This window comes from Vulpes lagopus, chromosome 22, assembly GCF_018345385.1.
Source record: "Vulpes lagopus strain Blue_001 chromosome 22, ASM1834538v1, whole genome shotgun sequence".
In the NCBI taxonomy this organism is placed as follows: domain Eukaryota; kingdom Metazoa; phylum Chordata; class Mammalia; order Carnivora; family Canidae; genus Vulpes; species Vulpes lagopus.
In genome coordinates, this window is record NC_054845.1 from 2,195,702 (window position 1) to 2,267,132 (window position 71,431).

Below are 71,431 nucleotides of genomic sequence, written 5' to 3' on the forward strand. Positions count from 1 at the left end.
GCAAAGGCTTCAGGGCAGCAGACAGACCATGGGGTGAAAGGCAGAGAAAGGAGGTGCTGTTGGTAGGGCCCCACCAGGGCGCAGAAGAGGGATAGGAGGCGTCGGCCTTGTCAGCTGCACTCTCAGGCAGAGACAACAGCACAACACGCTGAAGCATTTTGAAACTAGACAGCCAGCGGCATTTATTTATAGAGAAAGTGCAGAAGGTGGGATAAATGCATAGAAACACTTTGAACACCAAGCGTAGTACAAATGGGTTCACTATTGATTCTTAGTGGAGATGTGCATGTCTGCCTCACAAACAGATACCACTCCTGAGACCACCTTTAACAAAATATTGAGTCTGACCTCTCCAGACTGCATTTACAAGCTCGTTTCTCTCCTTATGTTTTAGGGCTTTTCACTGAGACGTAAGCGGGCTCTGTGCAGTGGTCCCAGAAGACGTTCCCAAGAAGAGTTTCAGACCATAGAGAACAATCGGCCGTGATGGTGCGGGGGGGTTTCCACTGAAGGGCAGGCATCCTCTGAAGGCTGTGGAAGAATGAGAAATTACAGAAAGTTAACAAAAAGGGCCATAAAGGCACAAAAGGGTGTATAACACCCTATCCCACAGCTCCCAGGGAATGCCAGGAAGCACAATCGTCAGGCATCGCCTGTTGTGTTGCCCACCCCCAACCAGACTCCTGGTTCCAGACACACAGGATTGAATCTGTTGTGACTGTAGAAACAGTCAAGTGCAGAGAACTACTTAGGGCGGTTTAAGAATCCATTAGGATCATTAGATCTCTTCTGAGTTTGCCAGAATAATCAAATTTATTTTTTTATTTTTGTTTAGAATAATCAAATTTATATCCAAGTGGAAACCAGTTTAACTGCCCATCATCCTTCCCTTTTGAAAGAATCTAAAGGAAAATCTCATGCAAGATCCACTCACAAATGCCTCCTAATGGTTCTTTGAAAACATTCTGCTCCTCTCCAGTCCAAAATGACTTCATATTTACATTCCTGAAGGCCGGGGTTCGAAATGGATTGTGACTTCCTTTTAATAGGCTGTGAAGTGAGGTTGCTCATAGGGTGGTTGGGAATTGGGCAGTATGTGACTGTAACATGAGCGATGTAAAAAATGATTTAAAAAAAAAAAGCAAGCTGCATATTTATTTGATTGCTCCAAGTTCTCGGTGCATTATCTGGATTGCCTGTCCATTTTTGTCTGGGTTAATGTCAGAAGTTTTCAATTGCAAGTCCCTCCAGGATAGGACTGATGTCATCTCCATCATTTTGAGAGCCCCAGGCTCCTCATCCAATAAGCATTTCTTGAGTGCCCATTATGAGACAGGAGGTCTCGACTGGCACGCAGCGTTCTTCCATCTAGAGAAGGCAGCAAAGACATCTTCCTTCCTGCATAAATAAACATGTGTGGAGAATCAAAGCTTTTTTTTCTTTTTCTTTCTGCAAGCTTATCTTTCCCCTCTCTTGATCCTGTAGTGGGAAGGAAGGGAAAAATCAAACATGCTGTTTTTTGAATCTTGAATGTTCAATTCGAAGCTAAGGCTGATGTAAATACAACTGGCTCAGTGCTAAGGTGGTTGCTGTTGGGTGCTGTGTGGCAGACATTGGTTGTTTGATTTTTCTTTTCCTTTCTTTGTTTTTTTTGTTTGTTTTTTTTTGTTTTTGTTTTTTTTTTGTTTTTTGCTTTTGCTTTAATCTCTTCATCCTTCATCGTCAGGAAACAAAAAAGAAAAAAAAGCTGGCAGTGTCTCAATTACCACACCTCCTACAACCACCGCCATTCTTTTATGCCTCATGGGCTCTGGGCAACAGCTTGCAGGCACTTTTGGTCATTAAGCTGTCTTGAGCCTGTAAACCACATGATATTTGTGGCTGTTCTAGGAGAACCAGAGCCCAAAGATATCAGTCAATAGCTTTAGTTAGATCCCAAAGATCTATCAATCTTAGGAGACTTACATGTTCCAAACTCCATCTCTGTGGAAATGTCTTTAGTATGGCTGTAGAGACATCTGAAGTATTTGCCTTTGATAAAAATCATTTATATTTGTAGAAACGATTGTACTTTTAGATGCTTTAATAGCCTATTTGAGATAGTGTTGCCCAAAGTAGGGAATCAGGCATAGTGAAAAGCCTAGAGGATGAGGCCTATGGCGTCACTTAAAAACTTTCTGATTGGAGAGAGTTACTCTTTACAAGTCTCAGTATTTCAATCAGTGGAGTGGGTAGAGTAATGCCCTCCTTAGCTCTATTTAATATAAGAAGAACAGATCTTTTAAAATCCTAAAGGGCTTTACAAGGGGATAGTTAGAAGGAAAAGGAACACTTAGGTAAGCCTGTTGGCTGCGTGACAAGCCACGCAAAGGCAATACTATTGTGTAAGGAGAGGCCGCTGCAATTTTTTAAAAGATTTATTTATTCATTTTCGAGGAGAGAGAGTATGCATAGGCATGAGCATGGAGAGAAGCAGAGGGTGAGAGAGGGGAAGCAGACTCCTCGCTGAGCAGGGAGCCCAATGTGGGGTGATCCCAAGACCTGACATCACAACCCCAGTTGAAACTGAGAGCCAGACTCTCAACTGCCTGAGCCCCAACCTTGCAAATTTTATACATAAACAGAGCATCACAGCACGAGCAATAAGCCAGTGTCTGTTTCATGGTTAAAACACTAGGTTTTTGAGACATGGTTTTAAATTCTAGCTCTGCCCTTTCGTGACCTTGTCATTTAACTTCTCTATTTTCTCATCCATAAAACAAAGCTAAAAATTTCTAATTCATGAAGTTGTGGCAGAGATTGAGTGAGATACCATATGACAAAGTAGCTAACGCAGCGTGAATATAAAATGCATGTATTAGTTGGGAGCTTGTGTACCTTTCTACCACAAAAGGTAATTTCTATTTGCTTTAGGTGAAATATTATGCCCTCACTAAAGCTATTAATTCATGAGTTGTTTTTAAATTTCATGATGAGGCTTGAATTTCAGGAGAGAGGCCAACAATGTTTCCTGTGTTGACCCCTCCCTCCTTGGAGGAATTAACCCTGCTTTCAAATGTGCGGTACCAGCCTTTGTAGTGACTAATGGTTCCACACCTAGACTCATGATCTGCCACAAGCTGTTGGCTAAAAACCCCATCACTACCTCGTTGCTGTGCGGCTCCTGCCCTGTCAGAAAGGGCTGGATTCAAATCATACTAGGTCTTGGGGAACATGCTTGTCAGGGAGGCATTAAGGTTTACCTTGCAAGCACATGAACTTTGGAGATAGAGCACCCGAATTCAAATCTGGGTTTTGTTCATTTTTATCTGTATGACCTTGAGAAAGCTACTTAACCTTTAGACTTCCACTTTTTCATCTTTAGTTAGATCATAGTGATAGCTAGTAATAGGCAATACTTCTTTAAACTCTTTCCATGTATCAGATTCTCTGCTGAATGGTTCACGTGTCCTAATTTCTTTACCCTTATGACAACCTGTGAGATGGGAATTATTTCCAACACTCATCTTACAAATGAAAAAGAAAAAAAAAACATGGAGAAAAACCAAGAATGTATTTTCTGGGGGTACACAGCTAGTAAATGTTCCAGCTGGGCTCTAATTCCATTGACTAGCTTGTGTTCTGGAAGTGATACCGTTTCATACTAGCATTGAACTCTTAATAGTGCCTGACATCATTAAACATGAAATAAATGTCAGTTAATTCTATTAGCAAAGAGGCTGTTCCTTTGGCTTTAGCACTTCAGTCCACCTAACTTGCATTTTTCCTCAGCTGAATTTCTGAAGAGGGTAAAATTCTCAGTTGTGAGACTGAGCTCTGGCTCATTAGAGAGGTAAATTCGTGTTAGTGCTAATTCAGAAAACTGGTCTAATCTTAGTTTCCTTGTAAACTTTGCAAAATTTTAATGAGAAGTTTCTATTCCTTTTCTTCTTCTTCTCCATATTCCTCTCCTTCTTACTTACTTTAGGAATACATTTCATAACTCTAGTCACTGATCCTCCCCAACTAAATAACAAATTTTAAAAATAAAGTCTTACTCTCTTGCTCCAATAATAAAATCAAAAGCTGTCATTTACTCTTCGAGTCAGGAGTCTAATCCCCAGACATGACCTAGCAACTCAATCTGACGATGAACAAAACTCTACTGATCCTCGATACTCCCCCTCTGGAGAAGGTCGGGGCTCAGTGGTGGCCACAAGAATGGCCACTGAGCCCTGATGAAAATAGCCATGACTTGGTCACGTTGACTGACAGCTTTTGTCGCTTTCAGGCTAAAAGATGTTTGGAGAAGGGTCAGTGAAAGCTAATTATGATGTGAAGGTCTGGCCTTGACTGTATGAGGCCAGGGTTAGAAGCCCTTGTAAAGCTGGAGCTCTGCTCTGCTCTTGGGAAGCCTTTCTTTATGGATGAGGACGGAGGGGAGCCTTGCGATGGCTTACGGCCGTCCAGCAACCGGAAGTCAATCTGCCACTTTCCTCTTACCCTCTGGTTCTGAGTTTGTGATTTCTTTCTTTCTTTCTTTCTTTCTTTCTTTCTTTCTTTCTTTCTTTCTTTCTTTCTTTCCTTCTTTCTTTCTTTTTCTTTCTTTCTTTCTTTCTTCTTTTTTTTCTTTTCTCCACCGCAGCAAGTAGCCTGCCTCTTCCCTGTCACAGAAAATGTGACTTTCCTTATCTGTAAGGTGTCTTAATTCAGTGGAAAATAGAATCGAGTCCACTGCCCACTCCTTGTTCCAGGAATGTTTTTCTCAAAATAGGAAATATATAATGTGTAGGCTGGGTGGCTAGAATTAGGTTGGATCAGTAGGAAACAGGGAGATTTGTTTGCTTCAGAAAAAAATATCCCACTGACTTGGCTGGCTGCGGAATCCAGGACAAATATCTGGACTCAGAGTTACAGCAATCAAACCATCCTGGGTGGATTATTACAATGATGCCCGTCCCCGTCGATTCCCATGTGCCCTTTTAACAAAGCCTCTTGTGGCCAAACTGGCATTTCTAGAGATTTTGAAACCATTATATTTAATGGCTTCTCTTATGGGTGAGGCCAGAAGAGAATGAGATGGACTTTTCTGTAGAGATAGGCAAATCTCTTCTTTCTTTCTTTGTTTTTATAATGAACTCAAATATAAAGCCAGCTGTTCTCCAGACATCCAGATGAAATTAATGACCTCAAAACGGAGTGGAGAAGAGTTGGACGTACAAAATAATATGTTTGAGTTTTTCATGGTTTCATAAGCCCATCTGGGTAAAGACTCCCAAATTTATCGCCATCTAGCCTTTGGATTCATATTTCCTATCTACTTGTTGGATAATAAAGACTTAGATTTGTTTTGACTGTTTCAGAACACCACAGACCAACAATGAAAATGCAAATCACTCCATCTCCAGCACAATGTCTGGAGGAAAGAAGGTAAAATGACTCACAGCAGGTTTGGAATTTCTAATGCCCATTATTGAAAAATGAGACCAGTCACCAACCACGGCAGAAGTGTTCATTTCTTACCGGTGAAGGATGTCCATGTGACAGGACTCATGGAATGCAATTAAAACTTACACCCGAGCTAAGGAAATGACTTTTTTCTACTCCCCCCAAATCTCTCAATGGAAAGCTCCATTTTTTTCATTTAAAAAAGGAGTTGTGCTTTGTGATTTATAGTCTCACTGCTTTTCCTTTGAGTTGAATGTTAACATTTTGCCTTCTGCCCTTAACTTAATGGATATTCTCAAAACTGGCAGCTTTTCTTTCATGCGGGAAGAAGGAATAATTCTGAATTAAGAGCCCCAAAATAGGTTAAGGATACATTATGTCAGAGGCTGTAGATTGTTAACAAGCAAAGGAAGCACAAGTCATAGGGTATAATACGATTAAAGGCAACTGGGTAAGATTGCCAGCCATTCCCTCCCAATGACTTCACCTGTTGATACCAGAGGTCACCCTTTCCCGTCTGACTACAATTTGCCAGAGTCCCGGGCGTCTTTCTGATTTTGGAGTGAATTGAAATGAGGGAGTATAGTAGATGCTGTGGTGCCCCTGCCCAGATTCCTTTACCGGGCCCTTGCACGTTTCTCCAACTGTTGTGATTTTCGGCTGCTAATGATCCATAGCTGTCACTCCCACATCCTGAAACTTGCTGTCGGCAGCCCCCCTAGAGGTTATGATCTTCCAGCAGGAGCAGCCAATAATTGATGGCTACGGGCTACAAATGGCTGGGCCCTTTGCCTCAAAGGAGAGGGTCAGAATCCATTTTTGTGGCATGATCCCCTGAACCAGCTCAAGACTAGCCTGTAGGTGGGACCTCCCCTTGCTCAGCCCCCTCATCTTCCCTCTCCTGCTTGTCATACCCTCCCCTGAAGAGCCATCTCTGAAGATCACCCCTTCAATAAACATGCACTGTCTGAGTCTTTGGTTCTCCGGTGTCCAGACGGACAACAGTTTGTCCATATATTTTAATTTATTTCGTCATGATGAATTAACAGGTACAGTGCCATTATTAACCAGAATTCCTCTGAAAACAAACTGTTGTCTCCGGGTTGTTGAAGTCTGTTCCATTGATCTTTAATAAACCTTTGTAGCAGCAGAAGGAAGGTTCCCTCAGTTTGGCTCCATTCCCTGTGCAACCTTTGTCCATTAGCTTACACGAAAGAAGCATGGTTGGCACAGCATCAAAGCCACAAAGGTTGGGAATTCGAACTCAATGACTTACTCCTACTCCCGTCTTTCTATTTTGGTGGGTTCATCTAATATTAACTCTATTTATAGCGCTCCTTCTGAAAGCTTGGCTTTTCAAGTTAGAACCATGTCCTGCCACAATAGGAATAAACATCATGGCCTTAGTATGTGGTTGTCATCTGGGTGACACAAGAAAAGATTTTCACTTGGAATCAAGTAGTCCATCCATGTCTGAAATGGATTTTCAGGGCCCTCTGCATTAGGAATGTGATTGTGTATGTGTCTGAAAATCTGTACTGGTTTTAAAGAAATTGGCCTAGAGCCCATTCTAATCCACACCAAAAATTGCAAAATTTGAAGGTCTCCTTGTAATTGCTACCAGCCAGTGGTCCGAGGGTGGGCTGATTCAGCAACTGGAACAACAGTGATTCTAGCTGACAGGCTCAGTCCTCCAGGAAATGTCAGGTTGACCCTGCTGCTTAGAAAAACAGAAAGTATGTAAAGGTGGTGAAAAAAGGCACAGGGAACAGAAATATTTTAAAGGAATTATTTCTGTTGGGTGGGGCAAAGATACATGATTCCACAGTGGAAGTCTTAAATCTTCACAGACATCAAAACTGGGCTTTGAACCAAATATAATGTCTAAAAATGCTGACTGATGTACCAAACTGAATATTACTGATTCTCAATACAATATTTTGGTCTAAAGAAATTACATCTTTGTTTCTACCATGTTACTGCTTGTTTATAATCAATATCTTCTAATTGAATCTAAAACATTCTTTTAAAGCAAGCACTTGCTATTTTCTTTTTTAATTAATTAATTAATTAATTAATTAACTAAGAGGGAGAGAGAGCAAGGGGAGGAGCAGAGGGAGAGAATCCTGAGGCCAATTCCCTGCTGAGCAGGAGCCTCACTCGGGTCTCGATCCTAGGATCCTGAGACCATGACCTGAGCCGAAACCAAGAGTCGGCCACTTAACTGAGCCACCCAGGCACCCCTGCCATTTTCTATAGCCATCACCTTGTTTCAATTTCTTCATATTCACAGGTGATTTTTGCTAGATTTTGAGGATGTAAAGTTGTTAAACAGCATTTAAACTTAGGGGTGCATCTACTTGAAGGTCAGTACTGAAAGTCAGGTAAATTGTTTTTGAGATAGAGAGAGAGTGCACGCACCTGAGAGCAAAGGGGGGGGGGGGCTGGGGAGGGGCAGAGGGAAAGGGAGAGAGAGAATCTTAAGCAGATGCCACACAGGATGGAGCCCCACGAAGGGCTCAATCTCATGACCCTGAGATCATGACCTGAGCCAGACACTTAACTGTCTGAGCCACTCAGGTGCTTCTCAGGTAATTTTTTAAATACAGTACAACTTATAGTTTATTTGTGAAGATCACAGACTTTCACATTTTAAGGCTATTTCCCAGGGATTCCATTCCAGAAACGCCACTGTTTTTTAAGATAATATAAACGCATTTTGTTGTTGTTGAATTTCCAAACAAAAGAGCTTGGAACTTTCTGTTCATTACTAAGAAAGTAGATGTAATTATTGTAGTTAGTCATGTCCTTATTCAAAATCCATTCCTCACTCACCATCTGGTTATCATGCCATTTGAAATGGCTAAATAGATCTTTAAAAGTTAGATACTTCGTATCCTGTCTGATACGAAGGAGGGAGGCAAGGCTTGGTAAGTCAAAAGAAAAAGAATTATTTCAGAAAATCTGAATTATGCCCTTCTATTTTCTCTGTGGCCCTCATGCATTTTATAACCCTCTCTATCTAAATGAAAAATCTGTTAAGTTTTTGAAAACAAGAATGGTGGCACAGATACAATGTTTGTCTTTAAATTTTATATTAGACAAAAATTTGGAATATAAAAATGAACTTCAAATTTTACACTTTTACATGCTGTGTTCTTAGAACGTTTTAGTCTTTTTTGTATTTGTAAGTTTCACTGAAAGGAAATTCAATAGAATTTGAAATTTTAAAAGCCCAGGAGAATAAAATGTTGACTTTCATTAGCTCAAGCATTTCTACTAGCATTTTTCTAAGTCAGAATCTGGCAGGGTAAAATATTAGTGGGTAAGAGAAAGGACACATGCTTATAGAATGATTATATCATGTCGGAGTTGATTTAATATATTGGTTTACAATCTAATGTTTTCCTTTGATTTTCTTTCCCTAATTTTTTCTTGCCTATTTCTAGAAATAAACCATGACCTAGAGCTTCCACTATAAACCTCTTTTAGTAGTTTGGCCAAATAGTTGTTGGACCAGATGACCTGTTAATCACCTGTGAATATGTAATATTTTTGTAGGTACAAATATGAGTGATGTATGGAAACACATACCATTGATATAATGGGTCTTAAAATGGCTAAACATTAATTATAAATGTTCATATGAAAAGCAAAGATAATCCAAGTGATTGATATTTCAGAAATAATTCAATATGTTAGCATGCATTTATCTGATTGTTAGAGTAAATTTTCTTCCATTATTAAAATGTTTAAGGCTAGCATAAAAATTAATTTACATTGTCTGAGTTTCTACCAACTAATACATAGTAAGGCCATCTAAAAATACTCAAGGTTGGAGGTCAGACAATCTAGAAATAAAGCATTTATTTTATGCAGTTAGATTACTAAATCAATAAGCCAAAACTGAGTAATTGAGAATTATCTTCAAGCAGGGAAAATACAAAAACCTAGAGCTACAAACAACAACAACAACAACAACAACAACAACATTACAGAAGTCCCCAAGTCTTTGCAATGCATAATGATAATTGTCTCATTGTGTATACAAAATGTTTTCTAAATTAAGACATGTAGATTCCCAAACCATGTAATGTGAAACCTACTGTATCCGTGCTGAGAAAAGATGAAATTGTGTGTTGGTAAATCACTTCCTACCCTTTCTCAGGAGTTTTACTCAAGGCCATCCCTAGAATATAGAGTCCCAGGCAAATCTTTTTTGCAGTCTCCATCTATATAATAACTTGATTTAAAAAAATGTTGTAAAACTCATGGGCCTACGTAAGTTACGGTAATTTTCAGTAAATCTTCAGAATAATGAATAAAGTGGTGCTATTTACATGTTTGTTTACTATTTGATCATTGCATGTAAATACTCTCCATAGTAGCTAGTAGCTATGTGCTGTATATTCTTGTTTTTTTTTTTTTTTTTTTTATCTTCTTGTTTTTTATTGTCAAATGAATGGTTCCTGTTTAATTTCATGTGTCCCATCATTGGAGAAAAAGGTAGCAACGCTGTTATTTACAACGCCGTGACTCTTCAGATCTTGTATGAATTGAAATGATATAGATCTTCTTGCCTCTCTAGTTTCTAAGACCATTTATTTAATGCTGGTTACATCATTACCCATGATTCTGCATCATCCATCATGGTATGAACACCGATTTCCTCCACCTGTCTCAAAGGTTGTTACTGTGCTTCGTCGATAATGACCACAAATGCAAGTCTTGTATGGTATATGCAGGAAACTGTGAATGATAAATTGGTTTTGGTTATGCCAAATTTAGTGTTCAAAATTTCACTTAGAAATTTATAGAATGATATATCTTCCAGCTACATCTTCTCTTGAACTCTTTAGGAGGTGATCACAGCTTTCCTAGAGTGTGATCTCTTTAAATGCTGGCTCAGTCCCTGCCTTCTATCACTTCCAACTCATGGAGAAGATAAATCAGACCCACGGGGACAAGAGGAGTGGTCCCATTTGAACAAGAAATGTCCATCCTTCATTTAGCATGGTTTAAGACCAGCCTGGCAGGGAACAAACATCAACACATGATGTAAGGCAAGAGAGGACATGGATCAGAAGAATCACTGGACATAGAGGAATGAAGTTCTCCAAGGCTTTTGGAGGAGATGACTGAGGCCACTGTGGGAAAACAGTGTGACATGTGATATGGAACCTGAGGAAGAAGTGGAATGACAGCCCTGGGTAAGGACACCTGCTACCATCTTGCTTTCTTGGTGCTACAGACTGGAGGTGGCATCTCTGTTTGCAGAACCCTTGTACCAGCACACACGGGTGCCCCAAGCCTAGGGGTTGGTGGTATCACCAGTATCCCAGAGCCCTGACCTTGTCCCGTGTCCCTCATAAATATGAGTTTCCTCGAATTTGTATGTCAGTACTATTCCAGAGGGCCCGATCTCATCCAGAGTCATACCTTCATAAAAGAAACATTCTGCTGAGCAGTGGTGTTTCCCTTCTGAAGGTTTTTGGGGTACCTGGTCTACTGCTTGTATGGGACAGAGGTTTGGTACTCTGAAAAGGAGAAATGGAGACGGGGGCCCACAAGGGTCCTGGTCTGATCTGAGTCTTCCTGTCTGATGACACCTGCCCTGGCTGGTCCCAGGCACCAGAGGAGAACTTAGAAAGTCCATTAGACGGTACTTTAAGGGATGAGGCTCCCTGAGGAGCAGCCAAGGACAGGGGCCCTGCTTGCCTGGGTCTACTGGCAGTATGGGAATTCTTCATAGCTTCTCTGTTATAATTTGTCTCACTAGCATTTGCCTTATACAATCATGGGGCTTATTGTTAAATTGCTGCTAAGATACCATGAAAGTGCCCTCCTCCATGTCCCAGTAGGCTACCTCTGGTGACGTGCTTTTAGGGTATCTCTCTCCAGTGGAGATGAGGAATTCTGACTTGAAGAGCAAATCACACATGCTTCAAGTATTACTACAAATTCATGAGTGTTCACGTTACGTTTGTAGTCCATCTCCATTTCAGAGCAGTGGTCCAAGCTCTAAAGAGGAACTTTCAGCTCATGGACTCCTCACAAAGAGAAAATACTCATGGAGATTGGGACCATTATTATTGCTTACTGCGTTTTCATTTAAATTGATGAAAGCAGAGCAACCTGTCACTACTGTAGAAAAAAATGTAATATATGAGTTTTGTGGGAGCTTCAAGAGTTGCAAGTTATGACTAGTAATGTAAATCTATTTTTTTAATATCTAGTCCCATTCAAAGAACGATGAAAGGTAGTGGAAGTCTCTTTGTCTTTTTTTTTTTTTTTTTTTTTTTCTCTTTTTTTTTTTTTTCTTTTTTTTTTTTTTTTTTCTTTGTCTTTTTGTACTAAGAAAAAACAGATATGAAAAATTGGTATTCCAGAGCCATAGATCAAACATTGTAGTTTAAGAACTTTAGAATGACAATAATTAGAAAGAAATGCATCTTTTGTGGAAAAATAAGAAATAAAATTCTTTTTATTTCTTTGGTGTTGCTATGGAAAAAAGATGGGATAATGGTCAGAGGTTGGAACTTTATTCCTGTCCTGAAGCGTAGATGAATTCCTGACTTCCCTTTAATTTCAACTGGTTAATTCTGCTTTTCTATTTTCTTCCTTCTAATCATCTTTCTCCTCCTCCCCTCCCCCATCCCCACTTCCCTACCCCCTCCCTTTTCCTCCTCATCCTTGTTCTTCTTTTTTTGGACCTTTCCTTTACATGTGAGGAAGTTCTGTTAAAATCCTTTTGTGTCTAAATAGATCACTTCCTCCAGAAGTGATTATTTAAATTTACTTTGGAGAGAAATTAGTTGACTCTCTTCCAAAATAGGGACTCTAGGAGAATCCATCTGCTCTAAGAAAGAACAATGGGTCTTATGAAAATTGTCTCTACAGTTTAAAAATCTTTGGGATAATAAATAATCTGTCTTTGTCTTAGGAATGATTCATTGCTGATCCCTTGCTTATTCTTATGTAATTATTAAAGAAATAAAAATCTGCTCTCATGTAGCTGTGAAAAAGAATAGCATAGATCCACATTTGCTGTTAAGGAAGGAGTGCCATGAGAGTATATGAGAACAGCTGGGTGCAAGAAGATCCTGGATATTTAAATATACAGAGAAAATATAGAGATGCATATATATCCTTTATATTTTTTTCTAGAAGGATATGTAGGAAAACTGTTGGCCATGGTTACCACTGGAATATGATGTTGGAAGAAGTGGGAAAGGGACAGCTCCAATTTCCATTTAACACGGACCTCTTCGCGTCATCTGAATTTCCCTACCACGTTTCATTACGTGGAGGCAAAAGTCTAAGATAGACGAAGATCTCCCACTTCCCTGGATTACGTGCCTTGCGTAATCTTCAGATCTGAGAACACGACAGATTTTTACTCTTGTGATTTTATTTATGTCACATGGTGCCATTTACTTGAAGAGAGATTATCCATGTGGTCTTGACCTAATCACAGAAGCCCTTTCAATACAGAGTCCTCAAAAAAAAAAAAAAAAAAAAAAGACAGAGTTCTTGGCTGTAAGAAGGAGAAAGAAAGGGGGGGGTGAAAAGAAAAACAAAAAGAAGAAGAAATCAGAGATTTTAAAGAACACGAAAGATTGCATGTATCGTTGGTGGCGTGAAGATGGAGGGGACCACGCGGTAAGGGATGCAAGCAATTTCTAGATGCTGAGAGCGGTCCCTGACCATAGCCAGCCAGGAGATGGGGACCTCCGCCCTACAACTGCAGGGACCTGAGTTCTGCTAAGGAGGATGAGGTTGCATGCAGATTTTCCCCAGAGCCTCCGGACAAGGACTCTGTCCGGCCAATACCTTGATTTCAGCCTTGGACATACGGAGTATAGCGCCGAGCCACATCATGCTGGGTTTCTCACCAACAGAACTGTGAGCTAATAAGTGGGTGCTGTTTAATGCTGCCAAGTTTGTGGTCATTTATTACACGGTGACAGAAAACTATTAGTTTTCTGTAATATTTTTAAGAAAATGAACAATTACATCAGGGATTATCTGGCCACTAGGTTTAGGGGCCATTTGTTTCCTCTGCGTAATTATACTTTTAATTAAAGAAATTTAGGAAGTTCTATTTATTAAAAAAAAAAAAAAAAGCAACCCTACCCTTATGGTGAGGATAACATGTGCTTTTGAAGTTGGATGTTAAGCTACTGTACCTGAGGAAAGTCAACACTTCTCATGGATTTTCATTGTGTTTTTTAAATTTGCTCATCCTTGCCTCATCCTAGGAAAGATAGTAGGTAGCATTATAGTCAGCAGTGTGTTTTCAGGAGGGAAACTTCCCTAAGTTGAATAAACAGGACCCAAACCCAACCCAATCTGAAGGCTCCTGGCTGGAGGGTGACTGAGCAAGCCCGTCACCGCGGGTCGTGCTGGGTGCAGGAGGGGGGCGCATGCCTGTGGGGCTCGGTCCCGTCCACCTCGTGAACCCAGGGCCCCTCCCAGGGCTTGGCACACAGCGTGTGTCCAGTGTTTACGTGTTAATTAAAACAAATGAACGTGCTTGCTGTCAATGTTGCATTTTAAAGACTATAGATTTTCTTCCACTCAGCTTCCCCTCTGCCATTCTGTTTCGTACTTTATTTTTTTAAAAAAAGATTTTATTTATTTATTCATAAGAGACAGAGAGAGGCAGAGACACAGGCAGAGGGAGAAGCAGTCTCCATGCAGGGAGCCTGAAGGGGAACTCGATCCCGGGACCCCAGGGTCACAACCTGAGCCCAAGGCAGGCACCCAAACATTGAGCCACCCAGGCGTCCCTGTTTCATACTTTAGGGCAGAAAAATTCCCATTCTTGTGTATTCCTGAAGTCCCCACAACTACACCTTACACAGCTCCCCTGTCTCGCTCCTGGACATTTATGATGCGCCACACGCCGAGCTATGGTACCTCCGCTAACCAGCTTGAGTGACTATTTCTCAAGTAACAACTTCCTTAAGGCTCAAGATTTCTTTTTCTCCCAAATTATTTGTCCCTCTTGCTTTGCTACTCTAAGTTCAAACTCTTCACCTGGGGGATTCTCAGCACCTTCCCCTTTCTCAATAAGAAGTTTCTAAATGTCAAATGTCAAAGTCTACTCTTCTCCTTTATCCACGGGCCCCACATAGGGCCCGGCACATAGCGACACCCAATAAGTGTATTAATGTTAATACAAGATGATGATTCTTAAATGTTTCTTGCAGAAAAAAAAATAATGAAACTTCCCTGTGGTTATTGGATAACTCCGGTCTAAGTGCTTTTATTTAATTTCTGAAAGTTTAGCTACAAGGTGATTGGGAAGGCTCTTCTGGTCTCTGACAATAAGAAGAGTGATGCCAAAAGAAAAGAGGGAACTGTAGGTCATCCTGAAATCCTACCCGGCCTACATGGGTCTCCATTCCTCTGGCTGATTTCAGGGCAACCCCATAAGCCCAGACACCGCTTTCCTCCATCCACCCTGGGAAGGGATTTCCTTTCACTGGGCAGCGACTTAAAATGATGGATTTTAAAGTCCCTAGGAAATTTTATTTTTCAAATAAGGGCACAGTCACCAGAGTACACTGGTTTTCTCTGCATGTCTTTGAGGTTTTGGGGGATAATTAACATGCAGTGGACCTCGCGGGGGGTGGGGGGGGTGCAGCTAATCCCTGTGCTTTTTCTTACAGCTTCAAGTGCTTGCAAGCAAAAGTCTCTCCTTTAACAAAGGACATTTCGCCTCTTGTGCTACGTCTGTCTGTCCCTGTTTTTTCCCCCCAACCCTGAGTTCTGAAGGCTCAACTTAGAATCCAAAAAGCTGAGCCCTGTCCCTTCCCGTTAGCACCTCATCGGGAACAATGAAGGGATGAAGCCCCGAGGGCTCGGCTGGCCATTCCGCAGCCCTGTAGGGCGACAGCTGACTGCAGACCTGCCTTTTGTCACCCACAGAAACTCCAGGTTCTCGACTGGACCAGGTACTTTTTAGATGGGAGACAGAGGTGGGGAGTCATGACCTATGTTCCGTTCACCAAAACCCCCCATCCTTGCAGGGTCCGAGGGCCGGGGGAAGCCACAGGCAGCCAGCCTGCTGCCACAGGCATCGAACCACCTTCCCAGGTGCTCGGGGACGGTCCCCGCGGCGCCTTAACCTGTAGCAAGAGCAGCCCGAGACGCTGCACGAGTCCTGGCAGGGGCCCCATCCTGTTGGCGGCCTTCCGCTCTCCTGTCCATGCCCGGGGGGTGGGGGGCAGGAGGACCCCAGAGCCCGCGGCTCCCCCCCGATGGCGTGGCTCGGGGCTTGGGCGACGTGCCAGCAGGACGTGAGCTGGTTGCCAACAACTGAAACCTGGGAGGTCGTCATGACAAAAGAAGAAGAGATCCAAATTCTGGCCTTTCCTGAAAGGACGTGAAGCTGCGGCAGCGGGGCTGGGGTGACGGCGTGGCTGGCCGCCATCCGGGGCGCCCGCAGTGTCCCGTCGCTGGTGCGCATCAGAGGAAGGCGGTGGCCCGTCGGGCTGCGTGTGACAGCTGGGCCTGGACAGTTGCCCCCGCCTTGCACCAGTGCACTCACATGTGAGCCCCCGCGGTCTGCGGCGCTGCCGGGGCTGTGCAAGAAGTCGGCCCCTGCAGTATACAGTCGGCCACTGGGCCGGGCCCAGACAGGGACATGGGCACCTGTCTGCCCAGCTCCTGTCTCCTTGACCGGACGGCTTCGTGGGGAGGCCTACGGAGCCCAGGGTCCCCCGTGTTTCCTGGACCTGCCCTCCGACCCCCCTGCTGCCCGGATGTGGGCTCGTCTCAGCCCACGAGAGGCTGTGTCCTGACACAGCGAGCCCTCTAGCAGGACTTGGGGGGCATCTGCCTTTATCTGGACAGGTGAGGCAGGGCCCAGGAGCCACAGGCTGCGGGACCCACCGGGGGGCCTCGGGGACCCAGTCACAGCCCTCTATGGGTCCGCAGGAACCAGGTCGCACGGGTGTGACAAGCAGCCGGTCACGTATGACGTGCAGCTGGGCCAGGGATGGGAAGCGAAGCCAACCCTGGGCCACCTGACAGCCTATAAAGCGACCGTGATTAAGCACTGATGGGCGATGCCCGGGTAGTCGTGCGGCAGCCTGGGGGCGTGGCGGGGACAGGACTGGGACACTCAGCAGCCAGCCAGCCTGGCGCAGCCCGGAGCTTGGGGGAACCGCGACGGCAAAGAACCAAACTCTAAGGCGAGCGAGAGCCTAGGGCCTTGGGCTCCAGGAGGTACACCCCCCCCCGACCCTCGTCTCATCAGCCACCGGGAATCAGCCTGGGGAGCCTCCGTGGAACCCTGGTGCCTCCCCAGCAGGATCCGGATGATTAGACAAGAGCAGCCGCCTGGGCACAGGTCGTGACCACAGAGTCCCGGGGTCGAGCCCTGCCGGGGCTGCTCAGCCTCTCCCACTACCTCTCCCCACCCCTCCATGTCTTGGATAAATAAAGTCCTTACAGAGGGTGACCGGGAGACCACGTGTTCTGAGCGCCGGGCAGGTGAGCGGTGGAAACTGGGCTCCCTGCCTGCCCTGGACACCGAGGGCGGCTGCAACCTGTCGCGTGGGCCACCAGTACAGATGAGCTGACCTCCTGGTGGGGAGTCCTTATGAGTGGAGTATCGGGGATCCCTGGAGGGCTCAGTGGTGAGCATCTGCCTGTGGCTCAGGCTGTGACCCCGGAGTCCCGGGGTCGAGTCCTGCATCGGGCTCCCCGCATGGAACGTGCTTCTCCCTCTGCCTCGGTCTCTGCCTCTCTCTCTGTGTCTCTCATGAATAAATAAGTAAAATCTTTAAGAATAAATGAGTAAAATCCTTAAAAATAAACAGGGACACCTGGGTAGCTCAAGAGCTCAGGGCGTGACCCCGGGGTCCTGGGATCGAGTCCTGCATTGGGCTCCCTGCAGGGAGTCTGCTTCTCCCTCTGCCTGGGTCTCTACCTCTCTCTCTCTCTCTTTGTGTTTCTCATGAATAAATAATAAATAAAATCCTTGAAAAAAAAAAAAAGAGGAGCATCAAGTCGTTTTGCTAAAGGTGTGACTTCTTAACTGGGACAGTTTGTGTGAAGAGTCAGAATTTTAGAGTCCCACGTGCTGCAGCGCGATGCAGTGCTGCAAAGGTCAAAACCCAGATGAGAAGGCTGGATGTTAAGGATGTCACCCTGCGAGTTGCCTCTGGGCCCTTTAGGACTGAGCTCCCGGCTGCAGAGGTCTTTATCCTGACACCCAGATTGAGCAGAAATGTGGAGGTCACGGTGCCAATTTCACCTGCTACTTGTGTTGCAGCGTCAGAGGCCTGGTTTTTAGGAAAAGACTTGCGGTTGCTATGGAGCCGTTAATAATGATCGCCGCCTGCCCCTCAATCCCTCCGACTCCCAACCTCCGATATAAAGTCATTTAGTCCTGGGCTGTAGGGCAGTAAACAAACTTGGAAGCGAGAATTAACTGGGCTTGGGCATTCGTGTCTTAGTGTAGGAAATGCCTCTCATCGTGCCCTTTACTCACACTGGCGGCCTGGCTCCGTGGAAGTCGCCTCTAGTCTCTCGACAGTGGACTCAGACACACGAGCGGTGCTAAAAACAGAAACATTTTGGCTGCCATCATACAATAAATGTGAAAAATCTTTATTTTGTGCAGAATCGGCCTATCGTGTGGAGCTTTTATTTTCATGCATAAAAAAGAAATTCAGTCATATACCAGATTCCTAAGTGGAGATAGGAGAATATTCCTGTTGTGACGTATGCATCTGTATGTTTAAAAAATAAAATAAAATAAAATCCGGCAGTAAAGTGACATCTTTGCTATATTTCTGTGAGATTTGTGATCCATGGAACAGATGCTTCTTACTCCTGAATTGTATTTCTGAGATATGGATCTCGGTGCTTATTAATGTACAACCAATCTGTGGGGGGAAAACTAATCCAGTTCTTGAGCTCCAGGCACATAAAGTTAGGAACACGTTATTGGGTGGGTAGAAAGGAGACATATCTAATTTGGGGACTTTGCAGCCTCACCAGTATGCAAATAATTCAACAATAATACAGAATAAATAGCTTCCATTTCCACCACGGCTGCTCTCTCTAATCCCTACAGTGTGTGTTTTCCAACAATTATCTGGCCTAATTCGCTGTTTTATTGCTTAGAATTTTAATGCTTCGAATGTGGAACATAGATGTTTGTCAGTAAAATCTGAAAAGATTTAAGGGTGACTTTTCACTGACATGCAGATAGTTTATGGGAACAGATGGCGTCAGCATTTTTGGAAAGAACATGTAAACATCACATTAGCCCCGGATCCCCCGGCTCTTGGGCTGTAGGAAGGGACACCGACCTCATAAAGGGTGACGACGCATGCTTGGGCCCCGAGTGAAATCGGGTCTTCCACCAGGTGTATGGTGCCGCCCGAGACAAAGGTTTCTCTGTGTGAATAAACTGAGCATACAGTTCAATACATCCGTGTATTTGCAGGGCTATTTAAGGTATTATAAGGTCTGGTACAAAACAATAAAAATGCAGATGGAACTATCAAATTTATCAAGCTGCTACAATAAATCCAGATGCTCTCCAGAGCTGGCAAGGTGATGTCAAGAAAGTTAAACTTGAAGAATGAGACTTGGATTTCTAAATGAGATCAGGGGAAAAAAGAAAGCAGAGTTAATAGGGGAAATCAAGACGGAAACAGTCAACACTCCAGCTCCGTTTGGGAGAGGGCTTAGAAATCAATTCTTCCTGCTTGTTCTAAAATGGTTCTGCCAAAAAAAACCCGACATTGTTACAGACTTTTAATTTTTTTTGGTTTATTCGGTCTTCTTTAAAACAGCCATTGTTAGTTCAACAATCTAATTTTTGGGGTACATTATTGCAAAATGGGGACATAGCTGTGTAGGTTATGCCATCAATATGCCGGTTAATCCTATTTTTCCTTCTACAACACAAAGTATCGTTTGTTAATACCGTCTTGGATCACTTCTATCTGTACGGTTACTTACGGTGAGTGGTACGGACTAAAGGTAGGAGTTTGCTCCCTGGCACAAGTGTCTCTAAACTAAAATAGTTTCCTTACAACATTAGCATTCTGTAATTAAAAGTAGATAAAGGAGTATTTTAGTAGAGTGTCAGGCCGTAGTAAAAATTAGCCTGTCTGAACAAATGTGCACATATACGTAAACACTAGCATGCTTTTGGAAGAATCATATTAATATTCTGTGAAATTAATACATAAATAAAATATGACCTGGGATGAAATTAGCAGTATGTACAAAAAAAAAAAAAAAAAAGAGGAAAAACAGAACCCTTCCCTTCCAAAACCTGATGATTTTTAACATCTTCCAGGCCTATGTTACATCATCCAGAGTGTAAAGGTCATTTCAAAGTTGGAAAACCAGAGAGAATTGTAGGATCCAACTTCCTATAAGAGACAGTGCTTATGAATTTTGAAGATTTATGTTCATTCCAATGTTAATGGGACAACATCCTTTTAAACCTCCTTGGAGAAATATTTGGATTTTGTTTACGAAGAGAAATGCAGCTTCAACACAGTAAACTATGTTTTTGTGTTATTTGAAAATATTAGAAAATAAAAATATTGCAAAGACACAACCTATTACTCCTGGCTGTAGGAAGCTCTCTAGAATTGCAGTTAAGGAATGGAATACTTGAGTTAATACTGTAAATATTTTATTTCTAAGCACATAGTTTTTCTCTGGCTTCATTGTCTTTGGCACGCTTCCTTTCCTGTGTCTCTTATTTTCCCACTTCTCCTTTGTTTCTTAGTTTTCTCTCCTGCCTTTTCTACACCTTACTTTCTGATGATTATAATCTTTCCATTTTTTCCTTCATTTTCAAGGACACTGGTTACGTGAATAACGAACTGAACCTTCTGTTTGAGCCTTTTTTTTTTTTACAAAGTTGGGTTTTTCCTGAACACATAGTCACTCTTCAGCTTAAGTACACACGTATATTACACATCACGCACTTGAAATGCAATCATTGGGATTCACGGAGTTCTGTGAGGCTCAGCATAGTACTGGGGCACCACTCAGCAAGCTGGTGGAACGGTGAGGAGCGAGTCCCATTCCACGACGAGGATCTTGAGTTGCCTCTGGCTTTCCTCACTCCTTCAACCCGATCAGCGTTTTGCGGCTGCTCCGTTTCTTCTTCTGTGCAATCTTGGAGCAACTGTACAAACAGAGAGCCTAAGAGCAAGTTGGGAGCAGGGCTCGGGACAGGCTGCCCTCGTACAGCGTATAGCTTGGTGGTGCGTGTGCTGCTAGGATGGAGGAGACGACGGCGGCAGGGCCAGGGCGGTGCTGGACACGTGCAGGGGCTGCCCCGGTCACCCGTCACCGGGCACACGGGAGCCTCAGGCGCTCTGGTCCACCTGGAGCACTGCAGGCTGCTCTGGCTCCTCATCCGACCGCTCGGCGCCCCCAGAGGCTAGCAGGTAGCCCCCCTCGTAGCGAACCTTCTGGGCCTGTTCCAGGGCCACCGACTCCTCTTCTTCGTCCTCCCTCGCCGTCAGCTCAGCGCTGCCCTCCAGGCCCGCGTTAGCCCCGCTGGAGGCCGGCCTCCCTGCCTCCCCGCCCTCACTCTTCCCCTCCGCCGGGGCGCTGGCCAGGGACGTTTGGGAAAGGCCCTTGGCCAAGGAGCTCTGCTCCTGCTCCTCGGCTACCTGGTCACTGCTCGGTGTGTCCCCCCACCTGCTCTCATCTTCCGTGGGGCTCTCGCCCTCCCGGACCTTCTTTCGAACGAAGGTGAGGGGAGAAACCTTGAAGGGGGACCTTTTCCCCGAGGATACCTTCTGGTGATTGGAAGCCAGGGACTTCTTAATCTTCTCTCTCCTCTCTACAGATACGATCTTTGTCCCCAGCTTGTTCATTTTCTTCTCGATGTTCTGGCGAGAAAAAGCTTTCTTGAGGCTATCTACCTTCCGGAGGCTGGACCTTTTTATTTTCTCTGCCCTACTTTCTTCCAGCGTTTCCTCCGAGCTGTCTTGCAGGGCCTCCTCGTCGTGGGCCGATTCGTCATCTGAGGAGAGGTCCACCGTGTGCAAGGTCTCCTCCAGGGACTGGTTTTCCTGGGCAAGCCCCTCCTTGCCTTCCGCCGGGCCGGGAGCCGGCTCTTTCACGAACACGCTGGCAGGGATCTCATTTTCCTCCTGAAAAGAGGGACAACGTAGGTTCAGGTCAATAACAGGTTTCACAAACAGGCCTGAGCTGCTGCGACTGGCGGCGAGTCTCTCTCTGGCCCGGGGGGCATGACAAGAAACCAAACGTTTGTGGCTTCAGTTTTCTGGAATATGAAGAGTTAATGCTAAGCCGGTCAGGTCATTCCCGGGGCTGGCAAGGCCAAGGGCTGCTCCTGGGGAACAGCCTGCGGGCAGCTGGCAAGGCCTCTATCAGCCACAGGCAGCCGGCAGTGGGCTGTGGTTCTTAGACCAGGAAGCTGCTTAGATAAAGGAGCTAAAGTCACTGTGAACCCAGCAGGCCTCTGTCCTAACCTCCCTCAAGGTCAAATGGCTCGGTTCCTGCCAAAATCCCACTGCAAAAGAGCCTGGTGGCCGAGTCAGGAGATAAAGGGATGGTGGCAAGGCAGAGGCTTGGAAAGTCCTCCCGTAGCCGACCCCATGTGAAGCCTTCCTGGGTTCCCTCCCCAGCCAGGGCTCAGGAAGAAAAGCACGGCCGGCCTCGCGTCTGCTCAGAACCGCGCACTCATTTCTCTGATGACATGACTTCGGAATAAGAGACGCCAGGGCCAGCCCCACGGGGGGCCCCAAGCCGACGCCGCCTGTGGTTTAGGATGCCCTTTGTGGGCCCTGATAAGGAGACGTGGCCTGTCGTGGCCATTCTCCGTGCGGTGAGCAGCAACCCTGAAGCTGCCGGCCACGCGGGGCTTCCCTGGTCAGGAATACTGTGGGCCCGACCTAGAGCATGGAGTGAGGGGCGCTCCGCAGGCGGCCACGCGCCTCTTCCTCCAGCTCCTGGATGCGCAGGCAAAGGTGCGTCCGGCCCTGCGTCCCAGGGAGCAGAGCCCAGACCTTGGCTCGGCGCGCCAGGACAGTGGTGCCCCAGCACGGCTAGGAGGGCAGGTGTCGATTCAGACTTGGCCACACAGCATGGGAATCCCTTTCGTTTTTTAAAGTTTTCTTCGAATGCTGGGTAATGAGAGCCAGCCAGCAAGGCGGCCTCACCTTTTCACGCAAAGAGATGGCACGGGAGAAAGAACGTGGGATGGGGTCTTGGCCGCGCTGCTGAATGGCTGCGTGGCTTTCAGCAAATGACTTAATCTCCGTGGGTCTCAGTTTCTTCCAAATACGAACAAGGGAGTTTGACCCGGATTGGCAGCCTTCAGACTGCACTCCCAGGGGCGCTCGGGGTCCTGCGGGGAGGCCCAGGCGGCCCAGGCTTCAGAGCCTACCCCCACCCTGGCCTCAACCACAGCTTCCGTGTCCGGATCATTTGTGGACTAACCCTCAGGCTGAGAAGTGATCGGATTTTGTGCATTTAAAAGTCTATCTGGGGTCCACACTTCATGTAAAGGTCATGGTAACAGCAACAATTCCCCTTTGTCTTGCAATTTTGATTGAACAAAAAGTAACACTGGGGTTATGATCAAACGCATGCATATTTTTTCGCTTTGTGCTTACAAAAACTAAATGAACGAAGTTCGATATAGGGAAACGTAAAAGTCCCTCTCCTGATGAGCCACTGAACGGTCTAACGGTCATACTCTGCGAAGATGCAGCCCCGGGGCTCCCCCTCACACACACATACTCATACCACAGTCCTTTCCGTAGATTGGTTGGAAATGAAAGATGAAGTCTTGGGTAGAGGCAAACGGCAGAAAATCTGGTCAAATAGGCTCTCTCTTAGAGTAAAGAGATTACAGATTCTGTTTCCCAAAGCTCTCTCCACAACCGCCCATTTCGAATGTCATAGGGAGTGAGTCAGGAACACAGGATAAGAGACAAAGTAAAACATGAAAAGAGGGATCCCTGGGTGGCGCAGCGGTTTAGCACCTGCCTTTAGTCTGGGGCGCGATCCTGGAGACCCAGGATCGAATCCCACGTCGGGCTCCCTGCATGGAGCCTGCTTCTCCCTCTGCCTATGTCCCTATGTCTCTGCCTCTCTCTCTCTCTCTCTCTCTCTCTCTGACTATCATAAAAAAAAAAAAAAATGGAAAGGGGTATGGGATTCCCATGAGTTGTTCACAACACAGTTGCTCCAGGGAGCAACTTTCCTATGTTGCAGGTCTCAACTCGCTTCTGTTTCGCGGGCCTGTACTCTCCACGAGGGTGGCCGCTTTGGTCTCTTGCTCACTGCTGGGCCCAGCAACTGGCATACTTCGTGGCAGCTAAACAGCCATTTGCTAGGCGCAGGCCTGTTGGGTAAGGGGGCTTTCCCAGCAAGCGGCGCAGGTGGCCCTACCCGCTGGGGACTACAAGGGAATGGGCTTAGCTCTGTGTCTAGAAGGAAGTTCGTTGATCACAGCTACCATCGGGAAATGACATTAGGGAAGCGTACGGTCAGGTGAGCCAGCGACGTGTGGGAGGCATACGCTGCACAGGGGGGCAGCTGGCAGATGCTGGGAGATCCACGGAACTCCACTTGTGTGTGTGTGTGTGTGTGTGTGTGTGTGTGTTTTTAAGATTGTCTTCATTTATTTGAGAGAGAGAGAGAGCAGAATAAGAGAGAGCAAGAGAGCACATGAGCAGAGGGGGAGGGAGAAGCAGATGCCCCGCGGGGCAAGGAGCCTGCCTTGGGACTCGATCCCAGGACCCTGGGACCCCGGGACCCTGGGATCGTGACCTGAGCTGAAAGTGATGCTTAACCGACCAAGCCACCCTGGCGTCCCCAAACCCACAGACTCTTTGTGCGATGCTGGGACATTGATACAAGAGCTCTTAGGCCAACTATGGAAATAAACACAGCGGGAGCAGACAGAGTCCAGAATGAGCCGATGTGTGTTTCTAAAGCTAGAAACAAGTGAGACGTGTCTTTTTGACTTAACTGCTTTATGTTTCTTTGTCACTTTAATTACTGGAGCAGCGGTTTGTGTTCTGTCTACTGGGCGGCGTTTATTCTGTGGCTGCCCGGGGCTCCAGTCGGAGGCCAAAGGCCTTCCCTTCACCCAGGAATCTGCGGGTGTCCATGCACACGTGGGGCCTACTTGTCCATTATGTGTCTTTAGAAGCAGAAAGATATGGACACTCCTCAAAATCTCTACTGCTTCCGCAGAGTGCACGCACCATTCTGGACTCTGAAGTGGCTGCTGCGGGGGGAGGGGGGTGATAACCGGCTGGCATTTGGGGCAGGAGATCTTCTGGAAGCGCATGGGCCCCGGTGCCCAGCCCTGCACATGGGCCCTGCCTCCCCCCCCCCACACACACACACCTCCTGGAAACACTTGGCAGCGCACCTGTCTGCAGGTGACGGGCACTTCCCTCCAGCCTCTTGGCCTCACATTTTTGATCTGCCTTAGGAGATGTAGGAATCTCTTACAGATTCCCTAGTGACAGCTCCCTGGGTGGGGGGGGCAAGTCCACGCCCTCGGCCCCGTCACCCCCCCAGTTACTCCTGTAGGCCTCTAGGTCTGCGACCCCTAACGCGGCAGTAGGAACCCCATGGGCCGCGCTGGTCTCTTGGGCACGTCCACCGAGCAGGGCTCCCCGAGCAGCTGCTTGTCCTACAGACTTACTGTCAAAAAGGTCCTGAGCCGTCGCTCTGCAGCTGCTGCGGGTTCTGACTGTTCACAAGAGCCCTTAGGAGTTCTAGGAGAACTAAGGAGCACCCTCCAAGCACACACGAGCGATGGGCTTGTAGCCCAGGATGAGAGGAGGGACGCAGAGAACTCTCGAGGAGGGCACGGTGCTCCTCACACTCTGGCTTGTTTGCTACTTAGATTGGTTCTCAGGAACCAACTGTCCCAGGTGTGCATGTGGATCCCAACGCAGAGAACCTTGCCCACCTGCCGAGGCCCTCTTGGGTTGGAGCTCCTGGAAGCTGATCCTTGCACGTATGCAGAAGAATACGCTTGAGAAGAGAAGGCCACCCTATGACCCGAGTTAGACAAGGAAGCCAAGAGTAAAAGCTTGAACAAGGGGAGAGAAGTGAGCGGTTCGTGCTTGTGTGTCCCTAACTCATCATCCCTGTTGGTAGAAGAAACAGGCTAGGGCTGTCACAATCCCGCAGGGATGTGGTGACATCCGGAAGGGATGGGAGGACCGTAAATCTGTGTCTGTGGGATGCTTTATCCAGTAATCTCTAAATACTAGTTATTAAAATGGAACTATGCCCACCTGACATTCTGATTTATAGGTCTCTTTTACACATTGATGGTTTTCTCCAATTTGTGTTTCTGAGCTATAGATTGCCAAGTGGATAAAGCCATTGATTAGAACTGCACCCCGAAGGCAGCTGTCGGTAGAATCAGCAAGTCATAAGAATAAAATGCATTAGTTATAATCCCTGAGCAGTCTTTCACATTGTGGAGGATTTAAAAGTTTCATTATTTTTCAGTGTTATCAAGGGTTCAATTCTTTTTTAAGATCACACTGGTTAGGTATTCTTTGTTACCCACACACCAACCCCCCTCCCCCAAAACGGAAAACAAATCATTCCGAATTATTTAAAAGCTGATGCCGAAAACCCAGTAAACATGAACTTTGTCATAGCGGGAACAGTATTTGTTTTTTTTTACTCTTTTTGCAATTCGACTCCGTAATTGCTATTATTAATAAAATGAAACCTTGCTAGTCACTTTCAGAAACAGAGCCTCTGCTTCTTTGATTAAAAAAAACAAACAAACAAACAAACAAAAAAAACGAGTTTACACTAAACGATTATTAAGGTACTTTCCAGATCCAAGATATTTGATTTGGTGATATTAATATAAATCCCATGAAAAATAATTAACACAGTGCAGAAGAGATCTCCTAGAGGATTAAATGCCAAACATGTTTCGTGCAAGGATCCAAACTATAGGACCTGAGCAGCTCTGGAGAATGTTTTTCATTCACTCAATTCTAACAGACCCAGATCACAAAACAATGGGGGCGGCAACATTTACGGGGAAGGGCTGCATCTGAGCAACAGTCCAGTTTTTCCATAAATGAGAGAAAGGAATGATTCTTTTGAAGGAACAATAATCAGTTATTCACTTAACATGCCTGAGGCAGTGCTCACATTCAGTAAGTGCAAATAATAATAAGAGCCAGTATTTTGTTTATCTCAGAAACCAAAAGGGTAAGTTGTGCATCGAAACCAATGCGCCATCATGGGGACGTTCATCAACGTGACACCCACATGGTGAGCTGTCACATAAAGGGGCCTTGGATTTTCTGTATTCCCGGTTCTTCGACATCTGTAATAATTTAGCGACTTTCAGAGCAGTGGCTTTGGATAGAGAAAGTAGGGTCTTTAAAAAAGAAATCAGCTTTCAAATAGTCTGAAGATGTTACACTTTTAGCACTTTTCTCAAAATCTGATCTCATCTAAAGAAGCCAAATGATGAATATTTGAACACATTTATAGGCCTGATTCTCCACGAATGTATCCATAGCAAACACCCAACCTCTACTCTTTTCACCCAATTTCACAATTTTATGTGGTTGAAAGTGTAAGCTGTCCATGAGTATGCTCATTTTGTTCCCTAGATTTGAAATCATTCCCAAGCCGCTCTTTCAGATAATCATGACTAAGACCTTCTGGCATAAGAGGCCACCACACCCTCCCGGCCAGTTCCCTGTGAAATTCTAGGCTCTTCAATCAACAGAGAAAATTCCCTTTTGAGGGTAAATTCACTGATTTTCTGTATAAATTCTATTCTTAGGGAAAGGTGGCCCTACGCACCGGCAAAGCAAGCATCAGTCTTATTGTTAGTCTTTCGCATTTGCTTTTTGATCGCCAATCTGTCTGAGTCTTATTTCATTTATACTGGGTCCTATCACAGTATTTTGAATTCCAACATTGACCTTAAGCTATTGTAAAATAATGTAAAAAAGAAAAGCTGCTAAGTTTAACAAGGATCTTACAATTTGTTTCATTGCTCAAAGAGAGATGAACATTCTCCAGTTTTAGATATTCCTGGCTCTAATTTGAGGTAATTGCGAAAGGCACTGGAGTCTGTAAAGCCACAAGGATGTGGTAAGTTCAGCATACATTTGAATAAATAAATAAATATTTAAGATTTTATGTATATTTAAGATTTTATTTATTTATTCATGAGAGACACAGAAAGAGGCAGAGACACAGGCAGAGGGAGAAGCAGGCCCCACACAGGGAACCCCATGGGGGACTTGATCCCAGGACTCGGGGGTCACACCCTGAGCCAAAGGTAGATGCTCAACCACTGAGCCACCCAAGGGCCCCTAAATAATTTATTTAACTTATATTTATTTACTTTTTAAAATATTTTATTTGAGAGCGAGAGCAAGAAAAAGAGCATAAACGGTGGGGAGGGGCAGAGGGAGAGGGAGAAGCAGACGCCCGCTAAGCACGGAGCCTGTAACGCGGCTTGATCCCAGGACCCCAAGGTCATGACCTGAGCTGAAGGTAGAGGTTCAACCACCTGAGCCACCTACGTGCCCAATGAATAATTTATTTTAAATAGGACAAAGTTTGGGGTTTACAAAAATGCTGACGTGTAAGGACCTCGTAGACAAACCAACTAAGCGACCAACCAAACGGCACCTACAGATCCCGGAGGACACAACAGGACTTTACTTACTAGAAACCTAATCCTCTGAACACTATCATACTAAATATGCTCAAGTAAAGTGACAGATTTTCTTTCCTCTCTCTCTCTCTCTTTTTTTTTTTTTTTAATTTTCACATCAATTGTTTTTGTTTTAAATTAGAAAACCAATGAGTTTAGCAAGGGAAAGTCTAGCATGGGGTTCAACTGGACTGAAAATGACAAACTACTTATAGGGTGGTACCTGGTATATTATCTGCCCTCCTTACTCTCTTAACCCACCCTCTGCCACTCTGTGAAAACTACTGACACCGGCAGGGTCTATTTTGGGTAGGCCCGTTGGGCAGAGTCCTTTGCTCTCATGGTGTGTTGGGGACACACTACTGATTTCAATGCGGAAGTTATCGTACAATGTATGGCAGGGAGTCGAAGAGTGTGGGTGCATAGGTGTCTTTTCATAAATCCCATAAGCATAGCTGTTTTAAGATCCCGAGTGGGGTGGGCTCATTTTTTACTCAAGAGCCATATATCGAACCAAGCAGAAGGATGGCCTCCACTCTGTGCCAGGGTTTTTCAGATCTGCCCAGAAAGAGCTTCTACTCCTTGAGGTCCTACACCACGCCAGTCACTTAGCATTCTAAATAGGTTCTTCCTTTTATTCCTCATCCTGTAAGAGAGCTAGGAAAGGAGGCTTCATGTGTAAAAGCACACGGTGAAATCAATTTTATGTTGAGATCACATCCCGGCCTCATGGCTTGCTTACCAAGTAACGTCAAACAAGAGACAGGCGTCTTTGAATCTCAGCATCATCATCTGTGAATTGGGGACAAATGAGATGATGCACAGAAAGCCACTTAGAGCATGCAGGGATTACTAACAGAGCTCAAAAATATTTTGTTCCTATTAATATCCTCAGTGTACAGATGAGAAAACAGAAGCTTGGAGAAGCTACAAAGTGTGCACAAGATCACATATTTGGTGAAATAGTGGTGGTGAAACTAGAATATGAACCGGTGTCTATGGGACAAAATATAGCTTCTCAACCCTGAACCTGGAGCACTTTCCAGCACAAATTAGTATTTCATCCACTGGCACAATTACTGCCGTGGAAACCCTACTTTATGAGAAAGAACAACCCTGCCGCGAAGAGACTGCACCTGTAGTTGTTTGTTTGTTTTCAAAATAATCATCTTACAATGTCTTGAGAGTTGAGGTTACTAATATCCTTCAGGCTACTGATGGGTCGGTCTTCCATGGCTTAGAAAAGGTCCGGTTCCTTGACTTTAGTCCCTTGTCTCCTAAACTGTTCTTTCAAAAAAATAAAAATAGATAAAAATAAAAAAAGTGTCCTGGGGCACCTGGGTGGGTCAGTTGGTTAAACATCTCCTGGAGCTCCCGTCATGATGCCGGGGTCCTGGGACTGAGCCCTGCATCGGGCTCCCTGCTCAGGGGGGGAGCCTGCTTCTTTCTCCCTCTGCCTCTCCCACTCCCCCTACTTGTGCTCTCTCTCTCTGTCAAATAAATAAATATCTTTAAAAAAAAAAGTGTCCTTTGGGGCTGCTTGCTAAGAGGTGCAGAATGGGGCCTGAATCCGTTGCTTTGCATTCTCTTAGCTGCCACCTGGTCTCGAGCACCGCCGTTGCACCCTTCACTCACTCTATGGGAGCTCCTACCATCTCTGGCTACAATTTCACACCTGTCAACCCGATGTGGCAAAACAAGAGACCGTAGTGGGCTCAACAGCGGCCCAAGCCTTTAAGTTCCCCAACCATTGTTGTTTTTTTAAGTCAGATTTAGAATTCTCTTGAATTTTTAGTCACGTAACTTCTCCATCCCTGTCCCCAATATCTACAGAGCATCCGTGGCAAAATGAAACATAAATCGATCCTGACGAATTATGATTTCCCTCCAAGAGGTGCTTCCCTCACCCCCTGATCTAATGGACAGAGGACAAGAGATAATCTCCCTGATTCACATGGGAAGGAGGAAAATTTCCTTTGATGACTCAGATTTAAGCATGTCCGTACAAGTTTGGTTTTGTTTGGAGATCAGTATTTAATTTAGAAATGCCTTGAGAGCTGAGATTCCGAATATCTCTTAGACTAATAAAGTAAGGATCTTCCATGGCTTAAGAAAGGCGCAGTCACTGTATCTCTTTTCGGTTCATCTGGTGCATGAAAAGCTATTCCATTTGCATGACAAGCTAAAAACCGTCTGGGCTGCAAAAGCCTGCGAGGTATAGGAGGACATCAGCTGCCTGAAGCTTTACATCAAGTGCAATTTGGGGAGGACAAAAAAGCAGCCAGATGAGTCTTTCCTTTTATGGCAGGAAGGAGGCTTAGGTTCTAACTTGGCAGAGCAGATTCATTTAGAAAAAAGAAGGCTCCCTCGGTTTAAATTCCAATTTCTAAATCTCCCCTGGGAGATGAAGGCTCTTCTTGTGTGCCTTTCACAATCAAACAGTTGGTTATAGCCTCTCCCATGCACAGCTTTGAAATCCTCCCCTATTCACATGGTCACAGGGAGCCGGCCCCGGGGCAGGGTCGCACTTGCTTCCTGGGCTCCTCCGCAGGCAGGCCTGGCCACGGTCCATGGGGCGGAAGGGCCTCCCCAGTGGGCAGGGCTGCCCTGGGGCTCACAGGTGCCCACGCGGCCGAACAAGGGCCCCACGCAATCTCCCTGTCCCCAGATACCCTCTTGCCACATTAATTGCATCACTGATGCATTAAAAAAAAAAAATTAAGTGGCCTTTTTCTTCTAAGGCAACTACTGAAAAGAGAAAAATATTGAAGACCAGCCTTTGTAACTAGAGCTGATAACCCCGCTCGGATTTCGCCTTCCAGTCGGCCTTTCCCGAGGTGGTGAGACCCGAACCTCCCGCGCCTGTGGGGAGTTTTGCTAGAGAATAGCGAAGACTGCTTTGGCCAAAAGAATCTTAAAGGAAGGGACTAGTTCAAGTCTAAGGGCCAGGGTCTGCAGTACTTGGTCAATGCTTAAAACGGTCCTGAGTTTGACCTCTTGGTTAAAAACAGGAAAACAACAAACAAACCCAACTGACACCATCATCTCACTTGGAAGTCCGCACAGAGTGAATAAACGGCCTCGGAGGGCGATCCCTGGGGGGCTCGGCGGTTTGGCACCTGCCTTAGGCCCAGGGCCTGATCCTGGGGTCCCGGGATTGAGTCCCACATTGGCCTCCCTTTGTGGACCCTGCTTCTCCCTCTGCCTGTGTCTCTGCTACCTGCCCCCCGCCCCTCGTCTGTCATGAATAAATAAATAAAATCTAAAAAAAAAGGAATTAAGAAGTTCCTGATAATAGACTCATTCACTTTCAAACAAAACAAAAACACAGCCTCGGAGTTACCGAGCCCTGTGCAGTTCACAGCTGTGCTCAGAGCCCTGGGTTCCTAATGCAGAAGGACAGGTGAGGGTGGCCAGGGCATGTGCACCTGCTCGCCCTCCCCTCCTGTGCCGGACACATCCAGGTGGCCCTGGCCTGCTACGCCTGGGGCCTGGCCCTGTGTGCAGGTTCCATGCACGGACTGGTGCTGCCGGCAGGTGGGGATGGTGGGCGGGGACGGCAGGTGGGGAAAGGGCGTCAAGGGTGCAGTCCTGGCAGGTGGGGACGGCAGGTGGGGCAAGAGAGGATGGCAGGCAGGGATGGCAGGTGGGGTTGGCAAGTGGAGATGGCAGGTGGGGAAGGGGCATCAAGGGTGCAGTCCTAGCAGGTGGGGACGCAGGTGGGGACAGCAGGTGGGGCAGGAGAGGATGGCAGGCAGGGACTGCAGGTGGGGCAGGTGGGGTCGGCAGGCGGGGAAGGCAGGTGGGGCAGGTGGGGATGGCCAGTGGGGACGGGGCGTCGAGGGCGCGGGCCTGGCAGGTGGGGACGCAGGTGGGGACGGGACGCCGAGGGCGCGGCCCTGGCGGGCTGGGGGGCGGGCTGGGGGGGTGCCGGGGCGGCGCGAGGACTGACCTGGAAGACGAGCACGCGGAAGCGGCGGCGCGCGAGCAGCCGCGCGTGCTGATGCTGCAGCCGGGCCACCTGCGCGCCCCGCCGCTCCACGCGCTCCCGGACGGCGCGGGCCTGGGCGCCCAGCCCTCGGGACTGCCGCAGGAGCCCGGCCACCGCGCCGTCCGTGGCCGCCTGGCGGGCGCAGAGGTCGCCCAGGTCGCCGCGCACGCGGCCCACCGAGCCCTCCAGGCCCGCCTGCCGCCGCCCGAGGTCGCGCTGGCCCCGCCGCACGGCGTCCAGCATCCCCGCCAGCTGGTGCAGCAGCGCGAGCACCGTGCCCGCGCCCACCTGCGCGGCGCCCACCTGCGCGGCGCCCACCTGCGCGGCCCCCGGGGCCCCCGGGCGCGGGCGGCGGCTGGGCGCGGGCGGCGCGGGCGCGGGGCCGGGGCTGGCGGGCCTCTCGTGCCACGGGGCGGGCCCCGGGTGCCGGCTGTCCTCGGCGGCGGCCAGATGCTCCCCCATGGCGGGGGCTCCGGGCGCGGGGGCTCCGGGGCGCGGGGGCTCCGGGGCGCGGGCCTGGAGCGCAGGGCGCGGGCGGGCGGGGGCTCAGCCCGGCACCAACTGGCCGGGGCGCGGCCTTCCCGCGGCTCTTAAAGGCCCTGCTGGGGGGGGATGGGGGGGCGAGGTCCAGGCCGGGAGCCGCTCGGGCTCCGGAGCATGCACGCCCTTCCTAACCCGCTCCCCTTGGCACGGGCCCTTTCCTGCAGGCTCAGCTTTGCTTTCCTAGCGCTCTCTCCCTTCAGAAAAGCGGTTCAGGGCCATATTTCCATCATGACTTCATCCAGAGGCGGAGAGAAACACGCTGGTTTGGCTCAGCTCCACAGCCTCCAGTTGGCTACAGCGAGTAAACTTTTCTCTGGCTGTTGTGCTCAGATGCAACACAGAGCGCCTGTGCGTGTGCCTGTGGCTGTGTGTGTGCGTGTGTGTGTGTGTGAGAGAGAGAGAGAGACAGAGAGAGACCTGGCTGCTGTGCTGCAGATGCAACACAGAGCACCTGTGCCTATGCATGTGCCTGTGTGTGTGTGTGTGTGTGTGTGTGAGAGAGACCTGGCTGCTGTGCTGCAGATGCAACACAGAGTGCCTGTGTGTGTGTGCGTGTGTGTGTGCATGCATGCATGTGTGTGTGTGTGAGACCTGGCTGCTGTGCTACAGATGCAACACAGAGTGCCTGTGCGTGTGCCTGTGGCTGTGTGTGTGCGTGTGTGTATGTGTCTGTGTGTGTGTGTGTGACAGAGAAAGAGACCTGGCTGCTGTGCTGCAGATGCAACACAGAGCGCCTGTGCCTGTGCATGTGCCTGTGTGTGTGTGTGTGTGTGTGTGTGTGTGAGAGAGAGACAGAGAGAGACCTGGCTGCTGTGCTGCAGATGCAACACAGAGCACCTGTGCCTATGCATGTGCCTGTGTGTGTGTGTGTGTGTGTGTGAGAGAGACCTGGCTGCTGTGCTGCAGATGCAACACAGAGTGCCTGTGTGTGTGTGTGCGTGTGTGTGTGCATGCATGCATGTGTGTGTGTGTGAGACCTGGCTGCTGTGCTACAGATGCAACACAGAGCGCCTGTGCATCTGCCTGTATGTGTGTATGTGTGTGCGTGCGTGTGTGTGTGTGTGTGTGTGTGTGTGTTCCTGGCCACAAGTTCCAGTAACGGAAAGTACCATTTGCATCTTCCCTGGAAGGACGGATGGGCTGCAGGAGGAAGGGTGTCCCCCCCAGAGGGGCCAGGTCTACACCAGCACCCGCAGCCCAGCTGGGCTTGTGAGTTTCCGATTTCCAAAGGAACGGAAGGGACCCTGATAAGGACGAGGGAAACAGCCCAAGTCTTACCACTCTTGCAACTGGGAGTGCAAAGCAAGTTGAAAGAGCCTGAATTTCAGGAGTGTGAGAACACCCAATGCTGTCATGGACAGGTCATAGTGTAATACAAGGTGAATTTTTGACTATTATTATTATTTTAGATATAGAGTGTCTTTTGAGAAGTAAAATTGAAAAGGGGAAAAAAAAAAGGAACACGCTCCCCCCTCCAAAAATAAAAAAGTGTAGTCCCTTTAAGAACCTTCCTGCTGGTTGGCTGTAGCTGCTTCTGCCCCCCCATACCTCTCTCTGCGAGTCATTTATTGACACGCGCCCCGAAGTGCACGGCTGCGGTGGAGCTGGAGTTCCTGGAGGGCTCCTAATGTTTGACATTTCCAAATTCCTGCTCGGTGAAGTGGCACACCTGTTCTGAAGCACGGCCCTCCTCAGGGAGCCCTTGGGACCTGGGCTCCCGTCCTCAAATGGCTTCACATGCGTGAGCTGGTTTTTTTTTTTTTTAATTTTTTTAACTTTTATTTATTTATGATAGTCACAGAGAGAGAGAGAGAGAGAGGCAGAGACACAGGCAGAGGGAGAAGCAGGCTCCATGCACCGGGAGCCCGATGTGGGATTCGATCCCGGGTCTCCAGGATCGCACCCTGGGCCAAAGGCAGGCGCCAAACCGCTGCGCCACCCAGGGATCCCGCGTGAGCTGGTTTTAAATGCGCCCAGGCTCTCAGGGTGCCTCGGCAGGGAGTTTGTAACAGGCCTTCTCTGGACGGTCCTGAGATGACGGATGCCAGCTCCTGCGGGGTCAGGGATGGATAACGGAGAAGCACTGTTCTTCAAGGGCAAAAAGCTCCACGCAAGCCAATCAATGGGCAGGTCATTTGTTGTCACATTTATTGAATTTGTGAGTCCCCGCTCTCTGCTTAGTTCCAGGTTTGGTGAACTATTCAGGGGATATTAGGGAAGCATGATCGGAGACTGCACCTGCTGCTTAGGGAGACAAATTGAAGATATTTACAGAGACCCCTAATTTCCTCAGATAATTGGTACCCCCAAATCCACTCAAAATTAATCTTTTAAAATAGGGACAGTAAAAGTGAAGACATCTGGTCAGGACTTGATCTTTAAACAACATAAGAAAATCATAAAGTGAATTTACCTTACATTTAACAAAATTTAGTTGGTCAGTGATGTGTTAAATATCAGAACAAAGGATGAATCGAGTGTTGATTTTGAGAAGCATAATTTTCGAACACAATTACACGGTATCATGATACAATGTCCTTTTACGTTTGACTTCTGTGGGCAAATCATAAAAAGGGTCATTATTGCAAAAATATTTGAGGGCTTCATCAGTTTTCCAAGAGCCTCTCTTCAGTTTTGACATTCAAATCATTCCCTTTTCAAGCACTTATTGTGCCATCATCTACATGGATTTTTTTTTTCTTCTTCTTCTTCTTCGAATGTTAACTATTCCAGCTGCAGATTCTCATTTGTCAGAGGACTTGTCCATGATTCAAGGGTTTCTTTAACATTACCTTCATCAACTTCATGATTTCTTACGTATTTTGAAAGATTTCCAATTTCACATTATAATCACTTTGCCCTGATTTTGCATTGATTTGCATTGATTTTGCATTGCGTTGTTAAGTACTGTACCATCAGTTAGATGAGTGGAGACACTGGAGACATGAAGTTGGGTGGGGCGGGGGGAGACAAGCTCGTCGTTAGATAGGGTGAAAGGTTTGCACATGGGCTTATTTATTTTTTAAAAGTAATTTTGAATGACTCAAGTAACAACCGTTGTCTGTTGCCGCGTAACAAACTGGCCTGAAACCCAGTCAGTGAAAACAACAGCAATCAAGTTTTAGGTACTTATGATTCTGTGACCGACTCGGCAGGGCTCGCTGAGAATGGGTCATCTCTGCTAGGTGTACTCACTCGCCTGTGACGGGTTCCGGGATTGTCCCAATCATGGGTCTGTCTCCTTAGCCGGAGTGAGTAGATTGCTGGAATTTCTCTCTCCTCTGTCTTCACACTCCAGGGACGCCCCTCTGATCTTCCTAGTAGGGAAGCCAAACTTCTTTACATGCTGCCAGGGATTCCCAGGGATTGGAAGCAAAAGCTTCAGGATCTCCGAAGGTGAGGCTGTGGAGCTGTCCCCTCGTCACTGCCACCGAGCTCCTTTAGGTCCAGGCAGGCCACAGACCAAGCTCAGAACCAAGGAGGCGGGAAACACACTCTCCCTCTTTCTGCGGGGAGCAGCAGAGTCCCATGAAAAAGGGCAAGCGTCACGGGGAGATTGCTGTAGCCATCTTCAGAAACCGCCTACCTCAACACGAATACGTTCTTCTTTCAAAATACTATTACAAATAAAGCTGGAGGCCCTTTCCGTCACCATTTTCATCCCATTCCCTCTCACCTCTTGTCAGAAATAGTGATATTTATGGATCTGGAGTATATCCTTTGGAAATTATATATTTTTTAATTTTTAATTTTTGGAAATTATATCTATATGTGATCCTAAGTGAACAGTTTTATGGTATTATGTCATTTGCTTTCTTGCACAACCTTATAATCCACAGGCCCGCTGAGAAGCGGTATAGTGAGGATCTCATAAGAGACTGCGACAGAGACTAAGGGCATCACGAGTTTGTACAGGTGAAAGAGGCCATAAGAGAAAGCACTGTTGATGGGTTAGAATTTGAGGTCATCCTGAGTAGCCACACGCACCACCATTTCGCTGACCTAACATTGAGTCTTATTTCCATCTGGGAGAAATTAGTGAAATTTGACAATCAACTCCTAGAAGAAAAATTAATAAATTTTTAATTGAAAAATTAAATCTACTTATTACACACTATGTGTTCCTTAGAATCTAGGTAGTAAGGGTTAGACTCGAGACAACGGCAGATACGAGTCTCCTAGAGATTTTTGACCATGTGAGAGTGACGGGTTTAAGAACTGGTGTGGCAATGAATTAGGCAGGTGGATAAATATTGGGTATGGACCTCTGGGTGTGGTGCTGGAATGGGTCGCCACGAGAGCTTTCATCACAACAGGGTATGGTCAGGGCTCTGAATGCTCCAGCTGCCCACCTGCTGCCTGCGGTGACCAAAGCTCTCTAAATTATATACGCGCAGAGGCCATTCCAGGAAAATCCTACTTTATTACTGGCTAGGGCATTGGTCTCAAACTCTGTTTCCCATTTTGGATCATTAGTAAGTTTTAGTTAATCCTGCGGCATAATTTCTATGCCAGAGACAGCTCAGTGAGCTTCTTGGTTGGCCCTTTTTCATTTAAACACATACAGGAATCCTGAATTCTTGGTCTTACTGTTGTGGCAGTGATTGGAGTCCTGGAATGATGATCCCTTTAGAAAAGAAAGCCCTTCTCCTCAATGGCTAAAGAATCAGAAAAGCTAAGCTGGCCACTCCATGTGTCTTCCCCTATGAGCCCCGTAGGGGTATTCAGAAGCCTTCCAGAGATTGAGTTGCCTCTCTCGAGCGGGAGGTCATGTGGTTCTATTAACCACATGGAAAAAAAGAACATGACTTTTTTTTTTTTTTCCCAAGGAAAGAAGAGGAGAAAAAGAAAACAAAGGAAAAGGAAGGTGTCTTCCAGGAGGAAGAGGAATCTTTTCACCTTTTTATTCTTCTCAGTGAAAACTCTTTCCACCACCCACCGCATACTGGTGAGGTCTCCTTATGTGGTCTCCTGGCTAAGATGCAACTCTCCATTGATCTTTTTTATTAATGAAAGTCTTTTGAGCAGATAAACTGACAGTTGTTTGTTCTGGACTATCTTCTCAAGAATGTAGAGCGAATGGCCTTGGAAAGCAGAGCGGTGGCAGAGGCTGGAGAAGGAGCAGAGGCTAGGATTATTTGATGTCCAGGATAATAAAGGTCATGATTCCGTCTTGGGCAAAGGTTGGGCGGATTGTCTGCAGCCTTTTATAAAAGATTGGAGTTTCCTAAACTTGGGGTTCTTCCCCTGTGATGCCAATCCACAGCCTGTGTGGGACGCACCTCTACCCACCTCTGTGTCACCCCCGTGTGACTTGAGGAGGGGAGGGAAAGGGGACTGATGGGAACATGAAATTTATTTGCCTGCCGTGCCCTGAGTCATAGTCGTCGTGTCTGAGCCGGGAGTCGAGTACCTTCTGCCGTGAAACTGGCAGGTTATCTTCTCTATTTGTGGAGGTGAATGATCACTTGACCTCTCTGCACTGCATCCTGTTGCAGGCTCAGATGAAAGCAAGGGTATGGTTTGCAGAAGGCCTGACAGTCTTACCTTTCCTTTACCCTTTGCCAAGGCAACGGAGAGGAATTGAGTGTCCAGACACCAGAAATATTCATAGAAATATTAATTAACCAGGAATATTAATATTGAAAAGTACTTGACTACAGGACCCTCATCTCTCCCAACCAAAGTCCCCATATAACCTATCAGTGATGTCAGCGTGACATACAGCAGCATATAAGGAGATCCTGTACAAATGAGCCATGACACATGGATAATGCGTACCGTGCCCAAAAGAGGTAGATTCCGCTTCTCTCCCCTGAGCTGCCATTGAGGGAAGGCCACAGTTTTTGGAAATTCTAGAGGGGCTTGCATTCTCAAGGACCTCCCCCCCAGCCCCACCCCACATCTCAGACTCCCATTTCCCGGCGTGCCATTTTTGTAGGACCCCATGCCCGTCTGGTTGTGAGCTAAGCCCCTGCTTTAAGCATCACAGAACTTACACAAAGCATTCGCCAGGGTAGCGCATGTTTATGAAACTTCAGGGTCACAGTCAGGAAGATTTCTGACATCTTACTGTTTCTTCTCTTCCCAGTTTCCGGTCTTTCTGTTTTCTCCCGACCTCTACTTTCTGTTTCATGAAAGGGAATTTTACTCAAATACTGGCTCTTGGGTTTTATCCTCTGCCTCAAAAAGATAGATCATTGTTATTATCATAAAAAATAGTTTCCTATTTTCCTAAGAAGAATTCTGGTGCCAGCTAAGGTTAACTAAAAATTTTTTTTCCATCTTGTTTTGTTGTCAAGATCAAGGGCAGGGAGATGATTTGGAACATTGTTTATTCATCATTCATTCAATCAACAAACATGCCCGAGCCACAGGCAGGTACTAGGAATATAAACAGCAAACAAGACACAAAGTCCCTGTTTGTCTGGAGCCTGTGCTCTGAGGTGTGGGAATGGAGACGGATGATAAATAGAAATACAACGTAATGTCAGACAGTGATAAGTGCTGTGAAGACAAGTAAAGCAGAATAAGGGCTGCGGAGAGCATAAGGGCCTCATCCTGGGGTCGTCGAGGCAGCCTTTGCTACAGGGTCATTCAAGCAGAGACACGTTGCAGGAATCCAGGTGAGAGGATAGGGCCTTCCTCTGCAGTGACAGACTGTCCTTAACACAGAGATGATGTCTGGGTGGGCATGCGCACCCCCAGCCTCAGAGGACGCTTCCCGGCAGGTTCTCAGCAGGGCGTCGACGGGTCGGCAAGCTCTGTTGGGTGGATGGAAGCAGAAGTGCTGTGGGCCCTTCGCAAACGCTGCCCTTCAAAGGACGGGCTGGGCGCTCCACTGGCCCCTGCGCTTCTCCTCCTTCTCCCCCCTTCAGTGGATAGAAGATCCAACATGAAGGCTCTTTCTCCTCTTTTTTTGCTCTCTGATAGCTCTCTCCCTGCCTCCCTCCTTCCTTCTCTGTTTCTCTCCATCCCAGCCCAGGTGATTTCCTCAAAAACAGAACAACGGTCAAGAGCATAGACTCCCAAACCAGACTTCCCAGGCTCAAGTTCCACCAACGTTGTGTGACTTTGGCCAAATTGTGTTTCATTTCTAGGCCCCAGGTTTTATTTATTTTTTTTTTAATTTTTTATTTATTTGTGATAGTCACAGAGAGAGAGAGAGAGAGAGGCAGAGACATAGGCAGAGGGAGAAGCAGGATCCATGCACCTGGAGCCTGAGGTGGGATTCGATCCCGGGTCTCCAGGATCGCGCCCTGGGCCAAAGGCAAGCGCCAAACCACTGCGCCACCCAGGGATCCCTAGGCCCCAGGTTTTAGTATAAAAATGTAGATAATAATAATTCTGATCTTGGGGCACCTGGTCACTCAGTGGTTGAGCATCTGCCTTCGGCCCAGGGCATGACCCTGGGGTCCTGGGATTGAGTCCTGCGTCGGGCTCCCTGCATGGAGCTTGCTTCTCCCTCTGCCTCTGTCTCTGCCTCTCTCTCTGTGTCTCTCATGAATAAATAAAATCTTTAAGAAATAATGATAAAAATTCTGATCTTATTGTTGTTGATCTTATACGTTGTTAGAAGGATTAAATAAGTTCCTATTTGTGAAATGCTTGGGTTTGGCCTGTAACATGTATGTATGTATTTAACACATGGAATAAATAAAAACTCTCAACGCAACTGTCTAGTTTAGCTTCATGGCTTTGAAGATGTGATGTGATTTTTTTTTTTTCAAAAATATGTTCAGGTTCTGTGTTGCAAATGCCACGTTCAAAAGTAATACTTGTTCTGTTGGCCCCGGAGTTGCTCATTCACTCGGCCCTTCATGGCCCAACCCAGAGGAAATGTGCGGAGGTGCCCCTGGCCTTCCTACAGAAAAATAAGTCAACGACTTCAAGTGAGTTGCTCCATGTAGTGCTCCACGTAGACTTAGGCTCCCAGACAACGGACACACAAAATATACATCAAGGTTATTACCCTGGAGAAGTTCAGAGTCTTGGGAAAAGCGAGATTAATTTACAAGAAGCAATTAGAAGACAATAGAAGGCAAATACCTAACGGAGCCGTGACAGGGGTCCCTTCTCAGTCTCAGGAAACCCTTCGCCTCACAATCAGTGAGGTGTTTGCTTTTCTCATTACTGAGCCCCAAAGCAAACAGGAAGTGAGGCAAAGAGATTTAAATTAGATCGGGTAACTTAGTAATAATGCTTCTAGAATGAGCTTCTGCTGCATGTTGTCTCAAGGTACTAGACGACCTTGAAAAACAACAGTTGAAGGAAGTGGGCTGGGGTTCCACGGTTGTTTCTGCCCTAACTGCTGTGGGGGGGACACAGTGCTGGGGACGGAGCAGCGAGGGGAGCAGATGAACTTGGGGCTCTCCTCCTTCCTCAACCAGACAGGCCATCTCCATCTCCCCCCGGTTCCCTTCTTCCTTCCTGGGCTTCTGCTGCCCTTAATGGAGTCTTCAATCTTCCCCTGGGAAGTGAATTCTAAATTCCCTTCTCACCTGATTCAGAGTTCAATAGGACTTGTTTTTAGTTCGTTGAGGTCTATTTTATGAATTTGTTCCTTGAAGGCTTATGACGAATAATCGAACGTGAAGAAGCCATACGATGTTCTTCCCTGTTTCAGCAGACACGCAGAAATCAAGGGTAACAACAAAACCTTCTTACTCTGTCTTAAAAGGAAGTTATATTAAACTGAAAGCTGTAAAGAAGGAAATTCCAAAACCCTTTTGGTAACCAAGTCTGGTATTTGTCAGGAAATTCTTCTTCATAGATGATTTACATCCTTGTTGCAGAAATATAAGGCCATTTCCTCTCATTCTGTTCTGCTTTCTGAGTTAATAAACAACCACATAATGGATTTCTATAAATTACCTATTAATTATATTCACGTAACTTCTACGTATTCATGTTAAAATTTGGATCCTTGCTAAAACTGAGGCTGAGTCTATATAGAACCCATTGGGAGAAACGCTCTTTATCAAAACTATTTTGGCAATGCAACATGTCTTAGCAATAAAATATTTTTGTCGGGAAGGGTGGTGGCAAGAAATACTTAACAATTAGAAAGTGCTTGAACTATCTTGATTATCTCTGAGTGCTAAAAATGTGTGATTCCAAATTCCTATCCCTTTGGGCTCACATTTGTTGGCCTCAAAGAACTGTTGTCTTAGTTGAAGCCATGGCTCTGTTTTCAGTTGAAAAATAAATACTGAGTGAGCCCCAAATCCAGGTAAGCAGGATAAGTGACAAGCGCAGAGGGAGGAAGTGTTTGGCTGGTTGTCCTCATGAGCTTTATTAAAATATATTTTGAGCCTCTCTTTCTAAAAAAATTTAGGCTGTTGCACAGACACAGTCATAATATCAGGCCTGGTTAGTGGCAAACATGATGGAATGTATTATAATGCAAAAGGGGCTTTGAGTCTTCAGGCCTCACTTTCCTCATTTGTAAAACTTGTCTGCTTGATTTCTAAAGCTTTTTCTAATGATAAAGTTCTACAATTTATCAAATGCTTTAATACCCTTTTGCAGAGTAATTTTGCCAGCATTGTCTTAGATTCTCAGTTTCAAAAACAATACACACAAACAAACAAACTCATGGGTCTGGGGCATCCCCAGTGAGGGGGCTGGTTACTCTGTCCCACAGCCCTGTGTCTTCCAATGGAGGGACATTGTTGCCCCTTCCTCCTCCTGGGGGTGGGAAAGGGCCTGGATCAGGCCTGGGGTCTCGCTTTGTGGCTTGGAGCACAGGTCCAGTTCCCCCATGCCCACCCCTTTGCTCTCAGAGGTGAGCAGCATTTGGCATCCAGGAGGCTCCCTCTCTGCCCATGAGTCCTCCGGGGTGGGGTACATGGGTCCCAGGTGCTGACCTCTGACCTTTCCTAGCACTCCCAGCTGCCTTCCCTGCCCACCTTATATCTCAAGTCCAGTGTGCAATGCACTCAGAGCCAAGGGAGGGAAGGGCCATGGCTGTCCCTCATTGCCCAGGCGACCATAGGTCCTCTTCTCCCTCTGCTCCTTTCATGTAATAAAAACCAGCCAAACGAAACAGCAACAAAGAAAACAGAAAAATAAAATATGAATAGAAATCAGAAACAAACAAAGCATCCTTTGGTCACTGGATCTCACCTCTGCTGGCAGCCAAGGTGGCTTGACCAAATGTAGCATTTGAGAGGATTGAGTCAAAAGACCTGAACTTGATTTTTGACTCTGACATTAACTAGATGGCATTGAACACCCAACCTTGAGGGACTCGGTTTCCTCCTCGTGTGTAACATGAAGGAATTCAATTCAGTAGCTATTTATTAATGGATTCCTACACTGAAGACCTTTCAATAAGACACAAGGGTGGAGTTGGGCAAAGTACAAAGATAAAGATGTGGAGAAGCTCTCAACAGGAAGAAAGACAGGGTTAAGCATTGTAATAGAAAAAAGCACCACAACGCTTTAGGAGCACAGAGGAGGCATGATGGGCTTTTGAGTTTTCAAGTGTTATGAAAGCTGATGTTCACCTGGGGCTGAGACCCTTTCAATGAAAGGGGTATTTGGTCTGCAGTGTAGACACTCTAACTAGTGTATCGAGTTCACTGCAGCAGCTACTCGGAACCACAATCTACCATGGTGATTAGGCACGTCCGTCTCTCACTGCTAATTGCACTCCTCTGCGGGGTGTAAGAGAAATGAAAACGTGGGAAGATGGAGTTTTTCCAGTTCAGGGATTGACCTTTAAAAGAATCAGGGCAGAGAGAGGGTAATGAAGCCAGTAGAGGGAACTGGTGTAAATCTCCCTGACATGAGATTGAACTAATGTAGTTTAAATGGAAGGAAGCCCAATCTAAATTAGAGAAAAACAAAATCCGAGTTATACGATTTAAAAAAAAATAAATGCAATTATATTACTGTCAAGTATGTATGGTAAGTCGAACTAACGCTGGAAAAACATTTCTAAGTTTAAGTGCCATTAGATTCCCCTTCTTAATGAACAGAGAAGTCCTGATTCATCAGGAGCACATGCATATAATTTATGTGCTAACATATTTAGAAATAAAATGACCAATCAAGCTCTTTACATTTTGTTCACGCTGCTCATTTGTTTAATGACTCCAACCCCTGCCCACCCAACCCTGGTATGTAAACCACTCAGAGGTCAACTTGAGTCCAATCTACTTTTGGTTTTAAGAACTTTACGCATCAGTAGGGTCTGAGCAAATGCTGTCTCACTTTGGTTTCTGTTTACTAGAAACTGTGTGATTTTATTACAATCAGATCTGAAACTGTTATCTCTAAAAAGTTGTTGCTAAAAGAGATATCACAGAGGGAGGCCAGCTGGCTGCTTCAGGCTGTCATATGCCATGGCATAGCGAAGGGCGTGGCTGACGAGCTTCTGGAAGCTCTTCTTGGGCACAAAAACATTGACAGACATTGGAAAGATGGAAGTAAAACAAAATAGTAAGGAGAGTCCCCCACGGAGGCTGCTCAAGCTTGGCTATTGGTCAGGAAAGAAGGAGGTCACATCTAGGGCTAAGGAGATGCAGTTTTGAGGGCATCCTGAAAGGGGAGGCTGTCTGGATGCAGGATCGGCCAGGAGCAAAGAGCAACTGGGCCGTTTTCTCGAAGAACATCTAAAAATGTAGGAAACTGGCGCCCAGCGTGGGGGGCAGGGGTCAGCTTTGAGAGCTCATCACAGCGGGGTTAAAATGGTAGGAACTGTTCTGGACTGAGCTTCCCTTCTGCCTGCCACAGTCTAAAATATCCAATTCTCCGGTTCCCAGGTCCAGAGGCTGACTTTATCCGCTCACTCTTCGATGGCAGTTCTGGGGGCAAGCGATGCGTGTCGTTCAAACGCACAAGACAGTGATTTACAAGGCATGTGTCTTAATGGAGAGAAAGAGAGCCAGTGGCATATGGTTTCCCTAGTCCTGGCTCACTGTCGTGGAGGTAGCACCTCTTCAGGTGCAAAATTACGGAACAGACGGCAGCTCAGGGAAGTGCTGAAACATAGCAAAGGAAGATATCAGCTCAGGTCACGATCTCAGGGTCGTGAGACGGAGCCCCAGGTTGGGCTCTGCGCTGGGCGTGGAGCCTGCTTAAGATTCTCTCTCTCCCTCTCCCTCCCTCCCTCCGCCCCTCCTTCTCCACCCCTCTCTGAAAAATAAAATACACATTAAAAAGAAAAAAAGTTGATTTTCGGGAATTAGAATGCTCTCTTTATTTATTTTTTTTATTTTTTTTATTTTTTTTTAATTTTTTTTTATTTTTTATTTTTTTTTATTATTTTTTTTTATTTTTTATTTTTTATTTTTTTTTTAATTTGGCAAAATGAAAATATTGGCAGCCCTCTGACAGTTCCCTATTTTTCCTTCTTTGGAGGGTGATTTATAGTCCATGAAATCCCAAAGGCTGAGAATGACTCGTGTAGAAAACTGAAATGAGATCTGTATACCAGTGGCTTTTTAAACTTTTGATCAAGATGCAGAGAGACACATATTTTTTTTACATGCAGCTCACACATGCTTAAAGGTTTATATATAAATATTTACACTAGAAAGAAAAGTTCCACAAAACAATAATTAACTTTACCTCATGCAATACACCTTTGTCTATTCTAGCTTGATTAAAATGCCAGTTGCAAAAAAAAAAAAAAAATGCCAGTTGCTATTCAACAATTCAATGTTTTACCACCCACAATTTGAGAAACATTGCGCTAGACTCAGAGCCCTCTGGTCCAGGACCTGGCAGACCCAACTCCGACAGGTGTTTCCTTTCGGGCTCCCCCTTGGATCCCACCCAGATCACATCCCTCCTGTTGCACACATGTGGCCCACGAAAGGTTGCAATACAATCGACTAAAAAAGAACTTTCTTCATGTTACTCGAATCCTTGAATGTCCTTAGGACGTTCTCTTGCCATCTTACTGAGGCTGAGAAATCGTCTCTATCTCTCTTGGAATTAGAGGTCACCTCGGTCTTCTTTTCACCACGTGAAAATCCCCTGGTCTTATTAGCCCACGCTCACAAAATACATCTTAGGGTAGGTTATGCTGCAGACTGACAATTCACATCTCTTTTTAATGGATTCTATGCACCTCAACTGCACAGCATGACGTTTTTGTTACTACCCAGATTCAAGCTTTGGGGAGGACAGCGGGGGTTACCTTACTCCTGTCCTCAAACAGGGACCGGGGGATGTAAGCGAGTCCAGGGGAAAGGAGGAAAGGCAAGTCACACTAATTAAAGAAATGAATAAGTTAAAATTTCCCACTATCATCAGTCTGGCTGTGTACATCTGCCAGATACATCTTGTCCTTGTTAGTTTTGGGCTCATAGGCTGGTCCCGGTGCTGCAGTGTCATATGGCTGCGATGTCACAGCAGCTGGGATCAGACCCTTCTTCTGCCGTTTACCATCACAGGTGGGCCCTGTGATGTCCCATTTTAGGATGAGGGGACTGAGCCCCAGAGAGGTTCAGTGACCTTGGACAAATTTCTTAACCCTCTGAGATTCAGCTATTAAATGAGAAACACTGAGAATATCTACTTTGTAGGGTTACTATGATGATCCAGTGAGTTCATATATGTAATGTGCTTGGCCTGGCATGTGATAAGCACTTAATACATTTGAGTCAGCATCGCAATGATGATATAGCCAGTGACTTACAGGCCTGGTGTTATAGTTAGTCCTTTGGATTCAAATCCAACTAGTCACTTACTAGTTGTCTAATATTGAGAAAATTACTCGATCTTTCTAGGCTCTCTATTTCTTCATTAAAAAAATCTTGATGATGATGGCGATGATAATAACAGTAATAATTACTGTAGTGTTGTTCAGTGTTTCATTGATTTGATAACATCGCACCATCCTTATTACATAGAACGTCCATAAATACCAGCCAGGTAGCCAAAATTACCAATGTGTCTCCATTTTGTATGTATTCATTTTAATACAGTCTAATATATTAATTGAGATTTTGACTTAATCATCAGAGATCTTGGATAAATCACAGTTTAATAGCTTTTTGTTTCTCTCCTATAAAGGAGCAACATTCTATCCCCAAAGAATCAAACAAACATGAAACTTTAAATAAAGTTGAATTCATTCCAATAAGTGTCCTTTTGAACTCCGTTATGTGCTAAGTACTGAGTCCTATAAAGCAAATTTCTGCCTGGCAAAGGTTGAAGAAGAGCCAAATTTAAAAGGCTACTGTAATTAGAATTTTTGATAACGGCACTTACACTGATTGACGCCTGATAGCACCCATCCTACCAAGGCTTGTTTTCAAGGCAGATGTACATTTATATTACATTAAGCACCCGTTGAATCAACGGTCTGTGTGGTAGTGTCTCCCTGTGGCTCTTGGAGTTAATTCTGTGATGACGTGGCCAGCAGAGCTGAGGACCTTCTCCCCGGCTGCTGCATCTGCGGGCAGTGTCTTCCAGTTCATTCTCACAGCTTTCTCCCCCTCATCGTTCAGAGCCGTCTTCCCTGGCTGCTCTGCCTCATGTGAGTCTCATCCTCCCGCCTCTCTCTCCCCTACCACCCCATTGCCTTTCTTTTTTATTCCATTGTACATAAACTAGTTGAGATAATCCCATTTATTTGTGAGCTGCCTAATGCCCATCTCCCCCATCAGATCGAGAGCCCCATGAGAGCAAGGACCTTGACTATAGTTTTCACTGTGTTATTTTCCTATTGAAATTTAGCAGCTTGAACTAACACACGTTTATTAATTATTATCTCAGTTTCTGTGGGTCCAGAGTTTGTGTGTGGACCAGCTGGATTCTCTGCGCAGAGCTTCACCAGCTTGGCCAAACTGTAAGCTCCTCTGAGACTCAGAGTCTCTTTCAAGTTTACTCACATTGGTAGCAGAATTCAGTTTCTTGTGACTGTGGAACCTACATCCTCCCCGCTCCCTTTTTTTTTCTTTTTGATGACTGTCATCTGGTGAGATGTTCTCAGCTTCTAGAGGTTTCCCTGGGTTCTAGCCATGAGACTTTCCCACAACATGACAATTTATTTCTCCAAGGTCAGTAGGAGAGTCTCTGAACTCTAGACCTTCTTTTATGAGCTCACCCGATTAGGTCAGGCCCACCCAGGATAGTTTTTTGATTAACTGGAGTCAGTTGACCTAGGGCACAGAGCTACCTCTTCCAAATCTCCCCACCTTTGTTGATGTAACTTAATCAGTGGAGTAAGATCTCATCATACTCCCATGTGCTGCTCACACTCAAGGGGAGGGGACTATACTGGGTAGGTACACCAGGAGTTGGGAATCCTGGAGGCCAGTTTATAATTCTGCCTACTATACTGTTGTAGTCTCAAGAGCATCTGATATTTAGTAGGTTTTGTTTTGTTTTGTTTTGTTTCTGAGAGAGAAAGATCATGAGCGAGCTCATGCGTGCATGGGTAGGTGAGAATTGGGGTGTTGGGCAGTGGGTACAGGGGAGAGAAAATCCTAAGCAGGTTCCACTCCCAGCACCGAGCCTGGCCCGGGGCTGGATCTCCTGACTTTGAGATCACGACCTGAGCTGAAGCCAAAAGTCAGACGCTTAACTGACTGAGCCCCCCGGGTGCCCCTCTTAGTGGGTATTTCATGCATCTTTGTGAATGAACGAATAAAGAAATACCAATAAGACAAGTAAGCCAATGAGAAGGGGAAATACACTATTGGCTATATGTTTAGTATCTTATATTGAATTCAAAACAATCATGTGATTTGATTTTCCATTTAGTTCACTTTCCGCACTGAGGGGCTTGGGACCATTCCACACCTTAAAGGGAAATCAATTGACACTTACTGTATTATATTAGCCAAGTTTCTGTAATATAATTTTGATGAATTATTCTGGCCAGCAATCCCATGTAGATGCAATCATCAAACCTAACAAAGCTAGGAGGGCTTCGACCCTGAGGCCCCACATATCACCCGCAAATCAGGAATAATTGAGATTAGCACTTGGCCTTCTGCTGTCTGACATCCCACATTTCATACTGCCCTGCTTCCCCAAAATCAGAGAAAGAGAAGTGTTTTCATTCCTAAGAGAAATGATTTAAAGTCACGCTCAGAAAAAACGTTGTCCTGGGCGCATCCAAGATACCATGTTGTGAAATGACCATCCTCTGGACATGCGGATGGTCCTGTTGCATGAGACATAAAGCCCAGGACGAGGCAGGCCTGGGATAGGATATTAGGCTGCTCAGGCCACCAGAACAGAACGCCAGACGGGGCGGCTCAAACAACAGACATTTACTTCCTTGCAGTTCTGGGAGCCTTGCAGTTCTGGAAGCCAGAAGAATTTGCTGGTGCCATGATCCAGGCACCAGCAAATTCTGTTTTCTGGTGAGGGCTTTCTTCTTGATTTGCAGACTGCCGCCTTCTTGCTCTGTCTTCCCGCGGTCCTTCCTCAGGTGTGCACTTGGGGACGGAGGGCCAGGGGCGGCCCCCCCATCCTCTCACAAGGCCACCCATCCGATCCAGGGAGGCCCCGCCCTTGTGGCCTCCTTTACCCAGTTACCTCCCTGAGGGCCCCTCTCCGAGCGCTGTTGAAGAGGCCGGTGCTTAGGGCTTCCACATAGGAATTTCCAGGGCGGGTGTGAGGGAGCACCGGTCCAGGGTATGGACTTCGTTGGGTCATAGGCAGCCTGGGAAGTTCTGGAGAACCGAGGGAGCCCACTCAGCAGAGCGGGTGGGAGCTCAGGTTGCACACTTGGATCACCTGCGTTTGAACTCTGACTCCACCTCTTGCCCGCATCAGGCAAGATTTTTGTGGAGCCTGAGACTCGTACATATAATTTTAGAGGCCCTCTTTAAGACAAAAGACAAAAATTAGGTACAGAGTCTTAGCAGTCTTGGCAGGGGGCCCTGAAGCCTAAACTTCATTAATCTCATAGCAAGTTCACTCCTACCGTCCACACAGCTAAGCAGATTATTAAACCTCTCTCGGAGCCTCGCTTTCCTCAAATGGAAATGTAGATAATGATTATTATATTTAAATCATAGGGATGTTGAGAGGATTAAGTGAAAGTGTGGCTCAGAAGCTTCCTTGTTAGCTGTTACTGCTGTCACCTCGATTACTAGGGTCACCAGCAGCAGCGGCAGCAGGCCCTCGTCTGACAGATGAGGAGACCGGCAAACCTGTTCGGGACTTGCCCTCGGGTGGCCCAGCAGCTGGAAGACCGGCCCGGGGACCTCTTGGCCCTCCTGCTCCCCTCCTCCCAGGGCTGCACGCGGACGGCCTCCCCTGCTCTGCTGCTCTGGGGCTCAGCCCTGCAGAGGACATCGGCACCCTCGGCACCCTCACCCCCCATCTACTCCGTGGCTGCGATGGAGCTAAACGCCTCTAAACGGCAGGTATTAGCTTGGTTGGACTGAAGCTGTGTTTTCAGGTTTATATACATCTGAGGGGTAAGGGTTTAGGAAGTAGAAAGCTGTAATCCTTAAATCCACATTTTTGCCGTTTTCTATTGGAGGCTAAGTTTCCGTCGCTACGTGGGCCTAATGAGAGTGAGAAACAAGGCTGTTCCTATGTAATCTCATTTGGGAGTGACTCCCAAGTTCCCACACGTGCAGATTTGTCAGGGACGTTAGATTTTCCTGGGAAAGGGCCGAGAAGTCAGTCCCGAGGGCTGTGACCTGCCCTTTGGAAACATGCACTGGATGACAGGACTTGGCTCTGCTCTGTCCCTCGTCCGGCCCCACACATGTGAGAATCTTCCCACGTTATCCTGACTCGGGGCCTCAGAGCTGGTTTTAATGCTTCTATTTTATTTTGTTGTATTTTATTTTTTATTTTATCTTATTTTTTATTTATTTTTATTTATTTTTAAATTTTTTTTTATTTATTTATGATAGTCACACACACAGAGAGAGAGAGAGAGGCAGAGACACAGGCAGAGGGAGAAGCAGGCTCCATGCAGGGAGCCCGACGTGGGACTCGATCCCGGGTCTCCAGGATCGCGCCCTGGGCCAAAGGCAGGCGCCAAACCGCTGCTCCACCCAGGGATCCCTATCTTATTTTTTAAAGATTTATTTATTTATTTATGTATTTATTTATTTATTTATTTATTTTAGACATAGAGAGAGAGAGGCAGAGGCACAGGAGGAGGGAGAAGCAGGCTCCATGCTGGGAGCCTGACGTGGGATTCCATCCCGGGACTCCAGGATCATGCCCTGGGCCAAAGGCAGGTGCTAAACCGCTGAGCCTCCCAGGGAGCTCCTTATCTCATTTTTATCTTATCTTATCTTATCTTATCTTATCTTATCTTATCTTATCCCATCTTATTTTATTTCATTCTATCTTATTTTATTTTTATTTTATCTTATCTTATTTTTCCATTTTATTTTATCTTATTTTATTTTATTTCATTTTATCTTATCTTATTTTATTTTGTTTTATTTTATTTTATTGTTTTGTTTTATTTTATTTTATCTTATCTTATTCTTTTTAAAGATTTATTTATTTATTTATGATAAACATAGAGAGAGAGAGGCAGAGACACAGGAGGAGGGAGAAGCAGGCTCCATGCAGGGAGCCCGATGTGGGACTCGATCCCAGGACTCCAGGATCATGCCCTGGGCCAAAGGCAGGTGCTAAACCCCTGAGCCACCCAGGGATCCCCTTATCTTATTTTTTATTTCATTTTATCTTATTTTATTTTATTTTTTATTTTATTTTATTTTATCTTATTTTTCATTTTATTTCATCTTATTTTATTTCATCGTATTTTATTTTATTATTTTTTATTTTATTTCATTTTATCTTATTTTATTTTATTTTATCTTATTTTATTTTATGTTTTTAACATATTTAAAATACAGATAATGTTGACTCCAACGTACCTGATTTTTTTTTATCCCCCTCAACACAGGTTTCGGCTCGCTCCTCAGGGCTGGGCAGTCTAAGAATACTTGCTATTAAATCCAAAGATGCTGGTCCTTAAAATTAGTACATTCAAAGGATAGGCAATATTTGACTCCTGGCTCTAAATCTTTGCCCTCTGTGTTGGACTGGGGAAAAAGAAATACAATAATAAAATCCTGCTGTAAATATTTTTCTCATTTCTCTCATTTTCAAATGTGACACAATTATAGAATTTTTGTGAAACCATCAAAACAAACTATGCTGGAATTTAATAGAGTCTACCGATGTGTAGGACATGGATTAGGTTGGATTTTGTGGCTGTGGTACGGGCTGCAGCAGGCAGGAGTGTTATTTAACCTGTAGTTCTTATTTATGTACAAGTAACAAATAGGGTTTTGGAAGTTCCTAGAGGAAAAATGTCACTTGTTACTTATTTACAAGGAGGTTATAGATATCTTACGGCTTTTAGTATTATCATCATAAATGTGTCTATTAGAAATAACGGTGCTAATGTTATGTGACTAGCAAACCAATGCTAATTTGTGCTTATAGGAGCTTCATGAGGACACTCAGTCCATCTATCAGATCTGCTGTTTGCTGAACAGCCCAGAGTGGGTAGGAAAAGAGAACAATTAGCAGAACTGTAGTGACGGCCAAGCACATCTGCCAAGGGACCTGTCCCCTTCCCCATCCTTCAAGGCAGGCAACTGAGAGGCTGCGGGCCTCTTCCTCTGGGCACTGCACCGTGCTCATGGCCCACCTGCAGGCCCTCTGCTCTGCTGCCGTCTGGAGCCACATCTTCATCCGTCAGTGTCAATCTCCCGTCCTTGTCTGTATTTCGTCCTCAGCATCCTGGGTCCTTGTCTCCCGAGAAACTCTCTCTCTCTCTCTCTCTCTCTCTCTTTTTTTTTTTTTTTTTTTTGCCACATTCCATTTAGCAGAGATTCTCGCCGATTTCAGGGCTCAATTTATCTGCCCTCTTCTTCGTTTCACCTTGTAATATCTTGAGGTAAAAGAGTTATTAAGATGTTAAATTCATTTTCTTAAAAAAAATTATTTATTTGAGAGCGATTGAGAGTGCGTGAGCCAGGGGAGAGGCAGGGGCAGAGAGAGAATACTGAGCAGACTCCCACTGAGTACAGAGCTTATCTCCGGGCTCGATCCCAGGACCTCGAGATCATGGCTTGAGCTGAAGCCAAGAGTCAGCAGCTTAGCTGCTGGAGCCACCCAGGTGCCCAAGATGTTAAATTCTTACAGACATAAGAGATCACCTGATTATGAAGACTGCTGGTCTTTATTTTGTAAACTCTTTTGTATAATATAGAAAGACATGAAGAGGGATGCCCGGGTGGTTCAGCGGTTGGGCGTCAGCCTTCGGCTCAGGGCCTGATCCTGGGGTTCTGGGATCAAGTCCTGCATCGGGCTTCCTGCAGGGAGCCTGCTTCTCCCTCTACCTGGGTCTCTGCCTCTCTCTCTCTCTCATGAATAAATACATAAAATCTTTGAAAAAATAAAAAAAGAGAAAGACATGAAGAATGATATCTTGGCCACTAAAAGATGAAAACGATTTTTAAAAATATGTACATGGATCCAGATGTCACCTTCTGCCAAGATTCTTCATTTGATGCCAATCTCCACATTAGTCCAAATCCTGATATTTGCCAGCATGAGACGACTTATTTCTTAATATTTATGAGCAGAGCACAGGGTCCAGAAGCAGTATCTTTTCACACTTGAACTTAGAAGTCATTCTCACTCATATCATTTATTTAATAAATATATGCTGGGCACTGGTCCAGGGGCTTAGGATAAATCAGTCAACAAGACAGAGTAAAAATCAATCAATCAATCAATCAATCAAATTCCTGCCCTCATGGGGCTTATTTTGCAGTTAACTTATTTATATAAGATTACATGGGGTACCTGGGGGTCTCAGCGGTTGAGCACCTACCTTCCACTCAGATTGTGACCCCGGGGTCCCAGGATCGAGTCCCGCCTCGGGCTCCCTGCATGGAGCCTGCTTCCCCCTCTGCCTGTGTCTCTGCCTCTCTCTCTGTGTCTCTCATGAATAAATAAAATTCCTTTAAAAAAAAAAAAGAATACAGGTGGATTTCTATAGTTGCTTGTGTCCTGCAGATATGTCTGCATCTTGCCTTGGAATGCAGCAGTTCGTGTTGGGCAGGAAATGGGGTTGCCTCCCTGCAAAGTGACAGTTATGTCACAGGCTGACTTTTCCAATAGGACGGGCTTTGGCCGACTTCTCTCGAAATAGGTGTGCAAGAGACATTTCCCTGCTTCTCCAGAAAACCAGTGTGACGCCCTTCCATCTCCAGCCGGGCTGTGCCATTGCCTGCGAGATGTTCCAGTCCTGGCTCAGGTTTGTGTAAGCCACATGTTGGCAGCTAAGCCAGAGCCACCATGCAGAGCTTTTATCTCTTTTTCTGTTGATACTGCATGGTTCATTGTTACATCCAAACCTTGTAATCACTATTTCACCATTTTCAATGGTAAAAACAAGTTGAGGAGCAGGCTTTAGGTAAAGCACAGAGGATTGCCATGGCTTGGGAGACTGGGAGATTTGGAAAGTGAATCCTTACGCTTGGATTAAAAGAAGATCATTAACACACATAGAACATGGATCAGCATGGAGTGTGTTTGTGTGTGTGTGTGTGTGTATCTTAGGAAATAGAGCAAATGTGAGTTGACAGTTGGGAAAAAGTAAGGTATCTCCTGTCTCCAGAACAAGTGATTTCTCAGATGCTTCATGAACGCACGAAGGTGCTCCTGGGACTGGATCTTTAAATCTCTGCATTAGCTGAAACAGTTGTAAAATCACGTGGAGTCAGTTTACAATCGACTGCAGAGCACAGGAAGCTCCTCTGTGTTGTTGGTTCTGGCAGACACGGGAATGTGTTGAGCTCGTGAAATGTGCTTTTGATCACCCATGAGCAAAATCTGCCTTCGGTTGCAACCTCCTACCTTCCCAAGCCTCCCCTCCCTTCCGTAGCCCCGAGTTCCATGCACCAGGAACACCCGGGAGGCGCTGGGGGTGGAGGCCGCGATGGGCCCTGCAGAGCCCTGGGCCCGGTGCCCGCCCGGAGCGCGGCGACCCTGCTCCTGACATCAGAAGCCACTGCCGTCTGCTCTGCGCTGCTGGAGCATCTCTTCCAAGGCAGTTTCCTCTCCTAGCACATCCCAGGGGAGTTTCCCCGAGGGGGTGTGAGGCAACGCCTGGCACTGCGGGAAGATATTCCCGTGTTGGAAGGGCTCCGCGTGACAAGCAGCACACTACATCTGCTGTTTTCCTTATATAGGGCATACTTCACACTGAATGATACTGGAACACACCCCAGGACTCGGTCTTAACTCCCCTGCAGTCTTGTGCTTCCTCCTCCTTGATGACAGCAGGTCCCGAAACGCTCGGTGACATATGGTCGCCTGTCTGCGAAGTGTGCGGCGCCCAGTGCATTTGCTTTCTGACTCGGAGTACTGTGTTGCATTTGGGGCATCATATTTTTTTCTTTTTAAAGGGGTATTGACGCTGGAACTCGGCCACCAGAAATAGTGTTTATTTTGGAACAAGGTCGGGGGGGTGGGGGGGAAAGGATCCCATCCACGTGTGCATCGCTGGCGACTGCACAGCAGAGCGCTCCCGGAAGCGTGGGACCATTCAGCCTGGAGGGAGCAATTGCTTACCTGTGTAGAGGGGCTGTGATTCAGATGTTTGAAAGGCAAATTATTTTTTTTCTTTTCCCATGTAGTTCCAACCGGCAGGACTAGAGTCAATATGTGGGATTCACGGGTAAATAGATTTTTGTTCTGTCTAAGGAAGACCGCTCCGCTTATTAGAGTGGTGCAATGATGGAACGCGCCCGTGCAAGCGAACGCTGCAGGAGCTTGTAAAGAGAATTTCTGCCCCGAATAAGTGCTTGGGTCAGACCCGTGAAGATTCCTTCCCGTTCAAACATTCCGTAGTGTTTGGAACCAGAAATTTCGTGTTCGATTTTTCATTTTGACGGACGACTGACAAAAGGCTTGAAAGACCTCTTTTTTTTTCTTCTTCTTCTTCCTATATCCCTTAATAGGATGTGATAATTGAGCCAACTAAGAGCCATTCCGTGGCTTTAATAAAGTTGGTGTTGCATCCTCTTTTTTTTTTCTTTTCAAGTTATTTTCTTTTTTGGAGTACATAATCCTGTATTAAGGAAAACACAATATCAGCTAAGTATCCTCATTATCGCCTGTACAAGCCTGAGCTTTTGTGCCTTGTTACAGGTGGAGCCAACCTGTGGCTTTTGCCCACTCAGCATCCACTCCCACGTCCTCTGATTTCCCACCTTCTCCACTGCACGGAGTCTTGGTGTTTCCCTCCGTCAAAGATCCTCTGCTTTTTTCCAGGCAAAGGGGTGGCGACTGACCCGCGTTGGCCAATCGGACTCTGCCCTGGGAATTTGAATGTTGGCTCCTACGGTTCGAGGACCAAGAGCAGTTGGAGCTGATTGTTTTCACCACAGTGTGCTGCGAAGGGAAGCCTTTTAGTTCCTGTTTCCTACATGCACATGCAGATGGCAAATTGATCTCACAAGTTGCGTGTGTTTGTTATGTAGCCATATTGCTTGATCGTTAAATGAGAAATTTATGTCAAGATTTGGAGTGTGACCTTGCGTGTTTTCAATGAGAAGGGAAAACGGTATATCCACAGCGCGCGCGATTGACTATTTCTAGGGAAGAGGTTTCCAAGGGCTCGTTTAACTAGAGGCCTTAGGGGGTGAGAATTCCTGCTTCCCAAAGTGCCGGAAAGTTAAGGTCAAATGCTGGATGGGTTTCAAGTTCTGAGACAATACCAGCCGATCTCAAAGCTGGTGTTTGTGCGTGCGTGCATATGTGTGTGTACAGACTGGGGAGGAAAGGCAGCTCCTAAAACTTTGCTTTGAAAGATGCCAAAACACTGAGCCACATATTTGTGTGGGAAAGATCTGCGTGTTTGGATGAAACCTGTCTCTCTCATAAACACAAGGCACAGAGAGGCCTCCCTCCTCTTGCCCAGCTTTTGAACTTTTGTTCACATCGAGCAACTTCCCTCACCTTGGCTGTCGGACTTCCCTTTGTAGTGGAATTCACAAGTACAGCGGGTTGGCAAGACGACGATGGAAAGAGCGCGGGTGTGGGACCAGGATCGCCCTTTTCCTGACCACTCTGAAATATCAGGGTGTCTAGAGCGTGAGTCATCACTTTCTTTTGGAAACTTTTATGACCTTTACAGAGTAGGTCAGATTCCTCCCAGGCTGTGCTTGTTCACACCCCAGCGCACGACAGCAAAAGGGCAAATCCGAGGGAGGCAAAGGCAGATTCATATTTTCTTTTCCTTGCAATCTGTTACACATTATTGTTTTTTGACACACTTTGCTTCACACGGCAGTGGTGATGGTGGAAACTAAGGCCGAGAGCAAGGAGACCTGGGCCTGGTCCACCTCGCGTGACTCCTCAAAGTCAGGTGGGGGCACACCCGGAGCCCTGCGACGATTAGCCTGGCACGGAAGGGGAGGAAGGTCTCCTGAGGATTTTGGAAAACTACTCGCTCGGCCCCACTGGGCTGGATTCAAGGGAGCCAATGGGAGCAGGCCGGGGTCGCGCCCTTCAGAGGAGGCCCCACCGGGCGACGGCGCTGTCCACCTAGGGTGGCTCGAGCGTGGAGGGAGCAGCGCTCTGTGGACCCAGTGGTGGGGGGTAAGGGAGGCAGCTGGGAAAATTCACTGGAAAATCAAGTCCGACTTAAAGACCGTGGCCAGGGAAGAAGCCACCTGTGTCCATGCCCCAGTTTTCATTCTCCAGGGATGCTCCATCTTTCAGAGAAGCATTTAGAAATGCAAAACCCTACAACAGTGAAGTTTTCTTATTTAAGACTCACACCTTTAAGGCTTCTGATCATTTTTACTTTAGCAAGTTTCAATGCTGGTCTTTCCAAAGTGAATTGTACTCCCTCTTTGCTCTCTTAGACGATTTAGTTAAGATGATCCAACATTTTCACTTCTTCTGTCGCCGGTCAGGTGCTTGTTCGTCACCTGTCGCAGCCCGGCCATGTAGACCCCCACCCCCCACCGTGTCTGATTCGCCAGAGAATCCCCCCGGAGAAGCTCAGGCATCTTGAGGATACACGCGCTGAAGGCAAGTGCATTAACTGTAGTGACCTGAGCCTGGTGACAGGCGTTTTAGCTTCTTGGGGACCTTTCCAGGTGTTTCTCAGAGACCCTTCTAGTCCATCCTTGTTTTGCAGTTGCATCCTGGACATTTCAGGTTCCCCGCTGAGTGAACCCAGATAAGCAAGGAGTCCTTGGCTGACTGTTCCCCAAAGCTCAGAAAAGGACCCAGATCCATGTGCTGTCCAGCTGGGAGCTGGAGTCACTCAATCCAGCAGCTTGGGGGCGATGGCCAGGCTGACTTCGGGGGGGGGGTGACTGCAGAGGAGCCGGGGGTGGGGACCAAGCCAGTCAGGCCCGGGGCGGGGGAGTGGGAGTGGGGGCTGGAAGCGCAGGGTCTGGGTGTCACGGGCCACATGCTTCAGCAGCATAACTATGACCGTGACAAGGCGGTGGGAATCTGGGGTTTCTGCAAAATTGGGGGTGCCCTGTGCTGTGGAGCTGTATTTATCAAGAACTCAAATGCCCTGGAAGCCTTAGAGCATCTTGATGTTGGGAAGAAGTGCCCCCTGTCCCCCCCCCCCATTTTATTTTAGGATAAGGGCCCTAAGCTGTGCCCTAGGATGGGCTCATACAGGAACCCAGAGCTGGGACTCCAAAGCCAGGGATGATTTTTTCTTATATGATAATTATTTTAAATATAAAATGTTGTGAATGCAATTAAAAGGTTTACTATTATTTATTATTATTATTATTATTATTATTATTATTATTATTATTATTAGAGACAAACCTATTCTAGTTTCTGGATGTAAAAATCCTGATGCTAGGATTAGACGATTTTTCTGGGGCCTTGGGGGGCTCAGTTGGTTAAGCACTGCCTTTGGCTCAGGTCATGAGCTCAGGGTCCTGGGATCAAGCCCTACATCAGGCTTCTTGCTCAGCCAGTAATCTGCTTCTCTTTCTCTCTCTCTCTTTCTCCCCCTCGGCCCCCCACCCCCAATGCTTGTCCTTTCTCTTTGTCTCAAGTAAATAAGTAAAATCTTTTTTAAAAATTAAAAAATATATATACTAGGCGATTTTTCACATTGAAGAACAAAATGGCAATGGACCATCTATGGTATGATGACAACATGATTCAGGAAAGTTGTTTTTATCTATTTTTAACTATCAGTAGATGGCAGGAGATACCATCAAATCATGATTAAAACGAGGAAGCAAATGATAGAATTCAGTTATTGTTCCTTGTATTACCTGGAAAAATTGGTATCCAGGGTAGTGAGTGTGCTGTTATGTTGGTACCTGGGGAGAGAGAGCATTTTTGAATATGGATTTGAGTTCAATTATTAGTTTCCTGATTAATCCGGCATGATTATCGTTGGTTTAAAACAATAGTCAAATGTTGGAACTAAATTTACACTCTTTTGAAGAGACACCTGGAGAAATGATTCATCACTCATGTTGCTAAGATTAATTGGGCATCATAATTGTGTTAAGTGGATTCACACACCATGGAAGAGTACAGGAGCTTTACCTATTTTCTTTTCTTTTTCTTTTTTTTTTTTTTTCCTTCAAATAGAAATGAGAGAAAATAGAGCTAGCCAGCTTCAGCGTGGGTTAGGGAAATCCAGCATCCTAAGTGGCTTTGTCCAAGGTTATGCAGATGGAGCACTGCAGTGAAAACAGCGCTAACTAAACACAAGGATGTTTTCCACACGTTCTAATGCACTCCTCCGGTCCCACAGGCTAATGATTTTTCTATCCAAATAGGGGTCATTTTTTTACTTATTAGTTTTTCTGAAGTGCAGGATTCTCTGAGAAGCGGCGGTCCCACGCGTCCCTTATTTGAAGATTACAGGAAGGCGGAAAAGCCTGTGGAATTTTCGAGAACTGAAGTTTTCAGTCTTCAATTGTCCTGCTTGCTCCCTTTTTATCTATGCTTCACAGTGACATGACTCCGCTCTATGATACAAGCATTTGAATCAGCGACTTTATTTCTTTTTAACTCTTTCATCCTTTGAAACTTATTTCTTGGAGAGTTTTTAATAAAAAAGCTCAATCCATGTATTGATTTTTTTCTCTCTCTCTCTCTCTTAGACAACAATTTAACTGAAAACAATCTATAGGTTAGGAAGGGAAACTGCAAGAGCGTTTCATGGGAATCCTGTCTACCATCAATCCTGGTTAATGCCGAGCTGGAGATCATCGTGGGCATGGCAGGTGTCCACAAGGGCGCTTGTCTGTCTCTAGGTGGGGCAGGTGCAGAGAGCGAGCATTTGCTCCTGGGAAACCAAACTGGGACTCAGTTTGCTTTCAAGTTGATCCTATCACTTGTTCTTGTGGATTTCTTCACTGGGAGGAACTTTTTACTAAAAAACACATTGTGTCCTCTTTTTTTTTTTTTAAATCCAAACTGTGACCAGTACCAAAATATCCTGTCAAAGACTATAAAAAACAATCTTTCTAGTGTCTGTGGTATGTCGCCAGAAATTCCCACATTGGTCAATCAATCGGTGTTCCTGAACTTGGCAGTGTCCTGGCTCACCGTTGGAAAGGCTCAGTTGGGTCAGGGTACAGTACCTCCAGGTGTGGGAAAGCGGGCATGGGCACAGAGTAGCCTCAACAGCCCCTTTACAGTGATTTTGTGATTTATTGTACGCTCTGAATCTAATACCCTCTTCTGTTATTCAGTAATGCCCCTTCCATACACCAAAGTGACAATACCTTGCATGGTCACCCTATTCCCTAGTTGTCTGCTTCTCCTTTTCCTGTTTTGTGGGTATCCTTATCTACCGAGCTCAACTACGAAGGATGCGTATATATTCTTATCATATGCTCCTCCGCCTGAGTCTTGTTTGCAACAAAGGATCTTAGACATGCTTTCATATTACGAAGTTTTAAATGATGAGTCAAGGTTCAGTGGTAAGTATGCTCTTTTTAATGGAACACGTTTAAAACCGAAGAAATACATTTCTAACAAGATGATTGTGAAGTTCTGCAACTTGCGGACTAACGTGTTAGCCTGTCAGTTCCTCAGCTGCTGGCCGAAGACAGGGCCCACTAGGTCAGAGGCAGGGGCCATTCATCGCTCACATGGACATTAGTAGCCAGGTCTTGGTTGGGACTGTCCCAGAGTGGCGGGAAAAGGGCCGGTGACACCTGCACCCATGGTGGGCTGTGTTACAGGATGGGCGAACCCAGAACATGGCAAACCCAAATCTTTGAAAGTGGGTAGTAAGCATGTCTGCTCTTGCTCTGGATGCAGATACTGTATATCGCATAGCTGTTCGCCAGACAAACATACTAAAGAAGACAGTCGAGAATGAAGACAGGCTAAGCCATGAGGGACCCAAGGAGACTTGTTTCCCAACAATAATTGCAGGTCAGCAGGAGGACTGGGAGAGAAACCCGTTTCTGGCAAATTTTACTAGAGGCTGTCACGTACTTTGCTGGCGCTAGGGTCAGTCTTCAGTTTTCCAGATCATCCCAGAAAGCTAGTCTTCTTGCTTTAAGTATACTTCTATCAATAAATATATAAGTAAGATATTATTTTTTCCTGATAGTGAGAGTAGTATTTGTGATTACAATCTAATCACTAAGGGACAATCTCTATTAAAATACAGGCCTTCTAAATGCTGTAATACGTAGTATTTTTTTATATATAAAACTGAGATCATTTTATGTACAATGCAGTATCTTGCTAGTTTGGCTCATTTACATGTTGAAAGCATTACTTCAAGTCATGAAATGTTCCTTTAAATTATGAATTTAAAAATAATTGCATAATATTTTATCGTGGATATACCGACTTCTAAAACTATTCTTTTATTGTCAGAAAATTTGTTACCAAGTACTATTACACCAAATAATCTGGTATATAAATGCCTTTTAATGCCTTTAGCTATGTTCCTGTAGGAAGGATTATTGGGTTAAAATGCATAATTTTTTTTGAAGTCCTTGATCTCTCCTACCAAATTACTTTCAAGAAAACATTACATCAATTTATACACATGGCACAGTGTCTGAGATCACTTTTCTCCCCACATAGTCCTTACAATTGATTTTTTTAATTTTTAAAATCCTTTAGTAAGACAGTTGAAATATGTTTTTTACTTATTATTAGTGAGGAAGAAATATTTTCTTTTATGTTAATTGGTCAATTGTATTCTTTTATGAATTATTTATCCATATTCTTTACTCATTATTCTAATAATGTTTTATTATTTTCCTTACTAAAGAAAAACTTTCCCAAAACTCTATATGTAACATTTTGTATACCAACATTTTGTCAGATATTTCCCCAATATATTATTTTTCTCATATGCTAATGCTAGTTTGAGATATTTGAAAATTAAAAATGATTTACTAAAATCATTTAGATATTTGAACATTAAAAATTATTTATTAAGTGATTTATTAAAATCAAACCCATATGATTTGTTTCTGTTGCTTAGAAAGTCTTGCCTTTTTAGGGGTTAAATATTTACTATATATGTATTTTCAGGCATTTTATATATGTTTTACATTTTTACATTTAATTTTTTAAATGTGTATTTCTAAATACAGATGGTCTCCAACTTAACAATAGTTCAAGTTATGATTTTTTAACTCTGGTCATAAAAGTCATGCATTTAGTAGAAACCACACTTAAAATTTTGAATTTTAGTAGAAACCACACTTAAAATTTTGAATTTTGATCTTTCCCCAGGCTAGCGATATGTGGTAAGACACTGTCTTGAGATGCTGGGCAGGGCGGTGAGCTGCAGCTCCGGTCAGCCACGTGATCACGAGGGTCACCCACGGATACACCTACAGTCATTCCGTATCCACACAACAATTCTGTTTTCTGCTTTCAGCACAGTGTTCAGTAAGTTACATGAGATAGTCAATATTTTGCATGAGATATTCAATACTTTATTATAAAAATTGGCTTTGTGTTATCTTGCCCAACTATAGGCAAATGTAGATGTTGGGAGCACGTTTAACGTGGGTGAGGCTAAGCTCTCATAGTCAGTAGGTTAGATGTATTAAATGCATTTCGACTTATGATGGGTTTATTGGGATATAACCCTATTGTAAATTGGGAAACATGTACATTTTGATATGAGGTAAAGAAATTTCCCTCCCTAAAGAGCCAGTTTGCCCAACAGTGAATGAGCTATTCATCACTCAACTATTTGTGGTGTTTTCTTGATCATGTAATAATGCATTTTAGAGTGTATATAAAATTAAATGTTTGAGATGTATCCTTCCCTCCCTTCACAAATGCATTATTGAATGACAACCATGCCTTGGATACAGGCTGCATGTTATTGATCTTATCTCTTTAGGATTGGCATAAAATATATGAGAAATCTTTTATTTCATCTATTGATAAGGTGAAATTAAATGACATAATACTTACTATAACTCCAACATATGCTCCAAAATTTCAACCAAAAATATTTTCCCAAGGTTAAGAAAATATTTAAATGGTAAGGGTAAAGTATATCATGGTTTTGTTTTTTTTTTTTTTTTTTTTTACAAATCTTCCATTTTTAATTTTTTGAGTCCTTGAGAAGTGAAAACTTACGCTATATTCTTCTAGTGTGAAGTAACCCATTTTACTATTCAGGTCCTATTTATTTGGAGAAAATTTGCTTCTCAAGTGGCACACTGCTTTTTTTTGCCTTTTTTTTTTTTTTTTTTTTGTGATAGTGGCTGAGATAGGGAGGATTTCCTTGGGAAACAGGCAGTGGAGTTGGTGGGGAGGAAGAGAGAAATAGGGAAAGATTAAAATGGTTTCCTTTTTTTTTCTTTCAGGGCCAGATAATAATAGGTGGGGCCGGTTTCCTGCAAAAGCAATGGAGGGTTAGTTATTTTGACAGAAATTTGCCATCATATGTTGGCAAATCAAACTCCAATAAAAAAAAAACAACAACAAAAAGAAAGAAATTTTCCATCCTTCACTGATCATGTGATGCTCCAGATTATAAATATTTAAAGCCAATACACTGCTGGTAATTTATTGGGCAGTACGAAATAATAAAAACAATACAAAAATCTAGAGCTGAAAATACTTGGTCTGGTGAAGCAGAAGGTCTGCATAATTGTTGGATGCTTTCTGGCATTTTACCGTTGTAGGTTAGTGCAAGAGAAGAACATGGTACCTAAGTAGAACCTGGGCATTCTCATTTCTTATAAAATTGTCTTCCTCTGTGTTTTCCTACATGAGTTGTGCCTTTTCCCTACAAGAAAAAGAAAAAAAGCTCTGGAAAACATTTTTTTTTTTGTTATCAGTCTAGCACATAGTTTTATTTTGGTTCCATCTTTATGTCCTTTCGAATCTAAACAGTGGATTCACATCTCTACATTCAGACGTTGTTTATGCATATCAATATAAAATTACATTCTTCACAGAATACAGCAATACGAGGGTCCATGAAACTCACTCTCAATGAATTTGAGTTATTATTATTATTTTTTCCAGCCAGCGGGTCAGCAGCTACAGGAGCCTATGTCGGAGGAGCAAAACTGGTTCAGAGATGTTGGGGACAGCGGAGTGGCCTATGCTCGGACCTTGTAGGGGCTCCCAGGGGCTTCAGGCAGATCAATCCTCATCACACAGGGAGACCAGTGGAGCCAGAGTCCAGGCAAGCACAGACTCTAGACCCAGTTGCCCCAGTCCCATCCTGGGCCTGCCCCTTGCCTTGAAATTTCTGCATGACCCACTTCGCTTCTCTCCCTTTCAGTGTTCTCATTTGTAAGATAGAGAACAATTCTACCCATGAGTGTTGTTATGAGCATTGAATGGGCTCATCTACATAAGGCACTTCGAACTCTCAGGTCGAGAACTTGACGTAAATGTTTGTCAAGTAAATAAAATAACCCCCCGTCCCCCCGAGGGAACAGGCATGAAGGCAGGAGGGGGACAACAGGCACAGGGGCTCTCCAGGGGCTCATTTGTCGGGAATGGAGGATTCCAGGATGGGGAGAGGAGAGAAAATGGGTGTTGAGAAGCTTCTGTGGCCCAGAAAGTTTGCATCCACTTGGCAGAGTGAGATTAAGACCATAATAACGCAAGCGAAGTGACGGGTGTCCATGTGCGGCATGTGAGTGAGAAGCAGGCCAGGGAAGCCGGGGACAGCGAGGGTGAGACCTGGAGCCCAGTTCTGTTGTTCTGTTGTTCCTCTGAACTCCAAAATCACTTGTGTGCTTTTGGATCACTTCAGACGCCTTTGGAAAGTGGACGAGCCATAGATTTACTCACTTAAGGAAATTAAAGACAAGTCCAAGTCATGAATAATTAATTAATTAGTGTTGGGCCAGGCCGGCCAACCAGGGCATGGGTTTAGGGGTGCTGGGGAGACACTAATGCCTGGGCCGTACAAACTCCGTGTACGGCTGTTCACTTTTAATTTAAATTGAGAGGTTTTCAAAAAATAAAAAATAAAAAATAAATTGAGAGGTTTTCAAAATAACAGGCAACGTGGGAGTGGGCTAGAAGCAGCGAGAGGAGGAGAGGGGGGAACACAAAGAGCTACTTTCCCATGGGGGGGGGCTCTGGCCTCAGCAGCAAACATCCAGGGATGCACGGCCTACAGTCCTCACCCAAAAGGAGTCGCTGATGGAAAGGCTGGTTTCAAGGATAACTTCGGGTACGCAGCGAAAGCATGTTTTTAAATTGAATTTGGAAATTTCCTCAAAGCTGCTTCTTCAAAGACAAATGACTTTCTTACAATATGTCTAGTTACATAAAATCCTGGATGTGAAAGGCTCTGTGAGATAGTAACGCGTTATGTAGATGTAAGGTGTTATCATCATGGAGTGTGTGTTAGAAAACACGCGGTTAGAAGAGATTATTTTTGCAAACTAAATAGTCAACTACGGGCTGCGTGACAGCACGGGAAGCGGCGTCCTCGCTGATGAGCGGGCCTGCCCAGGGAGGGTTGCTGCACGCACGGACGCTGCTGGAAGGGCACCGCTAGCGGACACCGCAGGGCCTTTTGCTTGTGTCCTTTCCTTGCTTTCCTCTTTTTCAGTGAGTCCAAGCCTTACTGATGAACCTGCTGACAAGGCGAGTCTGGGGGAGAGAACCGGGAGGCACCAGGCTTAGGCAGCGTGCAGCCGGGTGAATGAACCAGGCTTCCGACAGGCGGGCGCCGTGCCCAGGATCCCTCACCTGGGGCAGCGGGACAGGGGCGCAGCCGGACGCCGGCTTGCCCGGAGCGTGCACAGCTGCCTGAAACCGGGCACCAGGGGGTCCGGAGAAGAGAGGCCTCCATCACTTCGCTGGATCATTCATTCATTTATTTAACGAGTGCAAGGTGCCTACCCTCACGTCGGGGATCGATCTGAGCGTCATACAAATGTTAACTCGCTGATCGTCGTCACGACCATATGCGGGAGGTGCTATCTACATTTTCGTGGGAGAGCTTGGAAACTGAGGCACGGGCGGTTAAGTAAGCTGCCCAGGGTCACGCAGACTTAGGTGCGGGCCGTCTGGTCGGGGAGCCGTGCCTCCGGCCACCGTGTCACGCCGTCTCGGGCTCGCTGTTACACGCCTTTCGATTCTGGGCCCGACCTCACGCATGGCCAGATCTGAGGCGATCCTGCCTTCCCCTCCCACCTGGGAGCCCGAAAGTCTTCGAGGTGACGAAGGAAGCAGTGAGCCTCTCTGATCTGGCGGGTGCTCTTCTGACCTACCTTGGAGCATCCATGCCTGAAGGCATCTTTTGTGATGCCACCGATTCAATCCTAGACTCTTAAATCCTTGTCTGTGGCTCTCAGTGCCAGACAGCATTTCCTCCTGCATAAAATACATCCTTATTCTCATTACATCTCCCCATAAAACTTTCATCAATTTGAAAATTGTAAAATGCATTCCTTTTTTATGCAGACATTTAATCTATGGTTAAATGACAATTGAGCAATATATCCTCCTGCATACTCGAATACCATCCCAACTCTGCAATTTGAAAATAAATTGACAGTCTTAAAATTGGCATGGGTTTTAAGGAAATAAAATATTCTCAGCCACAGACTTTAGAGGATGTTTGTATGCAAAACGAACTACGGGATACACTTTGGCTTGATCAACAGATTCCACTTAAGAGGGTTTCAGACAGAACTACCAGCTTTGCAAATCGGATTTGAATTTATCTGTGGGCCCAGCGTTGTGTTCCCTTCTTCTGTGCTCGGATGAAGCCAGAACTTTCAACCTCTCCGCCTCTCAACCTCTCACTTTCAGAAACAGTGAAGTTTAAAATATAAAGGTGTTGTTTTTCCTTCACACCCAAATGTCAGAGCAAGATATTCTGATTTCTCTTGATTGGCTCCAGGTGATGTTAAGTGGAATGCAGGAAATTATCAAAATCAATCTGTCTTCAACGGCTTTCTTTGAAATTACAGGACCTGAATCAAAATGTAAACTCAAATTATTTTTATTCTAAGTTCCCTTCCATGATTTTTCTTAGCTCTCCCTCTACCAAGGAATAAGTAAAATAGCTTTTCTTTTCTTTTCTTGTTTTTTTTTTTTTTTTGCCTCTAGAAAGGGGATAGGCCTTTAATGTTTTCCAAAGAAAGACAGTATTTCTTAAACAAATAGACTCTCGGTTACTGGATTTCTAAAGGATTTAGTTACTAAATGCTCAAAAAATTAAGAAAGAAAATTTCTGCACTTCAACCCGTCAGCGTAGTGACTTACACATTAATGAAATGCGGAGCATGAACTGTAAAGAATCCAGCTAACGCTGGAACAGTAATACGGGACCAACCGTAATGGTGAAAAAATGAAGATATTCAAATGCTGTCAAGGGGGGACTTGCAAACACCGGGAGAGTGAGGGTCCTGATCAAGACCCAAATCTAGCAGGAACTGGCATGTTCTATGAAACAAAACGAAATACTCAAAGGACTCAAAACTATCGTTCCAAAGACGCTCTGTAATGTCTCGCTGCACGAAGGTGGCTGGCCGACCAGGAGACGCGGGCCTAGGAGTGACTTAGTAGGGCAGGCCATACCCCGGACTCTGAATCGGAATCTCATTTTTGGCAAGACACAGGCGATTGATGCATGCATCAAAGCTTGAAAACTATACGAAGTGTTTTTTGAGGATGGAGTTATATGGATTTTTTTTTTTTTTTAATTCTTAAGGGCAGCCCCGGTGGCTCAGCAGTTTAGTGCCACCTTCAGCCCAGGGCGTGATCCTGCAGACCCCGGATGGAGTCCCACGTCGGGCTCCCTGCATGGAGCCTGCTTCTCCCTCTGCCTATGTCTTTGCCTCTCTCTCTCTCTCCGTGTCTCTCATGAATAAATAAATAAAATCTTTAAAATAAAAATAAATAAAAAATAAAAATAAATTTAAAAATTCTTAAAAAAAAACAATGCCACATCGCAAGAGAGATTCCTCAGCCTTATTTCACGATGGGGCCATCATTTCATAATAGGAAAAAAGAATCTTCATATTCTACTGCTCTTCCAGAGCATTATCTTTCCAAGATAATGACTGACACTGAATTATTTTTCCTGGAGGAGCAAAGGCAGTTATGGGGGAAGGCATATGGCTCATCATTCTCAGTAACAACAAATGCTGGCTTGACCCGCGTTGTTATTTCTGACACATCACCTTGCATTTCTCTTCCCATTATGCTGGTGGATGCTCTTCCTTCCTTTTTTATTTTTGGGTCAGAGATGGCAACTGACCTGGAGGCTGCTGCAGGCATTTGGAAATACAGTCTTTCTTGTCTGTTCAGCTTGATCCGAGGCTGTGCTGCATACCAGGGTGATTTTAAGAGCTTAACAATTGTGAACTGTTGAGGTATCTGCACCATCAGGAAAAGCACCTGTTGGGGCTCCCAGGTGGCTCAGTCGGTTAGGCGTCTGCATTTGGTTCGGGTCATGATCCCGGGGTCCTGGGATCGAGCCCTGCGTTGGGCTCCTCACTCAGTGGAGGTGGGGATCCGCTTCCACTTCTCCTGCTCCCTCTGCCTCAACTGCTATTCCTCGCTCTCAAATAAATAAATCTTTAAAAAAGAAAAGACAAGCACCTCCCCTATGACTCATAACTTGAGGAAGCTGTGATCAGAGTTGTGGGAAAAATGGAAGTCAGAATGGTGTCGAGAGCGGGGAGTGGGGAGGGTGAGGATGCCGGGACCAACCCACGGGGGCGCGTCCCTAAGTCTCAGGAAGGATGCAGAGTGAATGGCCACCGGTCACTCCCTGCTCCTCCTCGGCTGCCTGGCGGTGCCCACACACCTGCTGTCACACTTTCCTGGACCCACCACCTTGGAGAAGTTAAATGCTGAGTCTCCTAGGACAAAGAAGACGGGGCTTTTAGACCCAAACACCACATTACTACTTTTTTTTTTTAAGATTTATTTATTTATTCATGATAGAGAGAGACAGAGGGAGAGGCAGAGACACAGGAGGAGGGAGAAGCAGGCTCCACGCAGGGAGCCCGAGGTGGGACTCGATCCCGGGTCTCCGGGCTCATGCCCTGGGCCAAAGGCAGGTGCTAAACTGCTGAGCCACCCGGGGATCCCCACATTACTACTGTTTATCGTTCACGTTGGCCAGGGTAATTAGGGGAGCACAGTTGGCTCTTTAACCCTGAAGCGTTTTAGCTGCGAATAAGGAAAGCGCCGCCCGGGAGCGAGGAAGGTCCACTGCGACAGCGGCTCGGTGCTCTCCGCGGCCTTAGCTGGAGCCCCGTTGCAACCCACTCCTCGCTGGGCGTGGACGGCCTGGTCCTAGAGCTGGGGCCTCTGTTTTCCAGGGCGGACCCTTGGCTCGAGGTTGATGCTCCAGGGCTGCCTTAGCGGACAGCGCGTCCTGCACGCCGTGTCTGACCCTTTGGCTCCCACCACTCCGAACGTGAGGACATACGGAGCTCCCGTAACTTGAGGGAAGCGCCCGATGCTTGTGCAGCTCCTCCCGGCGGGAGCTAACTGTGCGAGCAGGGGGGCTCCCGCGCTGTCCTCGTGGCGGGTCACGGTGCACTAGGAGAGGCGGCCCCTGAGTCCGCGTCACCACCCGCTCCCAGCGCCTGCCTGCGTGCCTGGCACGCGGCTCGGCTTCTCGTCGACTTGGCTCCGAAGCACTTTTGTACCTTCCTGCCTTTATGTTTCCGTGTTTCTTCCTCTGTCTGGGGGCGTTCAATGCCCCCGTCGCCGTGTCGGAGTGGCCCCTTCCTTGAGGTGCCTGTCCTGTCGTCTGTCCCTGTCTGTCCCGGTCTGTCCTCTGCTCCCCCGGGGCTGTCCGAGGCCCTCAAGTGGAAACAGGCCTCTGGGCCCTGCAGACAGCGCGCTGCCTTGGGGCCGCCCGGGGCTCAGGGCTGAGCCTCTGCCTTGGGGTCCCGGGATCGAGTCCTGCATCGGGCTCCCCATAGGGAGCTTGCTTCTCCCTCTGCCTGTGTCTCTGCCTCTCATGCATAAATAAAATCTTTAAAAATAAATAAATAGAATAAAAACCAAGTAAATGAAAATAAATAAATGAAAACCAAGTAACTGTACACGTGGAATGCTGATGAGAAATAAAGAGGAATGATGGATGCCTGGGTGGCTCAGTGGTTGAGCGCCTGTCTTCGCCCCAGGTTGTGACCCTGGGGTCCTGGGATCGAGTACCGTGTCGGGCTCCCTGCATGGAGCCTGCTTCTCCCTCTCCCTGTGTCCCTCCTTCTCTGTGTCTCATGAATAAATAAATAAAATCTTTAAAAAAAAAAAAAGGTGACGTCTTCCTGCACTGGCAGCCTTGAAGAGTGGGCCGTGTCTGCTGCAGTGTCACCCGTGCCCCGTAGGCCCCCGGCCCTACGTGAGCCCAGAAGGTGCTCAGGGCTCAGTCAATAAGGATCACCAAATAGACGTGACCGGGGCAGGTCGACTGGATGGGGCGCTACCTGGATGAGAAGTGGGAGCAGACGGCTCTCGAGCCCGTGCAGGGTGCTTTCCCCCCAGATCCGCCCCTGAGGACTCTCGGGCTTGGTGCGTTGTGTGCAAGGAAGGTGGGAAGGGCTTTGCCCTTGGGTGCCGTCATTCCGCTTTGGTTCAATGATGGTGCGGGACGGGAACCGTCCATCTGACCAAAGACAAGATGCGTGAGGATCAGGGCAGCAGCCGTCCTGTGGGGCCGAGGGCTCCGGGCAGGGGCAGCCAGGGGAGGACGGGCCTGGGCCGGGGAGCTGCCCACGGCCCTCCCGTCCGCCTCTCGGCGGGAGCCCTTCCTCCCGCAGGACCAAGGATGGAGAGTCGGGGCGGGAGGTCGCATCCGGAAAGACCCGTCTCAGAATCTGGTTTCTCGTAGCACGGATTTTCCGACTCTGGACTTCTGGATTCTCCGTCAAGACTCTGCATTAGAAGTTCACGGCGTCCTTTTTCTTCTTCTTCTTTTTTTAATGGAACAGCTGGTCTAATTGGGCAAGTTTTGCTGTGGCGACATTAGGGCTCATTAGGCTCTGTCTTATCGGTGGTGCAAGCGGAGATGTCCACCAAGCGGAGGACCTGGATCCTAAATGAGAAATATAGATCAGCACTTCACACGACGCAGTGACGGACTTCAGGGTTACCTTTCAGGGGCAAAAGCAGGAGCTTCCATCCGCCGCACGGTTCCCCGTGTGATCAATAAATACACGAGAGACACACGGGATTTAGTTCTTCTGCGGCAACAAACACCATCGTTTTTCTTAATCATCCTTAGGTTTGCCTCTCCCGCCTTCAGGATCTTTGGAAGGGAACGGCCTCCCCGCGCTAAGAAGGGGGCATGAGCTCTCTTGTCGTGCTTTCTTTGT

The 71,431-nt window shown here is 46.0% G+C and overlaps 1 protein-coding gene and 1 long non-coding RNA gene across 2 annotated transcripts in view; both read right to left on the reverse strand.

The window, feature by feature from the left end:
• The window catches only part of LOC121480592, a 15,759-nt gene extending 2,933 nt beyond the window's left edge, over positions 1–12,826 (reverse strand). Inside the window, exons 1-3 of the long non-coding RNA XR_005985020.1 lie at positions 10,055–12,826; positions 935–7,144; positions 1–531 (exon numbers count right to left, since the gene is read on the reverse strand). The exon at positions 1–531 is cut by the window's left edge and continues 2,933 nt beyond it. This is a non-coding gene — a long non-coding RNA (uncharacterized LOC121480592). The remainder of the gene's footprint in view (positions 532–934; positions 7,145–10,054) is intronic.
• Positions 12,827–19,207: 6,381 nt separating this feature from the next.
• Positions 19,208–32,814, reverse strand: CAVIN2 (caveolae associated protein 2). Its single transcript, XM_041737247.1, has 2 exons — positions 32,097–32,814; positions 19,208–21,587 (listed from the first exon to the last, which is right to left on the reverse strand). The coding sequence occupies exons 1-2, from the start codon at positions 32,595–32,597 to the stop codon at positions 20,793–20,795; spliced, it is 1,296 nt and encodes a 431-aa protein (XP_041593181.1). The 5' UTR covers positions 32,598–32,814; the 3' UTR covers positions 19,208–20,792.
• Between the last annotated feature and the right edge of the window lie 38,617 nt (positions 32,815–71,431).

Excerpts from the sequence above, each read along its gene's own strand:
- CAVIN2 (XM_041737247.1), bottom strand. The coding sequence starts at position 32,597 with ATGGGGGAGCATCTGGCCGCCGCCGAGGACAGCCGGCACCCGGGGCCC. Across the intron at positions 21,588-32,096 it reads TCCGCGTGCTCGTCTTCCAG|GAGGAAAATGAGATCCCTGC; the intron begins GTCAGTCCTCGC and ends CCCTCTTTTCAG.